Below are 72089 nucleotides of genomic sequence, written 5' to 3'. Positions count from 1 at the left end.
TACATAATAAACAGGAAATTGCGTACCTTGCTCTTCTCAGACTAGGACACCAATTACTGCGATCTCGGATACTGCCAAGTATAGGTAAAGTCTCTCATCTACCTTCGGAGTGTGAAGCAGTGGTGGGCTCGACAGGTATCGCTTTAATTCTTCTAATGCCTGCTGGCATTCCGGGGTCCAGGAGAAATCACTCTTCTTTTTGAGCAGAGAGAAAAATCTGTGGCTTCGATCTGATGACCTCGAGATAAATTGGCCTAAAGCAGCTATCCGTCCACTCAGCCTCTGCATGACTTTTATACTGTCTACGACGATGATGTCTTCGATGACCTTGATTTTATCGGGGCTGATCTCGATTCCCCGATTCTACATCATGAAGCCAAGGAACTTGCCGAACCGAACCCGAAAGCACATTTCTCGGGGTTGAGCTTCATATTATATTTCCTTAAGATCTCGAACGTTTCCTGAAAATGAGCCAAATGGTCCTCTACGGGCAGGGACTTAACTAGCATGTCATCAATATAAACTTCCATTGACTTACCTATTTGTTCTTCAAATATTTTATTTACTAGGCGTTGGTAAGTAGCTCCAGATTAATTTAATACAAACGATAAATTGCATTAGATTAAACAGATAAGGGACGTAATAAATTATCAAACCACTTAAGGGGGATGATTCCGGACTCAATAACAGCCTTTAAGAAATGTCCGCCCTCGATCTCGGACTCGTGATAACGAAGCACTGATGAAAAAAAGTGAGAATCTTGAATAATAGAAAAAATAAGAGTATATTGCCTTGATTTGTGTGTTACAGTGTGAATCGTGAATAATCAGACCCCTCCCCCCTTTATATAGTAGGGGTGTTCTACTCTAAGTACAATTCCATAAAAGGTAAAAATCTTTCGTTTAACAAATCACTTGATTTCTGCCGATACGTGCTGCAATCCATGCCGAGATATACGGCTGGTCACAGATATCACAACCTTTTGTTGGTCGTGCTCGAATGCCTGATAGTGCTCTCCGAGTCCTTTGAGATTCGAATTGGACCCGGGGTCATGGCCCCGATATTCCCGGAGGGGGGGGAGGCATTTTGCCCCGGACCCTATCTCGAAGGGCTCCTTGCCTCGATTTTGTTTCTTTCCGTCACATCTCTTGCTCCGCTTACTTCAACGGAAATCGAGGCGTTTCAAGGGTTCGGTTTCACCTGTATACAAAAGCTTTTGGCACCACCAACATTCAAAATATATAAATAAATAAATAACCTTCACAAAGGTTAACTTACCCTTCTAGGAAGAAAAAAAGAGTGCTCTCCTATGCCTCTAATGTCCTTTTATTGCTCATTAGCAAACAAAGGTATTCACATTACACCTTTTGTGTCAAAATGGCAAAGCAACATAGTGTTCACAACATATTTCTTTTGTACTAGCTACACTTCTCAAAGTAATATATTTCATTGTATACCACAGTGGATAAACACTCATGCAGCCGGAGTAGAATGGAAGTTTCTTTACCTTTGACTACCATGATACAGTCAGGGGCGACACAATGGATCTCTTGGCCTAAGGCGAAATCATATTCAGAGGCTCTTAAATTTAATTTATAAAATATTTACACTAATAATAAAATTTGCTTTTTAAATAACAAATTAATAAATTAAGACAAAAAAAAGAAGAAGCAAATTTCGAAAAATAAAATAGGAAGAAGAGCACAAAAAATAAAGTGGTGGACTATCGGATGTTGAGGTCCAGAACTCAAAGTGAAAATTTTGATTTAGCTATCATCACAAACAAGAAAATAAAATAAATGTACATAACGTAATAGCCTAAGTTTTGAGCATTGACGGTATCAAAAATATTTACTCATTCCGATCAATTTAAACGATAATTGTAGTTCATTTTATTAAGTACTTAGCACTTATTTGGTGAATATCTAAAATAGACCGTACATAACCTAATATATTTTGTTGAATTACACAACGAAATTCGGTGCATGAATGCTTTTGTGTTCATGCAGTTTCAGAGAAGCAAATATAAATTTATTTATAAACTAAAAAGGATAAAATTAAAATTGAAAAGTGAAGCAAATATACTAATTAATGAGGGGAGAAAATTATCATAATTTATAAATTTATTGGTATAACATAATCTCAATCGAGTAACAAAAAATTTATACAGTAACACTTTTCTTTATACTAATTATTTATATAAATTATATAGTATATAGTAATTATAATAATAAGAATTTAAACAAATTTGGACCTTCAAATTTTGGGGGCCTAAGGCAACGGCCTCACTGCCCAAAGCCTTAGAGCCGCCCCTGGCTATAGCTTGCAACTTAAACGTGTTTTACAATTAACATTAATTATCATGTCAATCGCGACAAATCACCTAATTTATGACATGAATGTCCAGTCTTTTCTTGTGCAGCCACTTCCTCAAGCTTGACTATTAATTCATCACTGGCATGGCCCGTTGTACAAAATGCAAGAGGGCTTTCCTCATATGCTCGCTAGTGTGAGAAAGAGTACCCGATTTTTCCCCACAAAATGTGCACTTTTTGGCTTAAGAATTCAAGTGGTGTGCTTGTTTTAAAGGAATACAAGAAATATGCAAAACTCATTTATTGAATGCACTTAAGGATAAACTATAACGGAAAACATAGACGAAAGCCCTCAATAAAATAGCTCATAAGTTGCATATGCCTCAATTGCGATATATAAGTCGCAACTATCAATCGCGACTTATAAGTCGAATTCCTCAATTGCAGCTTATACGTCGCAATGCCGAATTGCGAATTTTAGTTGCATACTATCATTATGATGATTGCGCTTTATGAGTTGCATTATTTAATTGCGATTTTAGTTCGAATAATTTCCAGTTAAATGCTCTTTGGGGTTAAGACTTGCTCAATGTTTAACGGTAGCAATTGAAACTGAACTGTTATCCTTTATCCTGCTCATGAGCTCAAGTTTTTTCGTTGGGTTACATTGATATATTTTATTAATTGCTCTGAAAAGTGAACAAGGATGTTGGAAAATTAATAAATCGACAATTGTGAGCCCTTTGTGAAAGTCGTGATTACGTAAGGAAATCTTCCTTAATTAAGTTTCTCATCAAATCCGTACCTATTAATTAAATGCAATTAGTAAGATTACTTGGAAAAGTGGTAACTAATTTGGTACAAATTAAAATATAGAAAAAAGCAACAAATTTTGGAAACTTATTGTCGGCCCTAAAAACCTTGTAACTCAAGAAACACGTAATCATATGTAGATACGGAAAAGGAAAACTAACTCGTACTAATATATAAGGAAAGCAATATCAGAAAGTTACCAAAGAAACAAAAACCAGGTTATCACTTACTAATGAGAGAAGAGAACAATTGATTCAGTGGCGGCGATTAGCGATACAGTAATGTGGACGAGAGGCAAAACCATCGGAAGAGGCAGTTTTGGTATCGTCACTTTAGCAACGACAACAAACTCCTACGTTGATATTCCATCGACAATCGCAGTAAAATCTGCCTTGTTTTCGCGTTCAAAGTCGTTATAGAAAGAAAGAATTATTACACGAGTTTCAAGATTATGATCAGGTTATTCGATGATTCAGAACTGATGTTACTGAAGAAGGTGGAAAGATACTGTACAACATATTGCTCGAGTACGCGTCTGGTCGAAGTTTAGCTGATCGGATTGGTCAAAATTCGGGGCAACGGTTGGGGGATTTTGAGGTAAAGCAGTACGCGAAATCAATTCTGTTGGGGCTTAGTGATATTCATGGAAGAGGTTTCGTTCACCTTGACATTAAACCAGATAACATTCTTCTTGTCGGTACCAAAAAAGTTGCTAAAATTGCTGATTTCGGGTTCGCGAAGAAGGTTGGAGTAAAGAGTCGGAAAAGAAAGCGCGGACTCAAGGGAACGCATATGTATATGGTGCTAGAATCAGTGTTGGATAACGAGTACGAAACTGAAACTGATATTTGGACTTTCGGGTGCACTGTTTTTGAGATTGTTACAGAGAAGACTGTTTGGGATTGCAGTGAAGCTGACGACATTGTTTATCTGTTATGCAAAATTGGAATGGGATCACCGGATTTGCAGAACGAAAGATTGTCAAAAGAGGCTGAAGATTTTCTGAAAAAGTATCTTGTTAAGGAGCCGAGATGGCGATGGACTGCTGGTATGCTGTTGAAGCATCCGTTTCTTTTATCCGATAATGTTGTCGTTGGTGAGCAGACAAGGAAAAAAGAACTCAACCCACTTTTGTTTATAGAAATAGCAAGATAAAGTGATCCATTGATTGATAATTTTTGCAGTACTACAAAGCTAACCAATGAAGCTGTTGAATTGCAGATCCAACAAAAGAAGAAAGCTACTAGAAGGATGTTGATTATCAATTTTGATTAGAATTATACTAATGTAAAGAACTACGTTTGGGCTTGATCCCGTTAGGAGTTTAGTTGGGGTACGTAGGCAGCCTGTAATCAAGAAAAAGATGACCAGGTCCAGCCCCTTGTATTAAACAAAAACAATTGTGTGTTGGTAAGAGGTTTTTTGCCAAGTAAATTTGGCTAGCAATTGTAGTACATTGATCTCTTTAATTTCCAAATTTTACTTTCAATGTGCTTATCCTGTCAATAGAACTCAAATCAATTTACAAGGACATCTGATCCACTGATTAGAAAGAATAAATTGAGATGGAACAAGAGATTTTTTTTACTGAAACAGTAAAAATTGCTTACATATTGATATGTACGTACATTTATGATCCTAAACTATATCCAAAAGTATTAACAGTTTGATTGGATGGTTGTTACTTGTTGTAATGTATCATATTATTACTTTTAATACAATATTTATTTTGATTGTTACTTAAATTTTTATCGTATCGTATCGTAAAGTCTGTCGTTACGTAACGACGAAAAGTGTCACTTTATGGAACGACTGAGTTGGTGTGGTCGCGTCGTTATTATTAAATAATCCTATAGTATCTATCCCGTTCCTTACTTTTTCTTTATAATATTACAAGTTTATTCTTCGTATTGTTGGTGCATAACATCATCTATCTAAACATTATATATATCAAAATGATACAGTACAACACAATATAATACGATACATTATAAAACGATACATAACCAGGGGCGGAGGTAGTGTAGTAGCTACGAGCTCGGACGAACCTAGTAGCTTTTGCTTAAACCTTGTATTTGTATTAGAAAAATCCATTACATATGTAAAAATATTTAATTGTGAACCCAGTAACTACAATAAGCTAGGGTTCAATGATAAAATCAGAATCCATATCCTTCAAATTCTGGCCGTCTATACAGCCCATCCAAACAAGCTGTAAGACAACAAGTTCTCATATCCTGAATCATTCTTTCCAAATACTTTTAAAAACACTTGGTTTTATTTTTTGGGGGGGTGGGGTGTTGAAATTGGCAAAAGTACCACATCGGTGGATGACAATTTTGAATGGGAATTTCACCCTATAAAAGGAGGCCTAATGTTTAGGATTTAAACACCTCTCATTTGCCTTTTATCTTCTTAAGGCATTTGTATCTTCTCTCTTTAGTATTATTTCACTTGTAATTTTGGAGTGGAATAAAATATTGATTGTGTCCGAGGAAGTAGGCAAAATTGGCCGAACCTCGTAAATTCTGGTGTTCTTTTATTGTTGTCTTATTGTCTTGTTTATTATTTAGTGGTTGTCATAATTTTTGGTATAGTAGTTGTGACTCATTCACACTATATACATTTGGCTTCCGCAACAATTGGTATCAGAGCCAAGGTACTGTCTAAGTATGCTCTGTGGTTGCAGCATAGTCTGATCTTCCACATCAGAAAAGATCTATCTTGGTAACTGAGTCAAGGTTCTGTCTGAGTATGCTCTGTGGTTGCAGCTTAGTCTGATCTTCCACACCAGAAAGGAAATAATCTTGATTTGTGTCGTCAGCTAGCTACTAAATAATATTTGTGTCAAAATGGGAGACAGTAAACAAGAAGAATCTACATCAAGTGTCAATAATACGTCATCGTTGGCATCTTCGCTTATGACAAGAATTGTGTCAAATGCAAAATTTGCGGTAGAAATTTTTGACGGGTCAGGACATTTTGGGATGTGGCAAGGCGAGGTTCTAGATGTTCTTTTTCAACAAGGGCTAGATCTTGCCATTGAAGAAAAGAAGCCAGATGTTATTGGAGAAGAAGATTGGAAAATTATCAATCGTGTTGCTTGCGGTACCATTCGATCCTACCTTGCTAGAGAGCAGAAATATCCATACACAAAGGAAACTTCTGCAAGTAAATTATGGAAAGCACTGGAGGATAAATTTTTGAAGAAAAACAGTCAAAATAAATTGTACATGAAGAAGAGACTGTTTCGCTTTACCTATGTTCCCGGTACCACAATGAATGAACATATCACCAGTTTCAATAAGTTGGTCACAGATTTGCAAAATATGGATGCAACTTTTGATGATGGTGACTTGGCCTTGATGTTGTTGGGGTCACTTCCTAATGAGTACGAGCACCTTGAAACTACTCTACTCCATGGAAATGACGAAATTTCTCTCAGAGAAGTTTGTTCGGCTTTGTACAGCTATGAACAAAGAAAGGGAGAAAAACAGAAGGGGCGGAGAAGGAGAAGCACTAATTGTGAGGGGTCGTCCTCAAAATCAAACGAGGGCTAAGAAGGGAAGATCCAAGTCGAGATCTAGACCCAGCAAAGATGAATGTGCCTTTTGTCGAGAAAAGGGGCACTGGAAGAAAGACTGTCCGAAGTTGAAGAATAAGGCCAGACATAACAATGGAAAGGCCATTATGGATTCAAATGTAGCTGATTGTGATGATTCAGACTTCTCATTAGTTACAACAGAGTTATCAACATCATCAGACATATGGTTGATGGACTCGGCTTGTAGCTATCATATGTGTCCCAACAAGGACTGGTTCGTGAATTTTCAAGAAGGAGAATATGGAGTCATCCACACAGCGGATAACAGCCCTCTTACCTCATATGGCATTGGTTCAATAAGATTAAGGAGCCATGATGGAATGATCAGAACATTAACAGATGTTCGATATGTACCGGGTTTGAAGAAGAATCTCATCTCTGTGGGAGCTCTAGAATCAAAAGGGTTCAAAATCATTGCAGAAAATGGAGTGATGAGAATATGCTCCGGTGCACTAGTGGTAATAAAGGCCAATCGGAAGAACAATAACATGTACTGCTATCGTGGTAGCACAGTTATTGGGACAGCAACAGTGACATCCAGTGATGACAAAGAGGCAGAAGCAACCAGGCTATGGCACATGCGCTTGGGACATGCTGGAGGGAAATCCTTGAAAGCTCTATCTAATCAAGGATTGTTAAAAGGTGTAAAGACTTGCAACTTGGAGTTTTGCGAGCATTGTGTCAAAGGAAAACAGACAAGGGTTAAATTTGCTACAGCGATCCATAATACTAAAGGCATTTTGGATTATGTACACTCTGATGTTTGGGGTGCTTCCAAAACACCTTCATTGGGTGGGAAGCACTATTTTGTAACCTTTGTTGATGATTTTTCCCGAAGAGTGTGGGTGTATACAATGAAGAGGAAAGATGAAGTGTTGGGAACTTTTCTCAAATGGAAAACAATGGTGGAGAATCAAACAGGCAGGAGGATTAAGTGTATTCGCACAGACAATGGAGGTGAATACAAAAATGATCATTTCAATAAGGTCTGTGAAAATGATGGCATCGTCCGACACTTCACTGTCAGAAATACACCACAACAGAATGGAGTGGCAGAACGTATGAACCGGACTTTACTGGAGAAGGTACGGTGTATGTTGTCCAATGCTGGCTTGGGCAAAGAATTTTGGGCTGAGGCAATTACATATGCATGCCACCTCATTAATCGTCTACCATCTGCTGCTATTGATGGCAAGACACCATTTGAAAAATGGTATGGAAAACCTGCTGTAGATTATGACTCTTTGCACGTGTTTGGCTCAATTGCATACTATCATGTGAAAGAGTCAAAATTGGATCCGAGAGCAAAGAAGGCTATATTTATGGGGATTACTTCTGGAGTCAAAGGATACCGCTTATGGTGTCCAGAGACAAGGAATATTATATTCAGCAGAGATGTTACCTTTGATGAATCTGCCATAACAGATAAGGTGACAGTTGAAGATGTCAAACAAACTGGTGGTGCATCAAAGCAGGTGGAGTTTGAGGGAAAATTTATTTTTCCTACACAAGAAGCAGAGGAGGAAACTCATGAAGATTACCCTCTGGAAGAAGAGCCAGTAGAAAGGGAGATTCCAACTCAGGAACCTCGACAACAACTTGAATCAATAGCAACCAGCAGGCCAAAAAGGACAATAACGAAACCTGTTCGTCTCATAGAGACGGTTGCTTGTGCAACCTCAATTGTAGCTGATGGTGTTCCTACCACTTATAAAGACGCAATCCAAAGTTCAGAAGAAGATAAGTGGAGGATTGCCATGAATGAAGAAATGCAGTCCCTTCATCAGAATCATACATGGAAATTGGCCAATCTCCCGAAGGGAAAGAAAGCAATTGGGTGCAAATGGGTATTTGCAAAGAAAGAAGGATTTCCTAACCAAGAAGATGTTCGCTACAAAGCAAGATTGGTGGCCAAAGGATATGCTCAAAAGGAGGGAATTGATTACAATGAAGTATTTTCTCCAGTTGTAAAACATTCCTCCATTAGAATTATGTTGGCTTTGGTAGCACAGTTGGATTTGGAACTAGTTCAGATGGATGTAAAAACTGCGTTTTTACATGGAAACTTGAAGGAGGAAATTTACATGACTCAGCCAGAAGGATTCAAAGTTGCTGGAAAAGAAAATATGGTATGCAAACTTGAAAAATCGTTGTACGGATTGAAACAATCTTCTAGACAATGGTACAAGCGATTTGACAAGTTTATGTTGCGGCAAGGGTACAAGAGAAGCAAATACGATCATTGTGTGTATTTGTGCAAACTTAATGATGGTTCCTTTGTATATCTTCTCCTATATGTTGATGATATGTTGATAACTTCCAAGAATTCGGAAGAAATTGATAAGTTGAAGATTCAACTGAAGGAGGAGTTCGAGATGAAGGATCTGGGTGAGGCAAAGAAAATTCTTGGCATGGAGATAATAAGAGATAGACGTTCAAAGAAACTCTGTTTATCTCAGAAAGAATATTTGAAGAGAGTACTAAAGCGTTTTGGCATAGATAAGAAGACTAAGCCAATTAGTACGCCACTTGCTCCCCATTTTAAGCTAAGTACTACTATGTCGCCAAAGGATGAAACTGAACAGGAGTATATGTTAAGGGTACCATACGCAAATGCTGTTGGTAGCTTGATGTATGCAATGGTTTGTACGAGACCTGACATTTCACAAGCCGTTGGAGTTATTAGCAGATATATGCATAATCCAGGAAAAGAGCATTGGCAAGCTGTGAAGTGGATTCTACGGTATATTCATAGTACTGTAGATGTTGGGTTAGTTTTTGAGCAGGAAGGCAATCGGTCTGTAGTTGGATATTGTGACTCAGATTTTGCGGGTGATCTGGACAAACGAAGGTCAACTACTGGTTATGTGTTTACTTTTGCAAAGGCACCAGTTAGTTGGAAGTCTACTTTGCAGTCAACAGTTGCTTTGTCTACAACAGAGGCAGAGTACATGGCTATTACAGAGGCTGTGAAGGAGGCAATTTGGCTTCAGGGGTTGCTAAAGGAGCTTGGTATTGAACACAAAAATATTACAATTTTTTGTGATAGTCAAAGTGCTATTCAATTAGCGAAGAACCAAGTTTATCATGCAAGGACGAAGCACATTGATGTTCGGTATCATTTCGTACGAGAAATCATAGAAGAAGGTGGAGTCACGGTGAAGAAAATTCATACTACGGAGAACCCTGCTGATATGCTGACAAAAGTGGTGACTGCGGTCAAGTTTCAACATTGTTTGGATTTGATCAACATTGTTGAACACTAAAGATTGAAGATGAAGACACAACCAAAATTTGTTATTGAGAGAAAATTGAAGATGTGGATTTTTGCCAAGGTGGAGATTTGTTGAAATTGGCAAAAGTACCACATCGGTGGATGACAATTTTGAATGGGAATTTCACCCTATAAAAGGAGGCCTAATGTTTAGGATTTAAACACCTCTCATTTGCCTTTTATCTTCTTAAGGCATTTGTATCTTCTCTCTTTAGTATTATTTCACTTGTAATATTGGAGTGGAATAAAATATTGATTGTGTCCGAGGAAGTAGGCAAAATTGGCCGAACCTCGTAAATTCTGGTGTTCTTTTATTGTTGTCTTATTGTCTTGTTTATTATTTAGTGGTTGTCATAATTTTTGGTATAATAGTTGTGACTCATTCACACTATATACATTTGGCTTCCGCAACAGGGGGTGGGGATATTTTGCTGGCATTATCATCTTAGTATAATGAACTATGTCCTTCAACGGTGAAAAATAGCCCTAAAGGATGATTTCGGGAGATGGTATTTCTCAACTATCAAACAGACATGACAATCATGCTCGTTTGACAAGGTCTTTGGCTCCACCAATTGACATTCCAAGCCTCTATTGCCTCTAATATCCTTTTATTCTTCGTTTCGGACTAACTAGTATCTCAGATATTGAGTGATGATTCTTAACTAGAAGTTGTTCTATCTATATAAGAATTTTTGGTGGACCAAGGTCCAAGTCCAGCACATATAAAATACACTAGGTACTTTCATCCCATTTGTCTAAGTTGTCGTGGGAAAAGTTACCCAGCAAATGTGCTAGTTGAACTAGCCGGTAAACTTTTATCCAGAAAAAAATAAACTGAAACATTAAAATTCAGGACGCACTAGCTAATTCCTAAGTAGCAGCCTTTTAGAGCGGCTACCTGGTGTCATCTCTACGCGCGCGAGCTGGTCTGAGTACCATCATTATAGTAAATAAGTAAATATATAGAGAACATTTCCTCAGCTTGTGACTTCTGTTGTTCTCTGCTGTTTGATAGATAGCTAGAGAGAAATAATATCATGTTGGTTATTGACTAGCATTATTTGGATGATGTAGAATCAAGCAAGATCGGTAAGAGGGAACTCCATAATCTTGAAATTAAACAGGGAAGAATATCAAAAGATAAGCAGCCTAAGCTTTTTGATCAATGGATGTTTAATGCTATCATTTAGAACTTTCGGAGGGGGGGGGGGGGTGGAACCGACCTCCTATAAAATTATAATGGGTGTTCGAAGGCAGGTTCTAGAGGATCAGCTGAACTGATTGCTTTTGCCTCGCCTCGCCTCGAACTATGTCTACATATACAAAAACAAAATTATAATGTATACAATATAGTAAGATTACACTCATTCTGAACCCACAACTTAACATCTTAGATTTCGCGTATATGCTGATAGTAAACTGCAATTTCAAGATGATAAACTAAAAACATAACAAGCTAACTCTCCAACCATCCATAAACTAAAACAGCACAGTGTTAATCAATGATATTCTTGCACTTTCTCAGTATAACACATAAAAATACATACATGGGTGAGGATTTACCTGCATATGATATATAAAGTACAAAAGAGAAAAAGAAAATCCACTAGGGACATCAAACAGACATATATAGTTGCTTCAACCATCTAGCTTGGCAGGGGTGGAGCTAGCCTTCTACTTACGGGTTCAGCCGAACCCAGTAACTTTTGTGCAGACTTTGTATTTGTCTTGAAAAATTCATGAAATATGTATAAATTATTATTATAGAACCCAGTAACTTAAAAAAACTAGAATCCCGAACCCATAAACTTCAAATCCTGGCTCCGCCTCTGTAGCTTAGTAAACTTACACTAGCAATGTTCTCTCTGTTATTTGCTCAAATCTTTGCACATTTGATCAAGGATAGAGAGGAAGTCCCTAACTACCATAAATATCCTAATCGGTCGAGCTTCTTCCTTGGCCGAGTCACCATAGAAATATTCTGTTAGCTCCTTTACCATGGATAAAGCAACATCCTCTTGAGCTTGTATATTGATAATTTCTTCCTCTACCTTCTTTAAAAATCCATTCATCGACTCGAAAAACTTTCTGCTACTTTCACTCAAAACCAACTCTTCGTTTAGCTTTAGGACATCAGTAATTTTTGTAACTCCAGTTGCTAGTTTTGCAACTTCATTGCTAAGAATATCAGTATCCATAACAGCTGCTTTCTTCACATTGGCAAGCTCATGGTTTAAGCCAGAAAAAACCTCAAGGACAATTTTTTTAAACTCAGCCTCATCGCGAACGACAGATTGCTGATTCTTTTCAACATTTGGAGTTGGATCAACAACAGAAAGATGAGAACCTTCTGCTCCAATAGTTTCATGAAGAACAAAATGCAAAAGGGTTGTCTTCCCATCAGCACCTTTAATATCTACAAGCTTAAGAAGCGTGTCGAGCTTGAAGGCACGAGCATCTCCTCTGTTGGTTCCAACGTTCATGCGGTTACCAGTTCTGAGTACAGCTTCTAGAAGCTTTAAGAATATTCTACTATTCCTTAGTTCTTCACATGCAGTCTGCAATGGCACATTGAATGTTAGAGATAAAAGGCTTTTAGGGAATGGTGCTTCTAACTGCACAAATTGGATTCCAACGTTATATGATCAGCTTTTATCATCTTTGCTTTGGCTTAAATGAGGTCTAGAATGCTGCGCATTAAGGATTTAAACTTTATGGGTTCATATCTACTATTCATTATAATTTTAGTCAATCTTTACACATAAATTTACGCTCGGCATTGAAAGTAAATGGGTTCAGATGATGTCAATATTCATATGCTACATCCGCCCCTACTAGAATGGGCATGTCTATGAACCATTGTCAAACTTTTAGACTTCAGTTACTTCAGATAGTAATGGGACAGATATATAAAAGTTGAATGAAAGATTTGAGATACCGATCTGTTGATAACTAGACTTGTGTGCCAGTGCACACATCAGATAAGCAGAATTGCTGCATATACATACAGGAATAATGGCAAAAGCAATCTCATACCTCTAGCGTCTGAAATGATGTCCTAAGGTATTTAACGTCTGAATCAAAACAAGATATGTAAAGCATTGCATCCACCCTCTTGAATGCAAAAGGTATATCAAGAACTCCCTTGAGAAATTTCTCAGCAGGGCCTAGTTTGAATGATGATTCATCTTTGAAAACCTTCAGCTTCCGCTCTTCTTCTTTTGTAGGAGCCATCTTTGTTAGACTCTCCAGTAGCTCTGCTCCCAGTGTGTCAGTATTACCTGGTTTTTGTTTTATTACAAAGAAGAAAAAGCCTAAGTAGTTCCTAATGCAAAAGCCCCTTAATTTAAAGACCATTACATATGGAAATTAACTCACATGTTGCAGCGGTGCACCGGTCAGGAAATGGGACACCATAAGGGATTGTGTTTGAACTTTTGACCTTCAGGGAAGGTCACCTGACCAGTGGCGGAGGCAGGATCTCCGCGAAGGGGATTCACAGTGTAATTTTTCGGAGGGTCGGGTGAACTCCTTCCGCCCTCCTAAATCTGCCCCTGCACCTTACCAATGGGCAAACCTTCAAGGTCAAAGGTTGAAGTTTTGTCCATTGGCGAGATGACCTACCCAAAAGTCAAAAAGTTCAAGACCAGCTTTTTTCAAGGTCATTTGTGTCATTGACCTTGCACCAGTGCTGCACAGGCGGCATTGTGGCTTATTGCATGGTGCACGGACACATGTTTTTATAATAATTACATTTTTATTTATAGGTAAATATGTAAAACCAGATCAGATGAGCATCAAAGTTCATGCATAAGCTTGAAAGTGACATCCTGAAGAAATGGTAGCTGTGGCTCAATTTATGAATGATGGCCACACCACATGATAGGAACAGAACTAAATATCACCACGTTATAGTGCCAAAGTTTCTTTTCATTCATTTAAAAACTAGAATGTGAAACCACCAAAGGCAAAATATAGGACCACAAAATCATGTTCCTTCCCTCTCGAAAAATACCATAAAAAAGCTTTGATATTTTCATTTCATTAACAAGTTATCATAATCTGATTAAGTGCAATACAAAAGGAGTCTAAAAAATATTACTGTTAGTCCAACACCTAATTACTCATTTGGGAACATTTCTGAGCAAAAATCTATTTATTTACCTTCTAAAAGCGCTTCACAAACTTCATCACTAGTGATCTGAAGTGCCCTTAACAAAATTGCAATGTTCCGAGACTTGTTTAAATCAAGCACCTGGTTCTCTTGATTCATTACAGGGATCATTGGGCGCCTTACGACATCTTTTGAATTCAAATTTGAAGAATCTACAGTGAATAATGTTTCAATCATTTTCTCATTTAACCTACAACCAAAACCACACTTCAAAATTAGGCAAGTATATAGCTCAGATTAAGTACTTCGAATGAGGTAAATCTTACTGGAAAGTGCTAGATTTCAGTTGATCCCAAACCATTGCTCTATCTGAACTGGCCCTCACTTTATCCCAATGCAAAGGTTTTAGCCTTGGCTTCATACTTTCTTCATTACTCCTTTCAACAGCTTCTGAACTTTCAGAATTTCCATTATCTTTCTTCATTAAAACTGGCACTGATCGATCAAAATTTTTGACTACTAGAGGTTCTGCGACTGTTGAACCGTCCCAGAACCTCGGCCTAGGTGGCAGTGGTGGTGGCGGTGGCAGTTTTATCGATATATAACTCCCCGAATTGCTGAATTTCCTCATGGAAGACTCTGGAATTTGAACGGAGAAATTTGAAACTCGAGGAGGAGAGTTTCGAGTAGTGCCAGAAGATAGCGAAGATGATGACAATGATCCTTGTTCCACTGGTGGAAGAATAAACCTTAAATTTAATTTTCCAGAAGGACTATTGGATAATGAATCATTTGAAGAATTAGAATTCGGATATGCATTCAGGTTATGGAAATAACCTTCAAAATGTGCATAGGGACTTTTTTCAAAGAAATTGGAATTACCTATATCCCCAGAGGATCCTCCGGAGGAGAAGAATTCTTGCTCTTCGTCATCTTCAGGTGATCCTACTGAATCAGCATTTTTATGATTTTGTTTGAAATTTTGACGTGGCAATGGAGGGAGAGGGCGGAGTTCTGGTGACCTAAACATTTGGAAGTATAGTGTAACACAGTCATTTGTTGATGTGGAAGATTGAGCACCATCTTCATTGACTTTTCTAGAATTCTCAAGTGTGTAAAGATAATGTGCACTGCCAAATTCTGCATGAGAGGGGGTTGCATTAGGTGAAACGAGGCGACGACTATCACTTCTCTCGTGATCGTAGCTTTTGTCTTCGCGGTGGGGATAGCGATGAAGGAAGAAGAAGAGGACAAGAGCAGTGACGAATGCAACAGAGAGGACAGAGACAGAGACGAGGATGGCAATGAATTTGCTGGTGATGGAACTTTTAGAGGAATGCGAGGTGTGTGGTAGAATGAGGGAGGAAATGTTAGCAGGGAAAGTGGCAAGATCTTTGGAGGTTATTGGAGGAGGAGGAGGAGGAGGAAAAAGCGTGAAAAATGGATGAACAAACTGAGGAGAAGGAAATGGAGGTTTAGTGTTAATGGATGGAATTGAAGTTGGCGCGAGAGGACGATGAAAGGGGAAAAGTGGTTGGTGGAGAAGCCGACGATGGCGATGGATATTAGTAGCAGTGGCAGTGGCAGTGGCAGTACTGGAGGAGGTGAAAAGGAAGAAGGTGAAGATTAGAATGAGGCTGAATAGTGAAGAGTGCATTGTTAGTTGTGAATTGTGACTGGAAAATTCTCATTGAACTCTCACTTAAAACTATCAAAGGGAATGAAGACGGGCACTTTGATAACAGTGGAGACTCTATATTAATTACATTGACACTGGGGAGGTAATAAGGAGTTGGATGAGATTGAGAGGTGTAAATGCTATGGTATTGGATGGATGGTGGGCGGTAAATAAAGGTGGTTTCAGAATTTAAAGTAATAATTTTAAGTTTTCAATTATTAAAAATAGGAGTTTAAAACTTAAATTTGTCCTAGTATTTTTCACATGCTCGGCCGCATACACATGTGTGCGTATATACACAGTGATGGAACCAGAAATTTACACAAATTCAAAAAACTTTTAGGATGTCACATTTGGGATTTAAACCTCTCGTCTTAAAAAAAACTTTAGAACCCCTTCACTACAATACTTGAATTTTTCTTCATGTCAAGGGGATTCAACATCTCACATATAATAGAAAAATTATTTTTACCCTATTTATATAGTATAATTTTTCGACAAAGGAGATTCGATCCCCTCATACTGCTTAGTTCCGCCATTGTACATACACGCACCATTATCTATGCTTTGACTAAAAATAATATTTTCAATTGAACTCACTTTCTACACTTTAGGTCTGCCTCTATATAGTAGGAAATTTATGTTCAGTGATAAGTTATGTGTCTTTTGTTTTGATGATTTAACAAACTTCATGAGAGAATCAGATAAGAAACCTGATAAAATTAATTAGTTCTCTTGCGTTCAGAGTAACTAGTCAGGTGTCTGGTTCAAATCTCAATGAAATCAGATAAGGGAACAAATATGGATCAGTTCCCTGAGTCGTCGTGCAGTCAATTCTATAGTTGTAAAAGTTATTGCACTGTATCGTCTGGCAGGCCGCTGCACTGTACTGTCTGGTAGGCCGCTGCACTGTACCGTCTGGCAGCAGTACAATAGCACAAATGTAATTGGCTAAGACCAATATAAAGGACACTTTATTGCATCATCCTTGATGACATCCCACACACATATTTTCAACATGAGGCAAGGGATTTCATCTCTCCAACACTTGCAAATCAAAAGATAATATTCTCTCAAGTGTTAGCCCCCACCTCTCTCAAGAACAAAGTTGCTGCAACCTCAAGGACCAGATCCAAAGATTGAAGATATTTTAAGTCCTTAGGTTTGTTGAGTCTTTGTTATTTTGTTCTTCATTTGTAATCCTACGCTACTTTCAAGAAGTGTCTTTGTAGGACAAATTTAAACTACTGTTTGATTTAGTTTCTTAACTAGAGTTAGTCAAGTTTTGTTGCTTTGTAATAAAGTTATTGCAAAGGGTTTACAATGGAGTTATTGTAAGGGGCGGGGAATTGAGAGTTTAATTCCTAGATTGACTAGAGTCAGTCAAGGTTTGTTGCTTTGTAATAGATTTATTACAAAGAGCTTACAAAAGAGTTATTATAAGGAGTGAGGGATTAAGAGTTTAATTCCTAGATTGCAATAGGTTGTAATCTGAAGTTTGCTCGGTTTAGTGGCCTGGAGTTGAAATCTTACTAGGGTAGGTCGTGGTTTTAATCCCTTGAGCAAGGAGTTTTCCACGTAAATATCGCATGTTCTTTATTAATTGCTGATTTACTTCGGGAACACATAAACACGTTGGTTCCCTATACTATTTGGTTTTACAGTTTGTTGCTTGCAGTGGGAACTGAGATTCTCTATACAGTTTGGTGGACTCTTAGTTTCTATCGAGTAGCCTTGTCCTTTGTTTGCTCATTAACTATAAAGTTTTGTACATTTGATGGCTGCTTTTCAACATGCACAAGGAGTGGGACTCTGAAGAGGTGAATGGTCTTAGTGGTTTAGAGGCAGGTCAGTGACAGAAATGTAAAAGGTACAAGTCATGAATGAGCGGAGAATGTTTAGACAAGGAAGGTTGTACAAAATTGATAGTTCCAAATAAAGGCGGAGGTACAATATTAAACTGCAGGTCCAGACGCAACTTAAAAAGCATTTGCGTACACCATGCATTGTATTAGAAATCCATCAAATATTTAATTGTACTTAAAGGAGCTATGGTTCAACTTCAAGTTTAGAACCTATAAATTTCAAATTCCTGTTTTGAAGATTATAGAAAAAATTGAAGAAACTTTTGATTTGTATTTCTCTATATATTCTATATATGGCCCCTATATATACAAAAAGGAATGAATAAAATGACAAAACCCTATAACAAATTTTTGTACAAGAAGACAAGAAATGAAAACTGTACAAAGAGAAAAAATAAACAAATCTGTATTGTAGCCAACTCGTCAAAATTCTAGAGAATTTTATCAATTAAACAGCTTCAGTCTTTGAATCTCTCCTTCGTCCAAATGTTATGTAGGCGTTATATGTCCATATGAAAACAACTTTAGTTGTTGAGTTTGCTACCCATGAAAATATTAGCTGTATGACAAAAGCCACCAAAGACGCTTTGCAAGTCAATTATGTGTGGTACGTACGTAGTAGATACTAATATTGTTGCCAACTATTACTCGCCGAGTTGGAAACTTATAAATTAATGAATGATGAAGGAAGGTGACAGAAATTACTAAATATTTACTTACTCACACCTGGCCTACTCATGTATCAAGTCGATTAATGCATAATGTATACATATATATTTCGTACAAAATGTTTATCATTTAATCATGTTTAATTACCTCAAAATGAACCATCGATAATTCTCGAACGCTCTGCTTAAGTTTGTTTTTCTTTTCTTAATATAAAATGTTTATCGTACTAGGTTTGTCCAATACGTACTCAATTACTTTACAAAACTAATGTTCATCAGTCAAGAGATGAGTGCGTTTATATACTACTCTTATATTATTTTCATTCTTTAATTCCATATATTTTGAAATGATATTGGTATAGTCATAAGCCACCACCTGGCTACGTACGTTAATGTGTATTATTCTTATCTGAGAAAAATAATAATTTGTCCAAAGAATATTTCTTCAGAAACATGTCGTCCAGACCACCCAATATTTTAAAACATACACAAAATAAGGTTACAATTATAACCATAAAATCATGGCATATATAGTCATAAGCCACCACCTGGCTACGTTAATCACAATATAATCTGCAAATTTAAGGAGAGGGAGAGAATGATGACGAAGGGTTTTCACATTAATTTTGAAATTTTTTGGTGATCCTTCTCTTTTGCCCTTTTTATTGGTATATGTAATGCTCCTGACCATAAAAACTTACTGGTATCAATTGTTTATTTCAGACCAAATAGACTCATAAAATATGTGTGTGCGTAGACTTATTTCAGTAAATCATAATTAACTGTATAAATTTTCACTTCATTAAATCACTTAACCATAATATGGTGTAAACAGCTAGTACCGTATAAAAAATTTTCAACTTGTGTCATATGGTGTCCATAACTAATGTTTGCCTGCTAGCACATTTTCCATAGGATACAACTTCTCTCCATCATCACAAACTCACAGTTATTAACCAAAATTTTAATAGGGGAAGAAAAAGAAAAAGAAAAAGAAAAAGAAAAAGAAAAAGAAAAAGAAAAAGAAAATTGGTGAAAACTAATAAAAAGATAACTTGAACGATCTGACAAGTTGTTTGGTTGATCGAGGAACTTTATCATTCGATAGCGTTACTATATAGGAGTATTTGATTTCGCCAAAGATATTTTTCTAGAGCTAATAATTTATAAGATTCCTCACAAATGAATGGATGACAATGGACCAGTTTTGGCACATTTAGGGTGGTCGTTATACTACTTATTTATTGCAATATGATGGCCCAAAAATTTAATTGCTGGAACCAGAAAATAGGAGCACTTATGCATTGCAAACCTATGATGGCCAATAGAATTAATTGCTAGAACGAGATAGTAGGAGCTGTGAGTAATTCGTGAAAATTACTTAGTAGTAAAATGAATCTGCTACGTAGTAAAATAGTGAAAAACAAAACAGAGTTACGTGAGGTCATAAAATTAAAGTTCATCTATCTTGCATAACTAAATATCAGGTTTAAATTTATAAGACGAAAAAGCAATATCAAAAGAAAAATTGTCTCTAAATTTTATACATAAATTAAAATAGAAAGATCGCACATGCAGTTTAGCATTTGCGGCTTCACTTTTGTAAATTCGTCTGATCCACACATGCAGAATATAGTCCACTTTGGTATAGGAATTGTCCCTCATACTCATTGGAGAGAAAGATTATAGGTAGTAGTGATACAGATAAGTAGAGGAATAAGAAAGCATATCTGGACCATTCGTGGAGAGTACGAGACTCGTGGAAGACTTCGTTTTTGGGTTCCCGAAGCCCAGAATTGAATGGATCATTCATGCCTACAGGAGGACTACTCCATTTGAGAATTTATATTTTTAGTCGCTCCAAAAAATAATAACCGACAAATGTATATTTGTTATATATATATAGTATACGGTAGAAACCGTGCTCATCTATTGCATGACAGATCGGGGATGAAACATAATAGATTGAACATCGACCCGGGGTTCCATCGAACCTAGGCACGAGGTTAGAACATGCGTCTTCAAGATTATCGAGTCAGTAACCCCGGAATTGACCCCGACTCCGAATTAGCTCAAAAACAAATTATCGAACCAAAATAACGGAAGGCCGAAGTATCTGTAACCGGTCGGATATCACTACAGGAATCTGGTATGTATCAATGAAACTGATTAATTAGCAAATCATGAGATTTTTTACCTTTTATAGAAGTGTATCAAAAGTAGGACTCCTGTACTATATAAAGGGGGTTTGATTATTTGTAAAGCACATCGTAACACGCATCCCAAAGCAATAAACTGTTATTTCTAGTTATTATTATCTCATTACTCTGTTCCGGCACCGATTGTAGCATTTTTGACTCGAGGGTGACTAACCTTCAAGGACAAGATTGTTCAACTTGTGTGGTTTGTATTTACTTCTTTTATCATTAATTTCAATTTTAATCTGATTTCTCATTTTGTATCAAATTAAATCACGTATCCTTAAAACCACGTATAAATTCAATTGTTATCCGATTTTTTGGGTAAACAGTTTGGCGCCCACCGTAGGGCTAAGGATAATAGTGGTTATTTGATACAAATCTCCATAACACACACTGCTTTACACTTACTCTTTGAAGTGTCTTTGATTCCAGGCTAAAATACAAAAATGTGAAGCTCTCAATTAGCACATCTGCATGTTGACAACGAGTCCCGGTCACTAAGGTGAAAATAACAACATAGCGCCCGATAACGAGATACCACCTGCTGATCTAGCTGGAATTCCGGTTGCAGATCCGATTGACGCTAATTCGCATGTGGCTATCGATGCAAACTTGCCTACCGACCCCGAAAATAGCGTTCGTGGTGGAGCCTAGTCGACAACTCGAAACACACAGAGTGTTGAAGAGTACAGGATCAATTACGAATGATCTTCGAAATGTTACAGGCTTAAGAGGTGGCGATAGTGTAGTTACAGAACCAAAGCCGTGCACCAAGAAGGGTTGAGCCCAATCCACCCCGGGAAGTCACCCGGAGGGATGAACCGGTTGTAGGAAGGTCGAACGGACACAAATCGGGGCTAACCCCGTGATCATGAAGATGCTCAATGAGATGACAAAACGGATAGAATCAGGGGAGAAGAGAATCAAGGCTAACGACAAAAAGGTGAAAATCTACAATTCCAAGATAGACCAAATCCTGTTTGCACCTCCGATATTGAAGGGCTTGGTTTCGAGGAAGTTCGTTCAAAAACCTTTTCCTTAGAGCGCAGCTCTGAAGCCGATCCCCAAGAAGTTCTGTATGCCCGAAATACCCAAGTACAATAGAACGACCGACCCAAACGAGCATGCTACCTCTTATATTATGCTATCAAAGGGAACAACCTAGAGGATGATGAGATCGAGTCTGTTCTATTGAAAAACTTTGGGGAAACACTTTCAAAGGGAGTTATGATATGGTATCACAACTTACCTCTAAATTCAATTGACTCATTTTCTATACTTGCAGATTCTTTCGTAAAAGCACACGCAGGTGCCATCAAGGTCATGACTAGGAAATCAGACCTTTTCAACGTCAAACAGAAGGATAACGAGACGCTTAGAGAGTTCGTGTCCCGGTTTCAAATTGAACGAAAGGATCTGGCGACGGTCGTTAATGATTGGGTTGTTCAAGATTTTACTGAGGGACTTAATATTCGAAGCTTGGTGGCTTCACAACAGCTGAAGCAAAACTTAATAGAATACCCAGCTATTACATGGGTTGACGTGCTAACCGGTATTAGTCGAAAATCAGAGTTGAAGATAGTCAACTTGGGGCCCCTTCGGGGTCTGTCTATCCAGTCAGAACCTTCGACAGAGTCAAGAGAGAGATCGATAGTGAACCGATGCCAAACAGGGATCGATATCAACTATATAATGGAGATCGAAGAAGCAGCGGGTCTGGGCGAAACTCCGTGAGAAATGAAAGGAGAAATGACCGAGGTTAAAGCAGCCGGGGACTTATGACCAAAATTAGCTTCGACAAGTCCATCGGGTCTAAAGACGCACCAAGGCTATCAGAATACAACTTTAATGTTGATGATGTCACCATTGTCAGATATCGGGCGCATCAAAGATACCAAATGGCCTCTAAAGTCCGATCCAACCCAAAGGGATCCTAACCAGATGTGCAAATATCATGGCATTGACGGTCACAGAACGGAAGATTGTCGACAGTTGAGAGAGCAGGTAGCTCGTCTATTCAACAATTGGCACCTTCAAGAATTCTTGAGCAACCGAGCCAAGAGTTATTTCAGGAACATAGATCCTAACAAACAGGCAGAACAAGAAGAACCTCAACACGTCATCAACATGATCATCGGCGAGGTTGATATCCCATATGGGCCGATGTTGAAATGCACCAAAGTATCCATCACTAGGGAGAAATGAACTCGAGACTATATACCGGAAGGAACTTTATCTTCAATGACGAGGATGCGGAAGGGATAGTGCATCCCTACAATGATGCACTGGTAATATCTGTACTCATAAATATAATTCGGGTTAAATGTGTGTTAATTGATCCAGGTAGCTCGGCCAGCATCATTTGATCAAGGGTCGTGAAGCATCTCGGTCTACAAGACTAAATTGTGCCGACAGTTTGAGTTCTAAACGGATTCAACATGGCATGCGAGACCACTAAAGGCGAAATAATGTTACTAGTGAACATCGTTGGGACCATCTAGGAGACTAAATTTTATGTGATCGAAGGGGATATGAGGTACAATGCTCTATTCGGAAGGCCATGGATCCACAACATGAGGGCGATGCCTTTGACACTGTACCAAGCACTGAAATTCCCAACACCTGACAAAGTTAAAACAGTCTACGGTGAACAAACAGCTGCAAAGGAAATGCTCGCGGTCAAAGAGGTGACACCGGCATCTATAGTTTCAACATCGAAGGGCCCAAACAAGAGGAATTCGAGGATAATGATTATGAGGTTCATCTATTGCATGACAGATCGGGGATGAAACGTAATAGATTGAAGATCGACCTAGGGTTCCATCGAACCTAGGCACGAGGTTAGAACATGTGTCTTCAAGATTATCGAGTCTGTAACCCCGGAACTGACCCCGACTCCAATTAGCTCGATAAAACATTATCGAACCAAAATAACGGAACGCCAAAGTATCCGAAACCGGTCAGATATCACTATGGGAATCTCGGCACATATCAATGAAACTGATTAATTAGCAAATCATGAGATTTCTTACCTTATATAAAAGTGTACCTACAGTAGGACTCCCCTACTATCTATATAAAGGGGGTCTGATTATTTGTAAAGCACATGGTAATACGCATCCCAAAGCAATTGTTATTTCTAATTATTATTATCTTATTACTCTACTATGGCACCGATTGTGGCATTTTTGACTCGAGCGTGACCAACCTTCAAGACCAAGATTGTTCAACTTGTATGGTTTGTATTTACTTCTTTTATCATTAATTTCAATTTTAATCTGATTTCTCATTTTGTTTCAAATTAAATCATGTATCCTTAAAACTACGTATAAATTCAATTGTTATCCGATTTTAAGGGACAACGCATGTGCTTTAGTATCCTGTCAAGATCCGCACGAACAACTCACGTGCTATAATATCCTATCAAGATCCGCACGGACAACTCATGTGCTATAGTATCATATTAGAATATGCACGGACAACTCACGTGTTAAGTATAAACACCATGATTCGCACAGACAAATCACGTGCTACGGTATCTATACCTCACAACCAGGCCCTCGTCCTCACTCAGTCATGAATCTCTTTAGTCTCACGACCCTCGATAATGCAAAGAAATCAGCCCAATCAGAATGCTATAATGTATCAACAGGGAATATCAGAGACTAAGGTCTAATATACAAGAAATGCTACGACTGAGTACAACAACAATGAGTAGGTACATAGTCTAAGCATGATTTTGTCACGACCCGAAATTTCTCACCGACGGGACCGTGATAGCGCCTAACATTTCACTTGCTAGGCAAGCCAACGTTAGAGAATCATTAAACCAATTCCTTATTTCCATTCAGTAATTAACAATAATTAACTAAGATAAAATATAATAAGTGCGGAATATCATAAAACTGTATTATTTACTAACACCCGGATTTGCAGTCACAATTCACGAGCATTCTAGAATTTACTATAAGTAATAGTCTGGAAGAAATACAACTGTCTGAATGAAAGAAAACAACAGTGACATAAAAAGTAGACGGGGACTTCAAGGTCTGTGAATGCCGACAGATCTATCTTGAGTCTCCGGATAGCGGACCAATAGCAAACTCTCGATCAACTTGAGCCAGTATAAAAGTCTGCACAAAAAGTGCAGAGTGCAACATCAGTATAACCGACCCCATGTACTGGTAAGTGTCGAGCCTAACCTCGGCAAAGTAGTGATGAGGCTAGGACAAGACACCCACATATAACCTGAGCAGTATAATCATGCTAGTGGCAACAACAGTAAATAAAGAAATAACGCAGAAATAATAGGAAGAGAACATATAATGGGGGAATATAACATAAAGAATGAGAATAATGAAAAGACAGAATTAAACCGAAAATCCTTAAAAGATTTGAGCAATTAAAAAAGCAAGGAAAACTGCACGGCATCACCCTTCATGCTTTTACTCTCAACCTCACCAAATAATAAATAAGACTGCACGGCATCACCCTTCGTGCTTTTACTCTCTTCCTCACAATATAAATAATTCATGCACGACATCACCCTTCGTGTTTTACACTCTTCCTCACAATATAAATAAATCATACACGGCATCACCCTTTGTACTTTACACTCTTCCTCACAATTCATAGAATCAATCACAACGGATAGAGAGAAGTTTCACAAAGAAATCAATATTTCATCAATGATTACTTTCACAATTTAACATCTCAATCTCGAATCAATATTCACAATTTTATCAACCTTGGTGGAACCGGATACAAGTCTCCCAACATTTCAACAACAACAATAAGCATGGATAACAAGATTTAAGACTACAAATTTGCAAGAATAGAATTTCACTCGCATGCTATGACTTGACTACAACGCATAGATGCTCGTCACCTCAACTATACATCGTATTCAACAACAAAACATGTAAAAAATACTCACACAATACCTATTCCCTCAAGCCAAAGTTAGACAAAACACTTATCTTGCTCCGAAGGCCACTAAATTCTCAATCACAGCTTTTCCTTTGGAATTCACCTTTAAACCACTTGTATCTATTCAAAAATGACTCAATAATATCAAATATTGCTAAAGGAATCAATTATATGTCATAAATTAAATTTCCCGAATTTTCCTCCAAAAAGTCAAAAAATCGACCCCGGTCCCGCTTGGTCAAACCCGAGGTTCGGACCAAAATCCTTTTACCCATTCACCCCCGAGCCCGAATATGTAATTAGTTTTGGAATCCGATCTTAAATTGGGGTCTAAATCCTCAAATTCAAGAAATCCCTAGTTTCTACCCTAACCTCTAATTCTACCATGAAAACTCTAGATTTTAGGTTGAAAATTCAAGAAATGTAATGGGTAATTGAAAGAAAATGGTTTAGAATCACGTCCCAATAATTTGATGGAAGAAATGGCTCTTGAAAAATTGCCTCTACCCGTTTGGTTCTTGAAAAATGTTGAAGAAATGGCTTAAACCCGTGTTTGGAGTCTGTTTTAAGTCACTGGACAGGCCTTCATTGCGTTCGCAAGAGCCCTATCGCGAACAGTTGTTGCAGCAAAACTGTTGACCGAAGTCAACTAAAATCAACTTTTAAGGACAAAATTCTTATTTTCATTAGTTTTCAACATAAAAGCTTTCCGGAAACCTCCCCGGACTGTGCATGCAAATCGAGGAGGTTAAAAATGAGATTTTTAAGGCTTAATAGCGCAAATTCGAGTTCTAAAATATAAGATGACCTTTTGGGTCATCACATTCTCCACCTCTAAAACAATCGTTCATCCTTGAACGGACATAGAAAAGTACCTGGGCTGGTGAAAAGGGGGGATATCTACTTCGCATATCGGACTCGGACTCCCAAATAGTTGCCTCAATAGGCTGACCTCTCGACTACCCTCGAACTGATGGGTAACTCTTTGATCTCAACTGGCGAACTTGCCGGGCTAGAATTGCCACCGGCTCCTCCTCGAAAGTCAAATCCTTGTCCAACTGGACAAAGCTGGAATCTAACACGTGGGACGGGTCACCATAATATTTCTGGAGCATAGACATATGGAATACTGGATGAACTGAGGATAACCCTAGAGGCAACGCAAGTCTATAAGCTACCTCCCCTATTCTCTCGAGGATCTCAAATAGCCCGATATACCTAGGACTCAACTTGCCCTTCTTCCCAAATCTCATAACACCCTTCATGGGCTATACCCGAAGCAATATTCTTTCTCCAACCATTAATGCAATATCACAAACTTTACAGTCGGCATAATTCCTTTTGCCTAGACTGAGCTGTGCATAGTCGATCCTGAATAATCTTGACCTTATCCAAGGCATCTTGTACCAAATCGGTACCCAATAACCGAGCCTCTCCTGGTTCAAACCAGCCAACTGGCGAATGGCATCGCGTTCCATATAATGCCTCATATGGAGCCATCTTAATGCTCGACTTGTAGTTGTTATTGTAGGAAAACTCCACTAAAGGCAAGAACTGATCCCAAGAACCTCCAAAGTCAATAACACAGGCATGGAGCATATACTCCAAGATCTGAATATTACGTTCGGACTGCTCGTCCGTCTGAGAATGGAATGATGTGCTCAACTCAACCCGCATACCCAACTCACGCTGTACTGCTCTCCAAAAGTACGAGGTAAACTGTGTACCTCGATCTGAAATAATAGACACGGGCACCCCATGAAGGCGGACAATCTCACGAATGTAAATTTTAGCTAACCTTTCTGAAGAATAGGTAGCTTCCACTGGAATGAAATGTGCTGACTTGGTAAACCTGTCCACAATGACCCCAAACTACATCAAATTTTCTCTGAGTCCATAGGAGTCCAACAACAAAATCCATAGCCATACGCTCCCATTTCCATTCAGTAATTTCTAACTTCTGAAACAACCTACCATGTCTCTGATGCTCGTACTTAACTTGCTGACAATTCAGACACCAAGCTACTTATGCAATTATATCCTTTTTCATTCTCCTCCACCAATAATGTTACCACAAATCTTGATACATTTTGGCGATACCTGGATGAATAGAATACCTGGAACTGTGTGCCTCTTCAAGAATTAATTCACAAAGCCCATCCACATTAGGCACACAAATACGACCCTGCATTCACAGAACTCCATCTCCCCCCTACAGCAACCTATTTGTCATCACTGTGCCGCACCGTGTCCTTAAGGACAAGTAAATGAGGATCATCATACTGCCTCTCCCTGATGCGCTCATGCAAAGAAGACCAAACAGCTGTGCAAGCTAGAACCCGACTAGGTTATGAAAAATCTAACCTCACGAACTGATTAGCCAAAGTCTGAACATCTGCACTTAATGGCCTCTCACCAATCGGAATATACGCAAGACTGCCCATACTCATAGCCTTTCTACCCAAAGCATCGGCCACCACATTGGCCTTTCCAGGGTGATACAAAATGGTGATATCATAGTCTTTCAATAACTCCAACCATCTTATCTGCCTCAAATTAAGATCTTTTTTTAAACAGATACTGAAGGCTACGATGATCAGTAAATACCTCACACGAGACACCGTAGAGGTAATGCCTCCAAATCTTCAGCGCATGAACAATGGCTGCCAATTCTAAGTCATGAACAAGATAATTCTTCTCGTGAACTTTCAATTGCCGCATCGCATATGCAATTACCTTGCCATCTTGCATTAATTCTTCACCAAGCCCAATGTGAGTGACGTCATAATATACCGTATATGATCCTAAACCTGTGGGTAATACCAACACTAGCGTTGTAGTCAAAACGGTCTTGAGCTTCTGAAAGCTCAACTCACACTCGTCTGACCATCTAAATAGGGTACCCTTTTGGGTCAATCTGGTCTTAATAGTTGTTTATAATCAATTACAGAATCGTCAATTAACTTCATGTTAACAAAAATCTCGCTTCAAACCTTGACAATACTAATAACGAGATGCGAGGCATAAAGACCTCATAATTATTTTCCCGAATTAATGAATCACATTTAACGCCACCTGGGCGGGCACCTATCTCGTAGGTTAAAACTCAATAATTACAAAATTCAATATTTTGGCAAATATGCACAGAGAATTTCATACAAAATTGTTTTCAAATAAGCCTAGCAGGCATGACTCCCTACTAGTACTATAGTACAAATATAATTTTCACAAGGGAGAATTTAAACACAAGAATTTTTATCACAAGGATCTCGTCCTTATATAACTTCCACCACAGCTCACAGCCCGGTATAAACATATTAATTTATTTTAAAAATACGAGGACCCCAACCTCAGTTCTTAATCACAAGTAATATGCACATCTTGCCAATCAAAACTTTCCATTTTCTCCTTTTAAATAACTTTCGTTAAACAAAATCACAACACATAATGAACCCCACACCGGTAGGACATATAATTCACAATTTGTAATCAATTATCTGGAAAAACATAAACACATACCGAAATAAGTACCAAAAAGGAACCTTTAGCCTCACATAACTTATTAGAGTCCATCATGGAATGATAGGTATAGTTATCTCCATAAAACCTCCCAACAGAAGTCAACACATAAGTAAATTATAGAATTACGAAGCTCACTCATAAGTGGAGCACAATAGGAGGACTCGTCTTGATAATCAGAATCGAATCAAGTTAAGGAAATTATTCCTTTATTTTAAATCGAGGTCGTACCTATAACGACACCATATGATGTAACGACCTCCACCATACCATAAAACAAACATAACAACGGTTGGGTCTCCACCTCTAGAACGCCTTCTACCCGCCTGTCCTCCACCCTTAACTGATCGTGTGGGTGGTGTAGTAACTGCAATGGGCACGTAGCCTGAGTGCTTTGATGAAATATGCCTCTCCCAAGTTTGGGACAATTTTCTCATGATGTGCCTAGTATCACCGTATTCATAACAACCCCTTTGCGGGTTTGGCTGCTCATATTGAGTTTGTGCCAGATAACTTGAATAACCATTGTAGGAAACTCATGTTAGTGGTGCATTAAAAGAACTTATTGGAGCAGCTCGATTAATTTGATGTGCGAACTGGGTTGGCCGACTACCCGAGCCCCCGCCATAATGATTTATACTCGCAGAGTAAAATCCACTGAATCCCCCAGAACCACGAGACGTCTTGGTCTCCTTAGTTTCCTTTTTCCTTACTCCGAACACGTTCTAATATATTGGCAATTTCTACCACTAGTGGAAATGAAGTATTAGCCTGTAGTTCCCGAGTCATACAAAATTTTACGATCATCATTAAGTCCTTTAATGAGTCTGTGGACTCAATCTCTAGCTGTAGGAAGCAAAGTCAGAATATGACGGGCTAACTTATTGAACCCGGTGGCATATTATGACGCAATCGTTCAAACCATATGCGCTATGCATTACGGAGGCAAGTGGGCAGTGTTGTATTGACTGGTCTGCCCTCTTCATAGGCTTTCCACAGACACATGTGGAGAATTATCTCTCCCAAGGCCAATTTCTTCTTTTGTTATGCTGACTCAACACTTTCGAGCTGACCCATTTCTTAACACACTCTTCGATTCTTCTTTGGGGTAACCCTTACCCCCATTTATACCCAACGATCACACAAGTAGAGCTCCATATAGGCAAATCTTGGCACGAACCACATAGTCCAGAATCTCGTCAACCACTGTACTTCCTCCGAAGCACCCCAAAATCCGCAACCATGACGTCCTCGCTGAGTAGATCTTCTGTAGATTTAAAGTTGTTTCTCTAACTCCTTTGGTACTGAAGTATAGGATTATTAAGTAGGCGGACATACTGAAAGTACCAACCTTATCCTCTACAAAATCTCAGGCCTTAAACATATGTAAATTTTTGGGGAATCTTTCAGTACCACATATATACATTTCGGGCCAAAACTGATATAACACATGACCCCATAATCCATCCATTGATAGTGGACTCCCCCTTCACTCGGTGCGAAGTCATAGTTCACCACGTCCGATGGTCCACATTATTAACCTTCATAGCTTGTATAAATCAACCAGATGCCAAGGTCCGTTGCATCCCCCACCTAATTCACTGGGTGATCTCTTTATACGTCCGTATCTGCAGTCGAAATCATATGTTGAAGCAATGTTTGAGCATCTCTGGCTCCCTCGTAGTTCATCTGCGGCATCATGAATCGTCGATGCACAACTGATACCAAGTGCACAATGTTATACACGAGTGGATACAAAGGAATAGGAGATATAGGTTTCAAGAAAAAATCAATGTCGCACGATAAGGAATGAACGAAGTGATTTGTTCCTAAACTTCATAGCCTCTAAGATATAAATACAGATGTCTCCATACCGATCTCTCAGACTCTACTAAGCTTGCTTGTGACTCGTGAGACCTATGTAACCTAGTGCTCTGGTACCAACTGTCACAACTCAAAATTTCCCACCGACGGGACCGTGATGGCGCCTAATATTTCATTTTATAGGCAAGCCAACATTAGAGAAACATTAAACCAATCCCTCATTTTATTAAGTAATTAACAATAATTAACTAAGATGAAATATAATAAGTGCGAAATATCATAAAACTATATTAATTACTACCACCCGGATCTGGAGTCACAATTCACGAGCATTCTATAATTTACTATAAGTAATAGTCTGGAAGAAATACAACTGTTTGAATGAAAGAAAATAATAGTGACATAAAAAAAAGATAGGAACTTCAATGTCTGTGAACGTCGACCGATCTACTTTGACTCTCCGGACAGCGGACCAATAGCGAAATCTCGATCAACCTGAGCCGGTATCAAAGTCTGCGCAAAAAGTGCAGAGTGCAGCATCAGTACAACCGACCCCATATACTGGTAAGTGTCGAGCCTAACCTCGGCGAAGTAGTGACGAGGCTAGGACAAGACACCCACATATAACCTGAATAGTATAATCATGCTAGTGGCAACAACATTAAATAAAGAAATAACGCAGAAATAATGGGAAGGGAACATACAATGGGGGAATATAACATAAAGAGTGAGAACAATGAAAAGACAGAATTAAACCGAAAATCCTTAAATAATTTGAGCAATTAAACAACAAGAAAAACTGCACGGCATCACCCTTCGTGCTTTTACTCTCAACCTCACAAAATAATAAATAAGACTGCACGACATCACCCTTTGTGCTTTTATTCTCTTCCTCACAATATAAATAATTCATGCACGGCATCACCCTTCGTGCTTTACACTCTTCCTCACCATATAAATAAATCACGCATGGCATCACCCTTCGTGCTTTACACTCTTCCTCACAATATAAATAAATCATGCACGGCATCACCCTTCGTGCTTTGCACTCTTCCTCGCAATATAAATAAATCATGCACGTCATCACCCTTCGTGCTTTACACTCTTCCTCACAATTCACAGAATCAATCACAATGGATAGCGAGAAGTTTCACAAAGAAATCAATATTTCATCAATGATTACTTTCACAATTTAACATCTAAATCTCGAATCAATATTCACAATTTTATCAACCTTGGTGGAACCGTATACAAGTCTCCCAACATTTCAACAACAACAATAAGCATGGATAGCAAGATTTAAGACTACAAATTTGCAAGAATGGAATTTTACTCGCATACTATGACTCGACTACAACGCATAGATGCTCGTCACCTCAACTATATATCATATTCAACAACGAAACACATAGCAAATACTCACACAATACCTATTCCCTCAAGCTAAAGTTAGACACAACACTTACCTTGCTCCGAAGGCCACTAAATTCTCAATCACAACTTTTCCTTTGGAATTCACCTCCAAACCACTCGTTTCTATTCAAAAATGACTCAATAATATCAAATATTGCTAAAGGAATCAATTATATTTCATAAATTAAATTTCCCGAATTTTCCTCCAAAAAGTCAAAAAATCGACCCCGGGCCCGCTTAGTCAAAACCCAAGGTTCAGACCAAAATCCTTTTATCCATTCACTCCCGAGCCCGAACATGTAATTAGTTTTGGAATTCCACCTCAAATTGGGGTCTAAATCCTCATATTCCCGTAATCCCTAGTTTCTACCCTAACGCCTAATTCTACCATGAAAACTCTAGATTTCAGGTTGCAAATTCAAGAAATGTAATGGGTAATTAAAAGAAAATAGTTTTGAATCACTTACCAACAATTTGGGGGAAGAAATGGCTCTTGAAAAATCGCCTCTACCCGTTTGGTTCTTGAAAAATGTTGAAGAAATGGCTTAAACTCGTGTTTGGAGTTTGTTTTAAGTCACTAGACAGGCCTTCATCGCGTTCGCTAGAGGCCTGTCACGATCGCGATGCACAGTGGCCTAAGGCCTTCGCGTTCGCGTAAGGAAGCTTCCCACAAGCCTTCGCGTTCGCGACCCAGTGGACGCGTTCGCATAGAAGAACATGCCCCCCCCAGGTGCCTTAAACTATTGCGTTCGCGTGAGACAGATCGCGTTCGTGAAGGTACCTCCCCCAACGCTTTGCATTCGCGACCAGTCCTTCACGTCCGCGAAGAAGAAAATTACCCTGCCCCATTTTACCTTTCGCATTCGCGACACTACCTACGCGAATGCGAAGAAGGGCACACCAGAACAGCTGCTGCAGCAAAAATCTCAGATTTTCTATGTTCAAATCACCCTGTAGCCTATCCGAAACTCACCCGAGCCCTCGGGGCTCCTAACCAAATATTCACATAAGTCTAAAAATATAATACGGACCTGCGAGCATGATCAAATCTTGAAAATAACACCTAGAACTACGAATTTAGCACCAAATCAAATAAAATTCTGAAGAGCACTTTAAAATTTTTATTTTCTCAATTGGACGTCCGAATCATGTCAAATCAACTCCGTTTCTCACCAAATTTCACCGACAAGTCTTAAATATTATAATAAACCTGTGCCGGGCACCGAAACCAAAATACGGACCCGACACTAACAATGCAAAATATCAATCAGTTGTTAAAAATAAATAATTTCCAAACTTTTAATTTTTATCAAAAATTCATAACTCAAGCTAGGGACCTCCGAATTTGATTCCAGGCATACTCCCTGGTCCCATAATTCGATACGGACCTATAGGGACCGTGAAAGCATGAATCCGGGCCTGTTTACCAAAAATGTTGATCGAAGTCAACTAAAATTAACTTTTAAGGCAAAAATTCTTATTTTCATTAGTTTTCAACATAAAAACTTTCCGGAAACCTGCCCGGACTGCGCGCGCAAATTGAGGAGGGTAAAAATGAGATTTTTAAGGCTTAAGAGCGCATATTCGAGTTCTAAAACATAAGATAAAAAGGTCATCACAGATTTTTAACATGAAAGACAGTCAAATTTCTAGAAGACAAAGAATACATGTAAGCAACAATAGGCTATTCCACTTTACAGTCTCATGAGACGGACCAAGTTACAATCCCTCACCGGTGTAAGCTCACATGCCCGTCACCTATCATGTGCGTCATCTCCAAATAGTCACATCATACCAAATTTCGAGGTTTCATACCCTCAAGACCAAATTTAAGACTATTACTTACCTCAACTGCGCAAAAATCCTACTCCGTAATTCCCTTGCCTCTCGAATCGGTCTCTAAATTCCCCGAATCTATCGAAAAATAGTACGAGGAAATCAATATAGGCTAAAGGGATCAATTCTCAAGAAAACTACTAAATTATAACCCAAATCCGAAATCGGCTCAAATCCGGCCCCCGGGCCCACGTCTCAAAATCCGATAAAAGTTACAAAACCTGAAAGCCCATTCACTCACGGGTCTACCCATACTAAATTCATCCAAATATGACATCATTTGGCAACCCAAATCCCCCAAAATCCACTCTCTAATTCCCAAGGCCTAAACCCCCAAATTTCACTTCAAAATCTCGTTAATTAGGTGGGGAAATAAGATTTATGATCCCAAACGAGTTCAAGAAGCTTACCTCAATAATACCCTCGAAAATCTTCTCCAAAATCGCCTAACTCCGAGTCTCAAATGTCGAAATAGGAACAAAAATCGCGAGCCCTTGCTTTTTAAGCTTCTGCCCAGACTTTTCGCACCCGCGAACCTCCTGTCGCATCTGCGATGCCACACCTGTGGAAATTCCATCGCAGGTGCGGATTCCACTTAAAATTCCAGGTTTCTCTCCTACGTCTACAAGACCACATCTATGCCTATCGCAGGTGCGGGAATCCATCGCACTTGCGGCTAACTCTCGCACCTGCGCCTAGCTGCCCGCTTCTGCGACCATCCCAGGTGCGGGAAAATTTCTGCACTTGTGGCTTCTGCTCAACTCATCCTTGGCCTCTTCTGCGGTTCAATCCCCGCTCCTGCGGGATCGGACCTGCGGTGGCCACTCCGCAGGTGCGATTACACCAGCAACAGTAGCACTTCAACTGCCTTTTCAAATCCAAAACCAAGTCCGAAACCTCCCGAGTTGCACCGGAGGCCCCCAGGACCTCAACCAAATATGACAACAAGTCATATAACCTAATATAAACTTAGTCAAACCTTCGAATCACTCAAAGCAACATCAAAACACCTATTACACCTGGATTTAAGCCTAAAGAACTTCTAAACTTCCGAATTCTGCAAACGAAGCCAAAACCTATCAAACCACGTCTGATTGTCTCAAAATTTTGCATACACATCCTAAATGACACCACGAACCTACTCAAATTCCCAAAAATAAAATCTGAACTCAATATCAAAACTTCCACTACCGGCCAACACCGCCAAAATTCCAACTTTCGCCAATTCAAGCCTATTCTACTACGGACCTCCAAATCATATTTCAGACGCGCTCTTAAGTCCAAAAATCACCTAACGGAGCTAACGGAACCATCAAAATTTAAATCCGAGGCCGTTTACACATACAAGCTTCCATATAAGAGACTAAGTGTCTCAATTCACCCCGAAATCAACCCGGACTCGAACTAACGAACCGGGTAAGACATATAAAAACTATAAAGTATGAAAGAATAAGGAAATTGGAAAAATGGGGCTATGACTCTTGAAACGACCGGCCGGGTCATTATAGACGATTTAGCACAATAAGGATATGAACTCGGACAAACCGTGTCACGACCCAAAACTAACCCTGTCGTGATGGTGCCTATCGTGGTACTAGGCCAGCTAACACATTACCAAAACACATCGATATTTACTTTTTAAAAAGTTAATTCAAAGATATTCAAAATAAAACCTTCATAAGAGAATTCAACTCAGAATAAAAGTGCAGAAAAGTAAGGCCGACATCGGGTGTCAGTAGTCATGAGCAACTACTACAACTGTCTGAACATGACAAGACTAACATAGTCTGGAAAATAATCGAATACAACTAAGGGAAGATAAGAAGGAAGAAAGCAGGGATGCGATCGCTAGGCAGCTACCTTGCTATCTCTGAGGATCTTCAACGGAATATATCAACAACCGCTACAGCGTCCAAAAATGCCTGGATCTACACACAAAGTGCAGGGAGTAACGTGAGTACGCCAACTCAGTAAGTAACAATAATAAATAAATACTGAGAAGTAGTGACGAGCAAAAATGCAAGTAAAGTTCGTATCACTAAAATTCAGTAAAATACGGTATGCTTTACAATCATAGTTTAAGTCAAATCAGCTCGTTTAAATCAAGTTCCAGTAAAATCATTTAAAAATACCGTTCAATAGTTTTCAAATAAAGGCTCAATGCAAATGCGAGCTCAAAAGATGAAATCATATACAGCCCCTCGGGCAAATATCACTCATATACAACCCATCAGGCAACATCACTCATATACAGCCCCTCAGGCAAACCTCACAATCACTGATGCCTCACAGTAACTCATGCCTCCCAATCACTCGGCACTCACACTCAGTAGGTACCTGCGCTCACTAGGGGTGTGTAAAGACTGCGGAGGGACTTCTTCAGCCCAAGCGCTATATCAATGCCCATCATGGAAGAATCAATGAAACATGTTGTGGCGTGTAGCCCGATACCATAAATATCCTCACAAATCAGGCTCTCAGCCTCACTCAGTCATAAACCTCTCCAGCCTCTCGGGCTCTCAGAAATCAAAAGTAATCAGCCCAAACACATTTATATGATGCATCAAAATAGAGTAATAGAGACTGAGCTATGCAGTAAATATGTATAAACATGACTGAGTATAAATTTTCAATCAAAAACAATGAGAGGACAGCAAGAAAAGACCTCTAAGGGTCCCAAACAACACTGATATAAGGCCTAAACATGGCATCCAGCCTGATTTCAGAATTTCTTTCTAAAACACGTAAGGAGCATGTAGTTTCAACAAAATATTCAACTTTACAATTGATACGAGATGGACCAAGTCACAATCCCCAATGGTGCACGCCCACACGCCCGTCACCTAGCATGTGCGTCACCTCCAAATAATCGCATGGCATAAAATTCAGGGTTTCATACCCTCGGGACTAGATTTACAGCTGTTACTTACCTCAAACCGTTCAAATTTCTACTCCGCGATGCTCTTGCCCTCGATGCGGCCTCCAAATGCTTCGAATCTATTCACAACCAGTACAATACCATCAATGTATGATAAATGAATGAATTCCACAAGAAAAACTACCAAAATAGGCTCAAACCCAGCCACAGGCCCACGTCTCGAAATCTGACAAAAATTACAAAACTTGAAAGCCCATTCACTCACGAGTCTAACCATACCAAATTTACTCAAATCCAACAACAAAATCCCATTCAAAACCCCAAAATTCTATCTCAAGAACTCTTCCACTTTTCCCCCAATTCTTCAGCCCAAATCACAACTTAGATGATAAAAATCAAGATATAATCATGGAATTTAACCAAAACCAAGTGAGAAACACTTACCCCAATCAACTCTCTGAAAATCTCTTCAACAATCGCCCAATTCCGTGGTCTCTAGTCCAAAATATGAAAAATGGGTTCAAACCCTCGATTTTGAAAATTAATACTGCTGCCCAGATTTTCTTCTTCGCGAATGCGACCGTCCTCTCGCGTTTGTGTAGATCGACCCGGACTGCCTTTCCACTTTTCTCTTCGCGAACGCGACAGTTGCTTCACGAACGCGATGCTTTACTAGGTCACAACTTCGCGAACGCGTAGACCAAGGACATGGGGTCCCCAACTGCCTCACTCTTCTTCGCGAACGCGACACCATTCACGCGTTCACGATTTACACACTGCCCTAAGTGAAGACTTACATACACACACACACACATATATATATATATATATATATATATATATATATATATATATATATAAGGACGGAGAAATTTCAAAACCCTATATACTGTAAATCAAATCACAATTTATAATGGTAAAAAGAAGAAATTAAATAAATATTTCTAATTTGTGGTTCATGGTAAATCCGTAGCATAAGTGGTAAAGTGTTAAATAAACTTCTATTTATCTCACAAAATCTAATTAAATCAGCAAAGAAGGAAAAAGTGTTGTTTCTGTAGATATAGAAAACAATTCAACATTTTACCTTGAAAATATTTTTGTGACGAGTAAACAAGTGTAGGAAGATAAAACATTAATTTTATATCTCAAAATCTAATAAAAGTATCAAACAAGGAAAAAGTGTTATTTGTTAGATATGGACAAAACTTCAAGATATTATTTTGAAATTATTTTTGTGACGAGTAAACAAATTGAAGTAGGTAAACTCTTCTTTTAGAAACGTGATAAATTTTCAAATGATCCGTTAAGTTTAGGAGTATGTATGTCTTTTCGTATCCTTAAATATTGTGGTTAGCTTTCTTATGTAATCTTGTGTGTTACATGTCACTAAGTCTGTTAACTTAAATTTATAAGTACATTGAGGTTCGCCTAGGTTAGACCAAAATATTCCCACTTAATAAATATTAATTATATCTTTTACTGTTCTATAAAAGAATAAAAAATAGATCAACCTCCGCACTAAAAAGACGTAATTAACCAATTCCTTAAGTATTGGTCAGTTATATTTGAGTTCCTGAAGAATTTGAGCATCTAAGACCATATACAAACAGACGTAGATTCAGAATTTTGAGAAGATGGGCGCGTTACAGAGAGGAGGTGGATTCAGGATAAATATTTAACTAGTTTAATCTTTACCCCCTATTTGGATGGTGTCACAACCCAAATTCCCTCCAAATAAGGCTAAATCGTGAAACTTAACTAAGTGTGCAAATAAATAAAGAAAACGGTATAAGTCTCATAATAACTCTAATAAGGAAGTAATAGTTTAAGTCAATACAATTAATACCCCAAAACCTGAAATTAAAGTCACAGTACATGAGTATGTACGACGAGTACAAATTTGAATACTAATACGTAAACTGTGTGAAGTGAAAATAAGACAGAAATAGTAACGATAGAATGAAGTCAGATGTTGTGGGAAACTCATCAGCATACCCTGGAACTCCACGAAACACCCCAAATCAGCTCGAAGAAAGATGCCCAGCTCGTACCCGGATGAGTACCTGCACACAAAATGTGCATCAAGTGTAGAGTGAGTACGGGAAGCATGTGTCCCCTACAACATCATTGATCGGTCCTAAACTATAGTAATGATGAGGGTTGGTACTTCTTATACCCCTCTTCCTTCTTTGTTTGTTCAAATCCATACAATGTTTAGGTATTCCAACAAATAAAAAAGGTATGAACGGTAAAATCGCTCTTACAATCCACTCCTATCCCAACACACTTATAAGGATTCAGTCTACTTAGTTAAGCCCATTCCAAGAGTAAATATTCTATCTTTACCTCATTTATGTCAGGTATAAGCGTGAAGAATCCATCTTTAAGTCCATTGACACACATATGGCATGAAATCAATTTCAACTCAGCACAAATTATATGAGACGCAAAGAATGCATGTGATGCAAGTGAATAGTATGCAATCCAAACTCCATATACACGGGTATACACACGCTCCTACAGTAGGTTTCACATGACCTATAGGGGACTCATGAGGTCTATATACCCATGCGAAATACCAAATCTCCTAGATCACATCGGATCTCAACCGTTGGCTGAATATCATTATCACTCCGTAGCCATGTACCATATCCAAAATCCGTCTTGCCATATACCAGTCATATACTAGCAGTATCAAGAAAGAATGATTGGATATGTGTACATCATGCAAATGCAAAATAGCAAGTCAATATCAAAATTTAAGTGTCTTTTTCCATAAATCAGACGAGATGTTGAGTGATGAATGCAACTCAGTTAACAAATATGTTTACTCATTCAATCATGGCACTCATTGCCAAAATAAGCTGCAAGCATACCAACCAAAATGGATATATGCACTATTCTCATGGTTCGAAGGCTAAACACATAATATCCGTCATAATTATTCTAGTTTCACATTTGAATTCCCCAAAAAAAATACACAGTTACACGCATAAGTGCTCGTTACCTCACGAGTATGAGACCCATATTTACCATTTCACCCCTTAATACATTTACCAACACATAACACTACATAAAGGGTCTAGTAAATCTCAACATGCCTGAATTTGAAGCCGAAGTTTCACTCCACGGCCTTGCCTTTCCTCTGAGCCTCCAAACGAGTCCACTATGTTCAAATATACGTTCTAGATCATAATACAAAGCTATGGATACCTATGTTTCTATATAAAAGAATTCGGATCCAAAAGACAACCTAAAACCCCGTCCCAAACCCCAAGGGTAAACACAGTAATTTAACACGAATCTGGGTTCAATATGGTCAAATCAGTAATCTACACGATTGTATGAACCCAACAATACCCATGTTTTAAGTATTAGTTCGTACCCAAACATAGACCCAAAAAGGTAACCCCCACCCCACAAGGTTTGGAATTTAAGTATAGAATCATCTTACCTAAAACTTAGATAGTCTAAATCTCAAAAGTCATCAAGTTCCAATCTCATTTAACCCTCAATTTTATAAATTCCTTAAATCCATTTCTATAGAAAACTCCCCAATTTCTACTCTAGAAATTATGAATTCAAATTTAATCTAAAAGAAGAACTTAATGAAAAATGATTAGAAGAAGATTAAGATCTTACCACAGTGAAGAAACTTGATCTTGGAACTTTGATTCTTTGGAGCTCTCTAGCTTCTAAAATGGTGAATGGGAAATAAAACTCAAGTTTAGGGGTTTTAATTCACTGTTCATGTAATTACCCTTCTCGAAGGCGAGATAGCTTTGTGAATGCAATGACCATGCCAAAACGGTCCAGACGCTGACTACCCTATGAAAACGTGATGACCCATCTGATCCCACTTCATAGCAAAGCGAGGACCTCTCGCGAAGAAGGAAAAACCAGATGACTGAAACCCGAAAAATCTTGTTTTCCAAAATTCCGAACCAACACCCGAATCTCATTTGGAAAACCCTGGATACAAACCAAATATGCATTTCTATCATAAAACACGCTACGAACTCGCTCGCGCAAGCATATTTTTCAAAAGAGCTCGTTTTGTCCAAGGTTGATCAGGGTCAACTCAACCACTACCAAAACCCAACTTTCCAACCAAGTATCTAAAACACACCTGAACGCCTCGGGATCCAAACCAAAGGCTCGAATAAGTCAAAACTAACATTTGGACCTAAAGGAGTTGATGAAACCATGAAAATTATACATTTAACCCAGTGTTGACTTTGGTCAAACTTCTTTATTTAATTAACTTTCAAACTTATGAACTTACTAAAATCAATTCGAAACTCGCTCGATTACCTCTGGAACCACATCACTCATCCCCGCCAGTCATATGCATACTAAAGCAACCTTGGGAAGGGTATTTTGGAAATTTCTAGGTTAAAATCTCGAAACAACTTAGCGAGACGTTACATCAAATACCACTAAAAATAGCATTCGTCCTCGAACGCTAAATGATAGATAGATACCTGGATCCTCAAAAATCTGGGGATATCTAGACAACATATCAGAATTGGCCTCTCAAGTTGACTTCTTAATGGGATGATGCCTCCATTGTATTTTAACTGAAGTTATTTACTTCGATCTCAACTTCCGAACTTGTCTTGAATGGCTATCGGCTCCTCCTTAAAAGTCAAATTCGGATCAAGTAGCATTGAATCCCATCTAATCACATAAGAACCATCCAAATGGTACTTCGTCAACATCAAAATATGGAAAATAGGGCGAACACTCGAAAGACCCGGAGGAAAGTTTATCTCATAAGCCACCTAACCAACTTGTTGAACTATCTCAAATAGACCAATAAACCGCAGACTCACCTTTTCTTTCTTCCCAAACCTCATCATACCCTTCATGGGTGAGACCTTCAACAGAACTCGCTTCCCGACTATGAACTCCAAATCACGAACCTTGCGGTCCGTATAACTCTTCTGTCTACTCTGAGCCGTGCGAAGTCTTTCTTGGATCAACTATACCTTATCTAATGAATCCCTCAACAAATAAGTACCCCCAGGTCTAACCTCCAAAGAATCAAACCTACCAATCGAGGAATGATATATCCTACCATACAATGCCTTAAATGGGGCCATCTCAATGCTCAAATGGTAGCTATTATTATAAGAAAACTCTGTCAAAGGTAGAAACTGATCCCATTGACCTCCAAAGTCAATCACACAAGCTCACAACATGTCCTCGAGGACCTGAATAGTCCGCTTGAACTGTCCGGCAGTCTGCATGTGAAAGGTTATGCTAAGCTCCACTCTGGTACCCAACTCTTTCTGTATTGACCTCCAGAAATGCGATGTAAACCGAGTCCTTCGGCCGAAAATGATAGAAATAGGAATCCCATACAAACGGACTATCTCACGAATGTAGATCTTGGCCAACTTCTCTGAATTATGAGTAGTCAAACCTGGAATGAAATGAGAAAATTGGTCAATCTATCCACAATGACCCAAATAACATCGCACTTGCCCAAGGTGTTTGGAAATCATACCACAGAATCCATAGCAATTCGCTCCCACTTCCACTTGGGAATGGGAATCCTTTGAATAACACCGCTAGGATTCTAGTGCCCATACTTTTACTTGCTGGCAATTCAAACACCAAAACACAAACTCAACTATCTTCATGCGGCACCACTAATAATATTGCTTTAGATCACGATACATCTTTGTCGCCTCTGGGTGAATAGAATACATAAAAACTGAGCCTCCTCCATAATCAACTTAGTCAAATATCCCACTCTCGGTACATAAATCTGACCCCTGATCCTCAAAACTTCACCCCATCAAGAATAGCCTCCTTAGCCTCACCCTGCAACACTTTGTCCCGAATTTTGCATAACTTCACATCCTCAAACTGTTGAGCTCGAATCTGCTCTATAAAGGAAGATCACCTCCACACATGCTAGAACCTTACCGGCTACGAAATATCAAGCCTCACAAAACGATTAGCCAAATACCGGACATCCATAGCAAAAAGACGTTATCCCATGTGCAGCAATGCCAAGATACCCATGCTCACCCCTTTCCTACTCAAGTCATCTGCCACTATATTGAGCTTGCCCAGATGATAAATAATGGTCATGTTATAATTCTTGAGTAACTCCAACCACCTACGTTGTCTTAAATTGAGGTATTCTAATTGAAAATATACCAAAGGCTAAGATGATTCGTGAATAGCTCACAAAGAACTCCATAAAGGTAATGCCTCCAAATATTCAAAGTGAACATTACCGTTGCCATTTCCAAGTCATGAGTGGAGTAGTTCTTCTCATGCGCCTTCAACAGCCTTGAAGCATAAGCTATCACTTCCCCTTTCTGCGTGAATACACAATCAAGACCCACTTTTAAAGCATCACAATAGACCGTAAATCTCCCTCGATAGGTAAAGTTAGAATCCCAATAGTAGTCAACAAATTATTGAGCTTTTGAAAGCTCACCTCAAACTCATCGGACTACTGAAAAACTACCTCTTTCTGAGTCAATTTGATCAACGAGGATATGGATGAAAATCCTTCCACAAAATGACAATAGTAATCTTTGAGGCCCACAAAGCTCCAAACCTCGGTGACTGAAGCCGGTCTGATCCAATATCGAACCACCTCAATCTTCTTGGGATCTACCATAATACCATCCTTAGTCACCACATGCCCCAGGAGAGCTACCAAACTAAGTTAGAATTTAAACTTTGAGAACTTAGCGTAAGGCTCCTTCTCCTTCAAAATCCCAACTATAATCCTCAAATGTTGCTCGTGCTACTCCTTGCTCCGCGAGTATATCAAGATATCGTCAATGAAAACAATCACAAAAGAATCCAAATAAGGCCTGAATACTCCATTCATCAACTCCATAAATGTTGAGGGAGCATTCGTCAACCTAAATGATATCACTAAGAAATCATTATGCCCATAACGCATCCGGAATGCTGTCTTAGTGTCATTCTCAGCCCTTATCCTCAACTGGTGATAGCCAAATCTCAAATCATTCTTGGAAAATAAAGAAGCACTTAGAAATTGGTCAAACAAATCATCAATGCGTGGAATAAGATATTTATTCTTGGTAGTTACGTTGTTCAACTGCCTATAATCAATACACATCTACATATATCAACTATTCTTCTTCACAAATAACACAGGAGCACCCCACGGTAATATACTAGGCCGAATAAACCCTTTGATCAATAAATCCTACACTGTTCCTTCAACTCGGATGGTGACATTCGATATGGCAAAATAGAAATGGGCTGAGTGCACTACTCCAAATCAATATGGAAATCAATATCACACCCGGGATGAGCACTTGGAAGGTCTGTAGTGAACACCTCTAGGAACTCTTGTACTACTGGAACTGACTCTAACGAAGGAGTCTCCACGGTATTATCTCAAATATAAGCCAAATAAGAGATACAACACTTCTCCACCATCCTTTGAGCCTTAAGCAATGAAATAACTTTCTTTGGATACTAACTAAGAGTACCCTTCCACTCTAAACGAAGTATACCCGAAGTGGCTAAAGTAACTGTCCTGGCATGATAATCCAAGATTCTATGATATGGAGATAACCAATCCATCCCAAAGAAAAACGTCAAAATCAACCATATACAAGACTTTTAAGTCTACATGGGTATCGCACTCTATCAAAGTAACTATGCATCATCTATGCACCGGGACTACCACTACCGAATCCCCAATAGGAGTAGAAACATGAATGGTCATATCTAAGGAGTCACCCATCAAATCCAAACTTAAGGAAAAATAGGCGGACTTATATGAATAGGTATAGCCTGGATCAAATAACATCGTGGCTGAACAATGGCAAACTAAAAGTATACCTGTGATGACTGCATCGGAGGTCTGCACGGAAAAGCATAGCAATAAGCATGATCACCCCAAGTCTTACCCCCCTCCCCTAGATTCTTGAGAACCACCCCTACTGCCGTGAGCTCCATCTCTAATCATCTGTGCAGCTATCCTAGGCACGACATTATGGGAACTTTGATGCTAACCACTACCTACGTATGATAAAATCCCCCTAGAAATTCCCGAGGTCCCGACACTCAAACAAACCCCTGGGAACTGTAGCTTGCTGAAAAGAAGAACCGACATCTGAATACCCCCCACGACCAAGTGGACTATAGGAACTCCGAGATAACCTCCAAGTGTCATAAGAAGTACGCCATGCCTGATCCCTATCAAAAACTGGCATAGCTGTTTTACTGGCGTAGGAATCAGATGGTGATGACCTCTACTAAAGTGTCATCGACCTCCAGATGAGGTACCCATATGTGTGCCAAAGAGGGGCCTCTTGACCATCAACTCCTCATAATCATCATGTCTAATCAACTCAACCTCTCGAACTACATTCATAATCTGCTAAAAGGAAGACCCTGTGACAGCCATCTGTGCCACAATCAAACAAAAGGGGATGAATCAATCCTTTGGTGAACCTCCTCACCCTCATCAAGAAGAATCATCAAAGCATGGCAAGATAAGGCGTGGTACTGGGTACAAATATACGCCTATGGCGTAACCCCTTGAGCTGAACCCTCCTCCTCTCTCGAATACTACGAGGCACAAACTTCTCCAAGAAAGTGTCACGACCCTAATTTCCCACCTTAGGGTGTTGTGATGGCACCTAGTCTCCAAGACTAGGTAAGTCATACATTTCCTAAAACTGGTATTATGGAGTCATAAACACTACTAAAACATACTAGAATTTTGAAACACAATATTGTTATGAATTTCAATTTAATAGTAGCATAATGAAGTACGATGGTGAATCCGAGGCCTGTGAACTTCAAGCAGATATAGCTTGAAGTCCCCCGCCGCACAGATGCATCTCTCAACAACACAATCAGAATACCTAGATCTGCATAAAAATGTGGGTCTGATACCACAGTATAAAGAATAGAGCAAGAGACTCCAAGAAAGCAAACTATATCATAGATACGAAAAGTTTCCTACAAAAAGGGCTGGCTATTGCCAAGCTACACTAACAGTTAATTTTCTTATAGTCGCAAAAGTTTTCCTACAAAGGGACTGGCTTCACAACCCATAAGGGACGGCTTGCCAATCTACACAACTCAAAAAACTTTTGTACTATAACCAACATTAGCTGGTATAACTCAGAAAACTTTCGTACTACAACAAGCTAACTTTCTTATAGTGTTCTTACTCTATTTTCATACATGGACCGGCCTTTCCATATATTCAAAAGAAAGAACAAGAGGAAAATTTAGAAGAAACTCATATATAATATATCACGAAGGTTTACAAAGGTTACAAGATCATCTTACAACTACTACATGGCCTCCTTTATATAGGACTAGGAGGTTATTACAAGACAAACTTATATTATAAAATAAACCTATCTTACATGGAAAACCTATCTACAAGTGCGTCCCTTTTTACATGTGAAGGACCTTAGGCAAAGAAACTAAAAAGCTCCTGAAAACATGTGAAAGAGGTAAAATATGCATGGTTTAGCATGTTAAAGTTTGTGGGAGCATGTGAAAGCATGTGAAAATAGGGTGCTGCATGTGACAAAGCATATGGAGGCATGTGGAAGCATGTGAAAGTGGGACCCGGATGGTTTGGAAGGATGTGGAATTTTTGCTTGGCATGGGTAGAGGATTTTGTAGGATTGTTTGGTAGATAATGTGGGATTATGGTGGGATTAGCAGAGATTTAGATAATTATCTTCCATTGATTTTCTCGGTTTGTCTTCTAGGCATCTTTTCAAAGATCTTGTGTAGTAACACCTGAAACTTGACGGTTCTTCTTCGCTATGTTCCTTCTCCTTTGGATTGAGGGATGTGATCCACAACCTTAATCTGGAGATGTCTTGAGTTATTTTTTCTCGGATGACTTCATATGGAGTTTTATATTCCTTTACTGATTCTCAGACTTTTTCCTAGTGAGGATGAGTGCTGGTATAATCCCAGCTTGCCCAGTCTTTTGGCCATATCTCTTTCGGGATGCACCTATTTTGCTGGAAGATAATTCTTTGTTCTTCACTATATTCTTCTTCCATGGATAAAATGGACACGGAGAATTTCCACCAGAATGATGCCTCTGCTTGTGCCTGGACTTTTCCGTTAATAATCTTCACTGGCCTATGAAACATGAATACCTTTTTTTTGTAGGAATCATTAAAATATTTTATCCAATATCTCCCAGTCTTGAACCATAGTAAAAATACTTTAAGAGCTGGTTCAATGTTGTCAAAATCTTTGAAGTCGTTGCACTAGAATTCCATAAAAATGTAGTATTGATGGCATAGGTTCTAGAAAAACCGTAATAGTTCTTGTGGAAAATCCTTGGCTTGTGCTATGAATATATAGCATAACAGATATTCTAGATCGACCCCATAAGGCTTGAGAATGGATCCTCCATATTGCCGGAAAACTTGGAGCTCATAATAAGTTCTTCTTTCCATTATAATTGATGGATCAAAGGGATCCATGAGGTTAAATAACTCTGGTGGATGATCCGTTGGCTTTAATGAACTTATTCTTGATACATTTGAACGTATGAAGATGTGGCTGATTAGCTTTTGCTTTGACTTCAACTTTGCTGGGAAAAATCTCTTTGAGAATTCTTCTGGTCGAGACAGAAAATCTGCGAGGATATTATCCTTTCCTTTCAGGTGCTTGACTTGAAACTTATATGGAGAGAACCATTGGGGCCATCTGAGGATTGGGAATAATCTTTACATTTATCTGGATCATCTTTGGGAAGGCTTTCATATCCGTTTCTATCAGATATTCTGTGTGAATCAGGAAAAAATTAAATTTCTTGATTCTATTCTTTACTGCAAGAATTTCCTTGAAGGTGGAGTGATAATGTTGCTCGGAATCTTTAAACTTCAAATAGAACGACACTCCAATATTCATTGTTGGCATCAGTTTGCATCTTCTTACCTTCTGAAGGGATGTAGAGGGACTTGACATTTTTCGATATCTCCTTTATTTTCCTGACTGCTTCATCTTGTTTCTTTCCCCATGATGGACCATTTTTCTTGAGTATGTCTGTGAGCGGAGAAATGTATGTAGAGATATTTGGGATGAAATCTCTCACATAATTTACTACACCCAAGAACTGTTAGATCTGCTCTGTTGTGAGGTTGATATCTAGAAATTTGAGTAATTCTTGACATATATGTGGTCCTGGACTGTATACACCTTGGACAAAATGCATTCCAAGAAAATCAATCTCCTTTTGGGCAAGAACCATCTTTTTTGCTGAAAGCATGATCCCATAGTGTGTTATCAATGCCTCAAAGTGACGATGTAAGTTGACATGTTCCTCTAATATATCACTAAATAACAGGATGTCATCAATGTAAACTAAAGAGGTATGCAGGATGGGATGGAATATTTTTATCAAGGCTTTTTGGAACAGGGAGGGTGCAGTTTTTAACCCGAAGAGCATGACTTTCCATTGGAAGTAATGATCGGGGATGCAAAATCCCGTTTTGGGTCTTTCTTCAGGGTGAATTCCCAATTGCCAAAATCTAAATTTTAAATCAAACTTGGAAAAATATTTGGCCTTAGCTAAGTGGGAGAAAAGAGTGAGTTTATTTGGGATAGAGAATTTATCTTCTTGGAGGAAATGGTTAAGTGGCTGGTAGTTAATGGCTAACATGAGTTTTCCTCTTGTCTGCTCAGCTCTTTTATTGACATAAAATGCTTCACATGCCCATTGTGAATCTGATGGCTCTATTAGATCAAATTCCAAAAGTTCTTTGCATTATTTATTTACAAGCTGAAGATGATCTGGATTCATGCTTGAATGACTGGCTTTTGTTGGATTGATATTTTTATTCTTCTTGAAAAGGAGCTTGATAAAAAAAACTCTTCGTTTTTCCATAACGGACTATTTCCTTTCTTCATGAAATCTTTGTGGGATTCAGCACATGAATTCTCAATGAGAGTTTGCTCAATTTCTTTGATTTGTTCGTCGTTGGTGATTTGGAATAGCCTTGGAATCTCAGAATAAGGTTTGAACTGCTTTTTAAAGGTTATCCCGTTAGCTCTGATATGAAGTTGATCTTTAAGTTGTCTGAAATTGTCGAATCTAACAATAAGATCTTTTCCTGGCACATCAGACCCTATCAACTTGGTTTTGTTATTCAATCCTGGAAAGAACTCAATTGTGACCGGATGCTTTGTAATGACGGTGGTAGTCAGGATTCCATTTGATGCAGTGTTAAAATACTTAAAGTGCGGCACCCATTGATCTTCAAGGAAAACAACAGGATTCACGAGTAAACAAGCAGCTCCCGTGTCGATGAAAGCAATAACTCGAGTTGGTTTATACTATTTGGATGAATAAACCTTGAGTTCTACTTGAGGGATGACTACGAGAGCGTTGATCTCCTCTCGAGCTTCGGCCACAGGTTCTGAAATTTGGTAGTGTTCATCGACTTGATCCTCGTATATATCAAGAGAGAATAAATTGTCTTCACTGGGTTCATCATCCACAAAGAATATGGATTCAAGGTCTTCCTCTTTTCCGAGATGCATGCTAGTGTAATATTTAATCTCTTCAAGGAGTTTGACAGATCTTCTTGAGTGGGGAAAATTTCTCGCGAAATGTCCAATCTTGTGGAAAATAAAGCATTTGTTTTACTTGTGAAAATTTCCTGGTCTTCTTCGTCTGAAATATTTTGTGTGCCTTTTGGAATTTGATTTTCCATCTGGAATTCTGGTCCATCTGAACCTCCTGAATCCTTTCCGTCGCCCAAGTGTGTGGCATGAACATCATGATCCAGTGATTAGATCGGATCTGTGGCATGCTTTGTCAAGCGCTGGATTGTGTTGGATGATTTGTTTTAGGGCTGAGCGCTTTGGACAAATATCCTCCAATGCGACGAAAATAGCTTGCCTGATGTAGCCGGCTTGTGGAATTGTTATCTATTGAAACTTTTCTTCAATTATGGTCATGGTTCGGCTTGCAAACAACTTTGAAAGGATAAAGACAAAGGCTTGCTTCAGGTTGATGTCTCCACCGATTTCAAAGTATATCTTTGCCATTTTTTGAAAATGCCTGTCAATGTCATTTCTATCGAATGACACACACTTCATCTCGAAGAGTTATCTTCGCATTTTCTCTTGTCAATGGCCAGTATCTCCACAGAAAACTTCATGTAGGATTCTAATGTTGAAGGCAAAATCCTGGGAAGTAAGAAAAGTATTTTTGTCTTGAATCCCAAGTGAGTTCTACCAGTCTCTGAGGATTCTTGAGAACCCCGAAGTTAGTTCTGACAGGATGATATACTTTTCTCATTCCACCAAATATTTGGTCACCATCTAAGTATAGAAGTCTCGGATCCTTTGAGGCCATTTTGAAGCCTTGACGTCATCTAAGGTGAAAGTGTGGAAGCCAGTTCCAACAGGTTTTGACGCCATGGGTTCATGTCTTCTTTCTGGAATTGGTTCATCCGACATTCCTTATTGATCCTCCTCTACTTCAGATATTTCTGGGTCTCTTAGTTGGCTCACAAATATTGGGGGATCGTCTTCTTCGGAAGAGTTTGTTGTGGATTCGTTACTTGATTGAGAGTTATCTTCCATTGTATCATCGTCTGATGAATTTAGAGATTTCGACCATGTGGTATCTCCTTCTGACATGTTTCTTGGCTGGGAGACATAGAGGTCTAGAGTCTTCTAATCAGAAATCATCAGATTTTCGGGGTTGGACCCTTTTGAATTTTCGCCCTGATCTCGCCTTTTCTTGGTTTGTTTCTGGGCTGCAAGGGCATCTTTCCTTTCCCAAACCATTTTTGCAATATCAAATTTAGGTTCTTCTATTAAGGGTTAGGTGAAGGAGATAGGATTCTGTTAGGTAGTAGGAAAGGTAGAAAATGTGTAATCCAATTTTGGTGGGGAATATGCTTGGGTTGACATGGGGTATAAGATAGATTTTGAAGAGAAAAGTGCGGTTTTTTGTGGCTCAAAGCAGTCATTTCTCAAAAGTTGAATTTGTTCCTTGATTGAAATCGTCTTCTTTTGTTGTTGTTGGAAGAACTGGAAAAGTGAAGTTCCTGGCGGACAAATCTCATATTATAAATTTGCCAATCTTAGCTCCAAGGCTTCGATTAGTCTTGCATGGTGAGACGACGTCTGCTCCACCTTTTTCTCAATTGTTTCCACTTTGCTCATCATCTTATTTTGTGTGTGGGCCACGTTTTTTATGGTGTTGCCAATATTGTTGAGCACTTTATTTTGGCAAATGGAATTTTCTGATTGCTAGTTCATTGTTGCTTCGATGTCACTTGTTAGGGGTTTTTCTCCACAAGGTAGTACTATATTTTTCTTGGGGATATTTGGTGCATGGCTGATACTCTCTATTTCAAAAGGTTGAAGTGAAGGAAAATCTTGGGTATGACTGGAACTTGAATGGCTCAACATGAATATTTGTGGCTGTGTGGACTTTTGGGTTGATGGTGTTTTAGGTTCATGTGGCATTTTGGTTTCTGGGTTACGAGTTGATGGTGGTTTGCGTTGTGGTGTGGTTTCCCTATCCTCCCAGCTTGGGGTGAATTTTTCTGGTAGTTTTGGCCATAATTGGGGTTTGTAACTGACAAAAAATTCATATTTACCTGGACGGCTTAATGAGCCAATTGAAGGGTTTTTATTTTCATATTTGGCTCGAAATTGCTTTTCTGTAGTTTTTCCCTTTTTCTTGGATTTTGGTTTAGTCTCGTTGAGGCCAAATCTTTCCCAATGACGCAGATGATGTTCATCATATTTTCCAATTGGATCTTCCAAATAGTCTTGGCAGTCGCAGCCGAGATCCCAAGGGCAGTGTCTCGTAAAGAGGCATTTGAACCACCAAACTGTTCTGCGCTCTTTGTCAAAATGTCGACACCAGTCATGTTCTTCCATGATGCTTTGTATATTACAGAAGAACTCTCTGTCAGGGTCAGGGTATGTATCTGTTGTATCTTTGGGTTGAATCATTTGGCAAGAAAAGATGGTTGTATTGGATTTTATGAGATGGGAATGGTCAAAGCTTATGAAAACGGTTGTCATTTCTTTTGGTAAAATTGGCTCCCCGGAATGTAGAGGTTCTTTTGGTTCCCTTAACCTTTCATAATTTGTGATCCAGGAATCAGGAAGAATTTTGACTAGTTCATCTCTAGAAATTTGTCTAGGTATTTAGGTGCACATGGTGTTTCCTTTGGTAGCATCAATATTCAAGAGTAAAGCATTTTCTCCTCCGGGAAGGCAGAGATCCATGGCATGATTTTGGACCCGCCACGCCATTTGGTGATGAAGAGTGGCTTGGATAGAATCTTTGGCTTGTGGGGCACTTTGGATTTGGACTTGAATTTTGAGTGCTTCGGTTAAGTATGGGTCATAAAGGGGCATGTTGAAATTTGGAAAGAAAGTTATAAAGACAGTCCCTGCATTCAAGGTAACTTCTGCAGTATCCAAATTTGCATGTTGGTACTCCAAGTATCTTGTATCTAGAATAGAAAGTCGAGCAACAACAGGTTGACCTTTTCTTCTATGATAAGTCAGAGCAATTCGTATAGCACCAAAATGGATATGGGTAAAACCATGATCTCTCCATTGTCTGGAAAAATCATCTGGAATTTGGAGGGTAATAAATTGTTCCTCCCGAGTGGCAAGAATAGGATGCTGGTCAAGTTTTGAGGCAGCAACATATTCTTTGACTCCTTTTGGTTTGTGTTGGACTAAGGAACGGATTTGGGTCCATGGTGCAAATAATATTTTGGCAAAAGCTGAGTGAGGGTTTATGGGGGGTAGTTTAGTGGAAGATACCTTATGTTCATCGGGTAGGATATCGATTTCATAGAGGTAATCATAATTTTTGGACAAGGCTTTATATAGAGTAGGAGACATATTCATTTTTGCAAGGGAAGAGGATGATGGAAATGACTCAGACATATTTAGTAAACTGTTCCTCCCTTCGAAAAGATGGGCTGGCTCTGATATCACAACGGTACCCAATAAGTATTAAGCCTAAGCTCGGTATAGCAGTGACAAGGCCATGTCAAGACACCTACTAGACATAGAAACTTGTTCAAGATATACATAAGCTAACAATGGATAGAACATCAATGTAAGACCAACGGCGGAAAAATTATTGATTTACAACCAACAATGAAGTAATAAAAACATAAATGGCAGCAGGTAAAAAATGAGTAATAAAGAAACAACAAAATCAGAGCACCGATGAGATACAATTGAACTCAAGTAAGGAAAAACGAATGACAACTCAAATAATCAAATCTCTCTCAACGCATGGATTTACAACAAGAATTACCCCGAGGCACGACACGTCATAAACCACAAGTCATGGACCACAATTTCCAAATCTTATACATGTGGCACCTCATACCCACAATAACAATCACCTTCGCACGGCAAAGACCACGTGCTACCATGTACTTTGAAACCATGATAAATATTAATTTAGATGAACGAAAGATAGATTTAAACACCATGAAACATAATAACAATCTTGAATAAAGTAAGGTGTCAAATGAAATAATGAGTTTATTTTAGAAATCAAGTAAAGTAAAATAATATACAATTTGTACGAAACAAAGTATAAGATGGTATTAATTTAAAAATCAATAAAATTGAGTAGACGTATCATTTTTAAACAAAGCAAAACATAAGTTAAATTACGAATTAAATATAAAATTTATTAATGAAAAATATAATAATATTTTTAAGTAAGATAAACATCTAACAGCGTAATGAGTCTAATTTGAGAACCCAATTATAGTGAAAGTGCGATAACCAATAAGGCACTGAGTAAGATAATGTGTTCTATCTTAAGAGACACATAGAATAAAACATGTTAATAATTCTTTTATTTAAACCATTATGTTACCAACAACTCAACAGAATATGATATAATGACTCAACGCAATTAAATTCATATTGACAATCAATTCACCAAGTTATAACAGAGGCACATATTGGCATGTTAAAGCAAAACAACAAATCACGTAGAATTCATGACTCACACAAGAAACCCCAATCATTCCAACACCAAGATAATAATGAATAACCAAACATAATCAAAATGCGGATGAATGATTGAAGGAAGAACAATGACCATTCAAATCAACAAGTTGTTCTAACATGGAATGTACAATGAAAATCACAACCGAGGTACTGCCTTGTATTCATATTTCACAATTTCAATCACAATCTTTCCTTATATCAGTAATACTCCTCAAATCTATAAAAGTTTCAAGACACGCTAAATATAGAATTTAATTTTTTTAATCTTAAATTATACTTCTATTACGGATTTAAACCCGTATAATTGATTTTTGAGTAACTTCTCTCTATATATATATATATATATATATATATATATATAAGAGAGCCAATAAAAGATGAGTTGGCACCTCTCTTAAGCCAAGATTAACATTTATCATTTTTCTCATTTTTTTGCCATTCTTTCCCCGTATTACTTCTTTTTCCCATTTAAAAAAACTGTTGATGTCATATTTCAGAATTCCAAACGTTGCATCTTTAGCCAAAAGTTACCTCTTTAATTTCTAAATAACTACACCTTAAATTCCTTCTATAACAGACTTTACAAAGAGTCAAAGCGCTGCCTCTTTCGCCAAAAGAGTTTACACCTTAAATGCCTTTTGCAGACTTTACAAAGATGTTTTCGAAATCCCGTGCCCAATATTATTTATCCATATTTTCCATCTTTATTATTTGTCTTCTACATCCCTGCAATAACCTCTTTCACTTTCTCATGTTCAAGTAATTAATGAGTTCTGGCGTCGACACCACATATATGCAATTTCTCGACGGTCGTCATTTTTTACTGAACAGGATGTCTAAACTACTTGAAATTAAAGATGTTTAAATTTCTCAAGTTGAAAAAAGTCACCATTGGGTGCAAAATATCATTCACCGAGAAACAAAAAATCCTTCCTCGTATTCTATGGTATAATTTTTTTTTTTTTGAAGTCACATGGTTTTTTAGTTTTTTATCTGCAACGTATATTTTTCGCCTTTTCAAAGGCAGGATTTAAACTCTATGAGTTCAACTTTTAAGATTCTTAACGCTGAACCTATTATATTTTTAAAATTATGGGTTCATATCAATTATTTTTGTAATTTTTAATGAATTTTACACAAACTTTTACTTAGTATCGAACGTTATGGGTTCAATTGAACCCGCCTCTACTACATTGCATCTGCTCCTGCCGGCCTTTTCACATGTATTACTTCAGTAAATGCACAAAGGCGACTTACAACAAGTGCGGTTAAAGAAGACATATAGTGATAAGTTTAAGTTTAAGTTTCAATGATGACAATATTGTCTTATGTTAAATTTGTAGTACTGCAGGATTCGAACTAGCAAAAAAGAAAGAATGAAGATGCTAATCAAGATGCGATTGCTACATACATGGACTGCAGGATTCGAAATAGCAAAAAAGGAAAGAATGAAGATGTTGTTTAAGATACGATTGCTACATTAATGGTCAATCAAGAGAAGCCAATTTATTCGTCCTCAATCAAAGGAGTTCAGATTGCCAATCACGGATACTCAATCAAGAAGCTTGCCAGCAAATATTCTGTGTCCAGAAATAAACTCACTCCAGGCATAAATGGCTCCTCAATACAATCTAGTAACAAGGAAAGTCACAATCGAATCTGGGTTCTTCAAAGAGCAGGATTCGAAGAGGCACCCCTCGGGTTAAATTTCTTTTATAAAGATCTTGCGCCTTTAATTTCGTCGAAGACTCAATGGTTCTTTTCTCTCCTATAAGAAGGCTGATACTTTCAAGAAGAAGGCTGGCGCAACTACACACATTGTATTCTAAGTCTATCCACTTCTTAGCCTAAACACTGTAATTCTTAGTTTTGAGTGTCTCAAAAGATAGGAAGATCTATAACACAAAATAGAGTTGTGTCGAATACTCAGAACTCATTATTGATACCTTTTGTTGGTGGTGAACGAGTTAAAACCATTTATGTTGTAACACTTTTAAAGATCTTAAGGGAACCCTTGTGACCCAAGGAAAACTGGATGTAAGTACCACGACGGTACCGAACCGGTATAAAATTGTTGTGTGTTATTTACTTTTCACTATTGCTTACTTTCATTCTGCAATGTGGTTAGTCAACTAATACTTCTGTTAGTCGACTATATTTTAAATAGCCAACAATTCCCCCCCTCCCCTTGTACTTTCAATTGGTATCAGAGAAAGGCTCACAATCTTTGCTTAACTGCTAGTGAGGAAAAGATCATGGGATCTAACACTATTATTGGTGCTCTATTTCAAGATGGAACCTCTCAGGTTCGACCCCTCTACTTCAACGGTCATCACCTCTCGCACTGGAAAGTGTGCATGGAAATTTATACTATGCCATATGACATCAAAGTATGGCGTGTGATAGAAAAGGAAAATCTTCCAATTCCTCCTAAGAAGGATGCAAATGGTCAAGTCATCGTATCAACTGATCCTCTTGACTTGGATGATTACACTAATGAACAAGTTGCTGTTATAACTGTTAATACAAAAGCAAAAAATCTACTGTACAATGCTATCAGTGGAGAAGAATATAAAAAGATATCAAGTTGCGAAACTGTCAAAGAAATATGGGACAAACTGGAGGTCACTTACGAAGGAACCAACAAAGTGAAAGAAACTAGGATAAATCTCTTGGTTCGGGACTACGAGTTATTTCAAATGAAGGATGGTGAATCTATAGAAGAAATATTTTTCAGGTTCAACAAAATTCTTGGAGATCTCAAGTCGTTTGGTAGACCTATCAAAAGTGGAGAACATGTTAGAAAGATCCTCAGAAATTTACCTACTATTTGACAGCCAAAGGTCATTGCTTTGGAATGTCAAGATCTGGACAAAATTTCTTATGATAAACTCAGAGGTGCTCTAAGGCAACTACGGCTGAATCAAAAAATGAAGAGGAGGAAGAAGGAGGAGAACAAGATAAAAACATTGCTATGCTCTCTCAAGTCGTAACTAGCATGATGAGAATAAACAGGAATAACAGAAGAGGGAAGACTAACTTTAGGAAAGGAAGGATGCGCAATGAAGCTGATAAAAATGATAGAAGGTGCTATGAATGTGGAAAGTTTGGTCATATTCAAGTTGACTGTCCTGAACTAAAGAAGAAGCTCATCATAAACATACAAAAGAAGAAAGCTTTCGGAACTTGGAGTGATGAGGAAGAGTATGATCACGAGGAAATTGCTAACATATGTTTCATGGCCATAAGTGAAAATAAAGATTCAGCAGAACTTAGATTGATGGCAGTCAACAATGATGAGGAAGACGACTCAAGAGAACCTTGTCTCTTGGCAGACGAAGGAACTAATGAGGTACGTATTTCCTTATGCCCTAATTGTTATGAACTTCAAGAATTTGTTGATATTGCTCTTGCAGATATAGAAAGTGTTGTAAATAAGCTCAGAAGGATCAAGAGAGAAAAGAAAGACTAGGCCTTGAAACTGGAAGTGCGCAAAATTGAGCGTGATATTCTACAAGATGAAGTAAATGAACTTAAGCTTCAATTGAATGGCTTTCAAAAGACCACGAGTCACAGTCCAGTCAAGTCAAATCAGACTACTCATCACAAACAGAAAATTCTTGCTTGTTCTTTTTGTGGTAAAAATGGCCATAGTACTAACAATTGCAGGAGCAAAATTAAAGCTGAAAGAGGTGCTGGTAACTCTAACAGCTCATCTTGCTTCTATTTTGGTAAAAGAGGTTACACCTCAAATCATTGCAGGTTAAAAGATAACAGGAGATGGGTCTGGAGACCTAAATCTTCAAATCAAACTAACACTCAACACTCTAACCATTCAGGACCCAAGCATGCTTGGGTACCTAAAAATAAGTAATCTTGTTTTGCAGGAACACCGCAAGAAGAATCAGAAAGGAAAATAGTATCTCGACAGCGCGTGTTCCAGACATATGACGAGTGACAAACAACTGTTTAAATCAGTCACTAAGCTAGATAGAGGAACAATTACTTTTGGAGACAAATCCAAGGTGAAATGTAATTGGTGTTAGAAAAGTTCCTTTAAGATCAACATGTGATGTAGATGAAGTCTACCTAGTTGATGAACTTGACTATAATCTTCTCAGCATTAGTCAACTATGTGACAACAATTATAAGGTTCGTTTTAAGAAATATGGCTGGTTTATAGAAGACGAATCAGGTAAAAGCATTCTTTCAAGTAATAGAGACAGAAATGCCTAAACTATCAAAAACTTAAAAAATTTTGGGGATCAAATTTGTCTTACTTCCATGATTGAAGATCCCTGGGTTTGGCATAAAAAACTTGGCCATGCAAGCATACATACTATTCAAAAACTGTCTAAACATAATTTTGTTATTGGTCTCCCAAAACTAGATTTTTCAAAAGATCATATATGTGATAAATGTCAACTAGGAAAACAAACTCGCTCTTCTTTCAAAGTCAAAAATATTATATCCACCTCTAAACCTCTTCAATTGTTGCATATGGATTTATTTGGTCCTACTAGAACTGCTAGCATATGAGGTAGAAGATATTCATTTGTTATTGTAGATGATTTCTCTAGATTTACCTGGGTTATGTTTCTTAGTCATAAAGATGATGGTCTAAAGAATTTTTATGTTTTCTGTAAGAAGGTTCAACAAGAAAAGGGATACTACATCTCTACTATTACAAGTGATCATGGAGGAGAGTTTGAAAGTAGATCTTTTGAAAATTTCTGCAACGATCAAGGAATCTCTCACAATTACTCTTCACCAAGATCACCACAGCAAAATGGAGTAGTAGAGCGTAAAAATAGAACCCTGCGTGATATGGAAAGAACCATGATTGTGAAAAATTCTCTACCTCATCATTTCTGGGTAGAGGCTGTGAGTACAGCATGCCATATCATCAACAAATGTCTAATTCTACCAATTCTCAAAAAGACTCTTTTATGAACTGTGGAATGTTAAGAAACCAAATTTCAGCTACTTTCACCCTTTTGGATGCAAATGCTTTATCCATAACAATGGGAAGGATAATTTGGGTAAGTTTGATCCTAAGAGTGATGAAGGTATATTTCTTGGTTGCTCTCCTTCAAGTAGAGCATACAAAGTTTGTAATAAGAGAACCTTGTGTATTGAAGAATCTATTCATGTTATTTTTGTTCATACTAACTCTCGCTCAAGGAATGAACATATTCCTGAGGATAAGGAAATTTCTTGTGCTCCCAAGTATGTTATTGTAGGTAAGGACCACCAAAATGAGTCAGCTGATCAACAGGCTCAACCAACTGAAATACCACAAGAAGATCTTGACCTACCTCAACCAGATCAGTCGACTACCGAAGAAAGAGAGCCTCCAGTAAATACTCCAAATGAATGGAAGAGTGAACCGGGATATACTTACAAATTCATTATAGGAGATCCACAGGAGGGAATAACTACAAGTAGGTCTCAAAAGAACAAATCTCATGTAGCTCTCATTTCTCAAATTGAGCCCAAGAAAGTGGATGAAGCTCTAAAATATTCTCACTGGATAAGTGCTATGAAAGAAGAATTAGACCAGTTTGAAAGAAATAAAGTATGGGAATTAGTTCCAAAGCTTCAAAACTCTTTTATTGTTGGAACTAAGTGGGTCTTCAGAAACAAATTGAATGAATCAGGTCAAGTTATTCGGAATAAAGCAAGATTGGTGGCTCAAGGTTATTCTCAGTAGGAAGGAATCGACTATGATGCAACCTTTGCGAATGTGGAAAGACTTGAATCCATTCGAATATTATTTTCTTTCGCTGCTCACAGAGGATTCAAGCTATTTCAAATGGACGTTAAAAGTGCGTTCCTTAATTGTTATATTTCTGAAGAAGTGTACGTGAAGCAACCACCCAGTTTTGCAAATGCCACTTTTTCAAATCATGTATACAAGTTGACTAAAGCCTTGTACGGTCTCAAACAAGCCCCTCGAGCATGGTATGAAAGGTTAAGTTCCTTCTAAATCAAGGTTTCAAATGAGGTAATATCGATACAACTCTTTTCATTAAGCAATCCAGTTCAGGTAATATTATTACTCAAATTTATGTAGATCAAATTATTTTTGGTATCCCTAACTCTGTTCTTTGTGAAGAATTTTCTCTTTCCATGAAAGGAGAATTTGAAATGAGCATGATGGGAGAACTGGCTTTCTTCCTTGGACTGTAAATCAAGCAGTCTCCTAAAGGAATTTTCATTATCCAAACTAAGTATACTAAGTAACTTATTAAAAAGTTTGGTATGGAAAATGCTAAAGCTATTGGCACTCCAATGAGTCCAACTACGATGCTAGATGAAGACAACAATGGAAAAATGGTTGGTGAAACCATGTATAGAGGAATGATTGGATCTCTATTATATCTGACTGCTAGTCAATCGGATATTATGTTTAGTGTTGCAAGTGTGATAGATTTCATTCGGCTCCTAAGGAATCCCATCTTTCTGCTGTTAAACGAATTATTAGATATTTAATTGGTACATCTGAGCTAGGACCCTTGTATGATCATTCTAACAATTTCTCTCTAAGAGGCTTTTCAGATGCTGACTTTGCAGGAGACAAGATCGATAGGAAGAGTACCAGTGGGACAAGTTAATTGTTAGGGAATGCATTAATATCTTGGCACTGCAAGAAACAAAATTATGTTGCACTATCAACGACTGAGGCAAAATACCTAGCCGTTGGAAGCTGTTGTACACAAGTCTATGGATTATGCATCAACTTCTTGACTATGATTTATCTCTTACATCTACTCCTATTTTCTGTGACAATACTAGTGCTATCTGTTTATCAAAGAATTCTGTACATCATTCTAGAGCAAAGCATATAGAAATTAAACATTATTTTATCTGTGATCATGTAGCGAAAGGTGACATTGTTTTAGAATTTATTAGTACTGATTCTCAACTTACTGATATTTTTACAAAACCACTTTTGGAAGAAAGATTCTGCCTTCTTCGAGAAAAGATTGGCATTGTGCCAAATTTGTAAAACAAATATTTCTTTGAGTGTTTAAAATATTTTACCTTATATTAGAATATTTTATTTCTTTACTTATATGTGGGTTAATTACTTTTCTGTGTAAGTGTAATTATTGCAAGTACCACCGATCAGTCGCTTCTGAACCATCACTTCAGTCTGAACTTCCTTTCCATTAACCAAGGCGTCTCTTTGCTCTTATCAAAATCATCGATAAAAACCCTCCTTATCCAGTACTCTTCTCATTCTCTTCCAAACAACCCTTCACACCATGGCCAAAAGAAATTCCTCCTCTGCAACCAGATGCAGTCGAAGGTTTCAAAAACATCTTAACACTGAAGAACTTGTGGATGTGGAGTTGTTTATTGACTCAAACATTCTCAGAACACACAATGACATCAACGAATCATCTGAAAATACTCCCATTAGCCAGAAAAAGGCCGGCAAGAGACCCATGGAGCAAACCCCCCAAAAAGGCTGCATGCAAGAAGGGTAAAGTGGAATGCTTGGAATTTGGTCCTGAGGACAAGTTAATCTTCTATGGCCCCAGTGAAAAGGCAAGGTTTGAGTCCTACAAGTTAAAATTCATGGCTTATGGACGCTCTGTAAGTCTCTCTCTTATGAAAAGTCTTCATTGTGATGTGACTGCTACTTTCGATTTTTAGCACCTTTCCTCTCCGTTTGACACCATTGGAAACTCTGCGCATGAAGAACCTGTTAGGATGTTTTACGTAAATCTTTTTGTGAATGATAAAGATGATTTGGAATCTATGGTTTTAGGGACTAGAATTGATTTGAATTCCTACCAATTTGAAAAGATTTTTTCTGCCAAGTTTAGTGGGTATGATGTGTTTGTCCAAAATTCTTGGGCCAAAGACTTTGAAGTGTCCTTTGATGAAGAAAAAAGAATTTCTGTCTGATAATCTCCCTGACATTGGCCCCAAGAATCGTAAGTTTGAACATCGTGTCTTGGCCCACATGATTTTCACTACTCTCCTCCCCAGAACTAGGTCCCTTAATTCTTTGTCCACTAGAGAAGTTTTTGTTCTCTACTGCCTAGTTAATAGTAAACGTCTTGATTGGTTTTTGTGGATTCTTCATTACATTCTTGAGAGTATCAGGGATATATCCTCCTCTGCTGCATATCTGCCCTATGGTCTTCTCATCTCTCATATTCTCGAAGTCATGAACGTAGACTTGGCACTTTTTTCACCCAAGTACATTACCAGTACTTATGATATGACTGCTTTCACAATGATGGGGTACACTCTTGGTGATGATGGATGGGTTAAGCGAGCCAAGGTTGAAAGTGATCCAGCGCCAGTTGAAGTCCAAACTGAACAACCAACTTCTCAATCGACTGCCTCTTACAATCTTCAACAAATTCAGCATTACCTTGATGGAGTCAAGCTGCTACTTGTTGAGATGAAAGAACAGGTAGATAAAATCAGGGAAGTTACCAAGGAGACATTTACAGATGTGGCCAAGCTCAGGATGGATATGGGATCCATACGGAGGCAAGGAACCATGGCTTTCAATTCTTGTAATGACCCGGCCAGTCATTTTGACTATTGCAATCCTGTTCCCCTATTTACTGCTTAAATTATGAGTTGCAGTTGTTATTTGGCTTGCCGGGGTAGTTGGTTTGGGTTCGGTGTGGTTTTGAAATGAATTAGAGCGCTTAGTTCCAAGGTTTTTAATTTAAGTTGAAAAGGTTGACCGGATGTTAACTTATGTGTAACGACCCCGGAGAAATTTTGCTAAGGATTCGAACTCGCAAGCTCGCCGCGGCTCGGACCTTTTGGGTTGAACAATGCACTGATGTGTAAAGGAAAATTTTGTCGGAAAAAGGTCATTTTTGCGACCACTATTCGCAGAATCCTTATGCGGACCGCATATTGGTCGCAAAGTGGATTAGGAGAGGGGCAAGATTTGAGGAAAATCTGCGGTGCACTATGCGACTGCAGACCTGTTTCGCGGTGCATTATGCGACCGCAGAACAAGTATGCGGGTCGCTTAATGACCGCAGACCGGGTCAGTAAACCCTAGCTTTGGAGGCCAAATTATGCGGCGGATATGCGGACCGCATACCTGTTATGCGATCGCATAACTCCGTCGTAGCTTCCATTCTTTCTAATTTTTGACCCGACCCAACTTCGATTTATAGCCCTTGAAGCTCATTTTTAAGCCAAAATCTGATATTTTAGAGAGAGGTGAGAGCATTTTAGAGAGAGAAAGTGAAGACTTAGTCATTTATCCATCAATTCTTGTTCAAGTTTTGAAGATTTCACAAGTATCTTGCTAGGGCTTCAAAGAGGTAAGAATTTCTTTCCTCAATCCTTCAATTTTGGGTTTGGAGTAAAAATGGGTGATTTATAGTATGATTCTTGGGTGTAAGAGTATTATGTATACATACCAATAAGGTTGTGGAAAGATTGTTAAGTTCAAATGGGTAAGGATTGGGTTGAAAATGGTAGAAATCTTCATAGGCTTTAATTGAAGATTTGACGGTCGAATTGGTATCGGATTTTGGTTAAATTTGTATGGTTGGACTCATGGTTGGAGGAGCATTCATGTTCTGTAACTTTTGTCGGGTTCCGATATGTCGATTTTTGAGTTAATTTAGGATTTTATTGGAAAAATTAGTATCTCCTTATGGAATTAATTACAATAATTGGTATTGACTGAATCAAATTAATTGTGACTAGATACGAGGCTTTTGGAGACCAATTCTCGTGGAAAGGGCATAGAGGAATAAAGAATTACACGGGTTGAGGTAAGTAACAATTATAAATCTGGTCCTAAGGGTATGAAACCCCAGATTTTGGTATCATGTGATTATTTTGGAGGTGGTGCACATGCTAGGTGACGGACGTGTGGGCGTGCATTGAGGGGATTGTGACTTGGTCCGTCCCGGGAAACTGTAAAGTTGAATAATTTATTGTTAGCTATATGAACTCTATGTGTTGAAGAAATTTGACTATAAATCATGTTAGAAATCATGCTTAGGCAATGTTATAGTACTGTCGAGACCCGTAGAGGTCGCGTACTTGTTGAATTATTCGCTAATTATTGTCTTGTACTCAGTCATAATTTTTCTTGCATATTATACCTCAGTCTTTCAGGATATTTGTTGATATACTATGTTATCTTTGTTTGGGCTGATCTTTGTGATTTCTGAGAGCCTGAGAGACTTGAGAAGTTGAGGACTGAGTAAGGCCGAGGGCCTGTCAGTAAGGTAAGGATATTATGGCACGTGAGTTTTCCGTGCAAGATATTATTGCACATGAGTTGTCTGTATAACACGTGAGTTGTCCGTGCAGATTATGGTGCTTGGGCTGTAGGAGCCCCTCCGGAGTCTCTACACACCCCCAGTGAGCGCGGGTACCCATTGAGTGTGAGTGCTGAGGGTTGAGAGTTGAGTGGTTGAGCTGTTGTGATAAGTTGAGTGATTGTTGCCTGAGAGGCTGTACTTACTTTACATTTGTTGTTGCACTTGGTTGCTATCTGTCATTATTGTAAAATCTCTGAAAGAATTTATATCCAGATTACTTGAAATTAAACTGTATAAAATTAATTTGACTTAAACTGTCGGATTCGAAAGCATGTCTATTCTTTGCTGGAACTACTGAAAGTGAACTATGACTGTGTAGCTTGTCATTATCTTCAGTTCCTTAGTAATTATTGTTGCTTGCTGAGTTGGTTATACTCATACTATACCCTGCACTTCGTGTACAGATCCAGGTATTCCTGAACATAGCGAGTGTATATTATTTTGCGCAGTTAATTTTCAGAAGATTTTGAGATAGTTTCCGTATTCCGCAGACCTTGTCTCTACTTATCTATCTCTTTGTTTACTGTATTTGTACTCATATTAGATGCTCATATATTCAGTGACACCAGATTTTGGGAGTGTTATATCGGAAATTATTGGATCTTTGGTATTGTATTAAACGTTACGTTTTTAAATTTAAAGGAAATCGTGGGTTATTGATGTTGTCGGCTTGCCTAGTACTGGGATAGGTGCCATCACGACATATTAGGATTTTTGGTCGTGACAATTCTATGAGTGAAAGATGGACAAACTCGTCACAGATGTTAAAAATTCCTATGACTCCTTCTGCACCAAAGTAATCAACACCCTCAAGTACTTCCTGGGAAGAAACTAATGTGACTGGATGTGATGTTATTACAAACAATTTTTTGCTTATGTTTTTTTTTTTTGGTGGTTTCTTTTAGACATTTTTTTTCTTGAGTCTGTACTTGCTAAGCCTCTGCTGAAGGTACTACTTATGCTGTTCTAACCTCCTTATTAGTATGTATATTATATCCCATATTGTTCTGTGGGCTTTTCTTTCCTTTTTGATTGATGTCAAAGGGAGAGAAACTATGAGTAAACACCAGCAGGAGGACAAATTAGGACAGATTATTCAGGGGGAGATGGAAACAACATAAACTCAGGGGAGCAACACAACTCAGGAGCAACACCTCAAAAGGGAAGTATCTTAATTTACTGTTCTCTTGGTTTACTCCTTCTTGATTGTCATCATCAAAAAGGGGAAGATTGATAAGTTTAAGTTTAAATTTCAATGATGACAATATTGTTTTATGTTAAATTTGCAGGGCTGCAGGATTCGAACTAGCAAAAAGGAAAGAAAGAAGATGCTAATCAAGATGTGATTGCTACATACATGGACTGCAGGATTCGAAATAGCAAAAAAGGAAAAAATAAAGATGTTGTTTAAGATACGATTGCTACATTAATGGTCAATCAAGAGAAGCCAATTTATTCGTCCTCAATCAAAGAAGTTTAGATTGCCAATGACGGATACTCTATCAAGAAACTTGCCAGCAAATATTCTGTGTCCAGAAATAAACTCACTCCAGGCGTAAATGGCTCCTCAATACAAGCTAGTGACAAGGAAAGTCACAATCGAATCTGGGCTCTTCAAAGAGCAGGATTCGGAGTGGCACCCCTTGGGTCAAATCTCTTTTGCAAAGATCTTGTACCTCTAATTTCGTCGAAGACTCAACAACTCTTTTCTATCCTATAAGAAGGCTGATACTTTCAAGAAAAAGGCTGGCGCAACTACACACATTGTATTCTAAGTCTATCTACTTCTTAGCCTAAACATTGTAATACTTAGTTATCAATGTCTCAAAAGATAGGAAGATCTAGAACACAAAAGAGAGTTGTGTCAAATACTCAGAACTCATTGTTGATACTTTTCGTTGGTGGTGAACGAGTTAAAACCAACAGTATTGTAACACTTTCAAAGATCTTAAGGGAACCCCTATAACCCAAGGAAAACTGGATGTAAGTACCACAACGATACCGAATCAGTATAAAATTATTGTGTGTTATTTACTTTTCATTACTGTTTACTTTCATTCTGCACTGTGGTTAATCAACTAATACTTCTGTTAGTCGACTAATTTTTAAATAGCCAACAATTCACCCCCTCTTGTACTTTCATATAGAAGTCACATAATTTGTTCGACGCTTAACATCGCCTATACTAATGAAACAAAATATATTAGAATACATAGCATGCATCTCTTATGAGTATTCCTCGCAATTTGCGGTTTCTTTCCAAAGAGGATGTATATCTTCCTTTGTAACTTTTATTGAAATTCTAACTTGGCCGTTGGTTTTATTTTCATGATCTTTTTACAGCAGCCATAACAGTTAATCAACCGTAAGAAGAGAGAGCAATTACTCTTGAAACTCCTCTGCCAGTTCTTTTTCAATATTAAAAAATATTGACCTATATCTTTTATCTTCAATCTTTTTATTCCAGTTCTATAAGTTTTTCTGTCCTATCGGGTTGACTTCTTGTAGTAAAACAAAAAAATTTGTTTTTTCAAGTAGGAAATATATTTTGGGGGTAGAATTTTTATTTAATTATTTGTACCATATGACTGTTATAAGATAATTTCGTGAAACTCCTTGCCTAGACTTTTTCCATATTTTTCATTCTAGATTCTCTTACACTATTTCACTCAATAATTATATTATTTCAACATTTCTATCACAAGATGAACACGGACTAAATTTTTATTGATAAATAGTACTACTATTGAGCTTTTGAATCTCTTCATGTTAAACAACAATTTCTGTTCCCTGTTGATTTTTAAAATGTTTACCTAAGTTTTGTGTTAATGATTGATACTATAATAAACGTAAAAATAAAGTAAACATTTTAAATATTCTCAAATTGTTTATTGTCTCTCAAAGATTTATTTTTTTTCCATTTAATTATTTTAACCTATTCCTAAGGTTTTTGATAAATAGCACTAACAATGTTTATTCTCTATTGGCGATGATACTATAATTAACATAAAAATAAGGTAAACGTTTTAAACATTCTCCGATTTTGTTTTATTCCATGTACTTATTTTATCTTATTTCTATTTTTACTTTCTATAACTAAGCAAAAAAAAACTAGAGCTGTCACATTAAAACCATAAGTTTGAAATACTTGATTGGACATTTTATAGTTCGCATGGAAAAGATAATATCTTGAGACATTGGTAGAAATACAATTTATATAATTTTTATTAGTTTCATTTCATTTCATATTTTTTATTTGAATATAAGAAAATTTTAGAATAAAATATTGTGTTACTATATATTACATAATAAATGAAATCAAGTAACTTGATACATGTATCAATGTAGGAAAGACAAATATAGAGATTCAAAAGCAGAAAAATTCTGTGAACATTAAATTTCTTCTTTTTTAATTTAAAGAATGTACAACATGATAATTAAGTTTGTATAAGATCTACTTAAAAAAATATTTATCTTTTTAATTTCATCGTTACATATTCTATCTCGACTAAATTTATAAAAAAGATTGTTGTAAGTATCATTTATAATTGCGGAAAGCACAAAAATAACGAAATTTATAAAGAGATTGTTTGACGCCACGAAGCGCGAGCTACTTAATTTATAAATAATTTGATATACAATTAGGGAAATATTAACAATTGTAATATAATTAATTATTAAAAATAAAAATAATTAAATACCAGTTAAGTCAAAAGAAATAGGGGGAAATAATAAAAGAAAGCATGTGACAAGCCGAAGCCCATAAAGGGCTGTTGGAAGGCAAGAGGCGTAAAGAGCCTTATATGAAAAACAGAATTAACATTCTGTTTGCTCAAAAATAGAGGCCACAAACTATTCACGCAGGCATCGAAAATTCTACGCTTCTTTACAAATAATAAGTTCTTGAACAAAGGTATATAAAATTTTCTATTTTCAATTATCCTACATTAATAGTAAGTAAGAATTAAATTGTTAATTCCCTTCTTTCTCGGTATCAATAATAAATTCCATGTTTAGTTGTGAAACTTTAAAATTGATTGAAATACACTTGTTGTTGTAGAATCGATTGTTTGACGGGTATAAATTGAACTGAGGCCTATGTATTTGCTCGAGGAGTTTTGAGGTGACTTGATATAACCCTTCAAAGTAGTTTAACTCACAAAAGCATGCATACAAGGTGCTTGATGAATTGCTTAAAAGAGTTAATATGTACTTAATTGGAGCGAGTAAGTACCTATTAACTTATAATTATTCTAGCTAAAGTTTAGATGATTTATTATGATATATGTGCATAAATCTTCAGATTTTTGTGTTATTCTTATATGCCATTTTCATGTTGAAAATTCATGAAGAAGCAAGAATCTTTAGAAATACTTTTGAATGTTTATTTTATTCTTATGCCATGCTTTACATATAAGAATACCAGTATGAGTATGTATAGGATGTTCCAAAAAAGATTTAAAATTGAAAAGTCATACGAAGAAGTTTTAGAAAAAAAAGATTTTTGGGAGTATCATCTATTATGAGAAGGGGTCATCGTCCAGGCCGAGGGTCCTAACCAAGGCGTTGATTTCCTAAAATTACTTGTGCCAAAGTAGGGAGCACACAAGCTGAGAGTCTCGTTGCTGAGAATTTACTTAGCGAGGCTAAGGTATGATACATGAGCGCTGAGAACCATGAAGCGAGTGGCACCTCGTAGATTGGGCATATTCGATCAGGTTGGGATCGAACCCGTACCGATCATACGGTAACTAAGACAGAAATAAGTCAGGATAGTTGGAGCTCCCGAAGTATAAAGCGAAGTATTTTTTTATAAGAAAGAAAAAGAAAGGAATTCTTTTAGAATATTCATAGACTGCTATTATGCATTTACTTTAGAATTGTTCTTAGAAGCTTTATGATTTTCATGCATTTAGAATCTTTGTTTATAATGTATATTTTATTAAAGTTTCTTCCCCTGACGTCGAGACTCACTGAGTACAATAGATAGTACTGACGTTCTCTTTTGGGAACCTATGTTGGTCTGCGGTACAACGTAGGAACCCATTTTGCAGGAGAGCGGGCTGCAGGTTAGAATTTGCCCCTCTTCCGGTGCTATTGGTGAGTTACACTTTTGTTCGTGGAGTGTTCCTTTTAGTCATCTTTATTTAGTTATTTCTTTATTTACTTGGAGAACTAACTAGGCAATCTCATGTCCTGAGCAGTGCGTCAGTTTATCAGTAGAGGCTTCATAAACACAGTCGGTGGATTAAGATTCAGATGTTTTTGATAATAACTTTGCAATATTTCAGATGTTAGTGATCGGGTGCCCGTCGTGACTTGTTTAGAAAATGGGTCGTGACAAACTTGATATCAGAGCATCAGGTTTATGGAGTCCTAGGGGTCTATGAAGTCGTGCCAGTTGAGGCTTATTTATGGGTATGAAGTGCGCCATACTTATAAATAGGAGGCTACCAGCATTTAGGAAAAGTACATGTTTTTCATACTTCAGATCATGTTGTAGAGCCTACCTCTAAGAAATTATCTAATGTATTCGTTTCTCCAAAACTCGCAGAAATGGCTCGTACTTGCAACTCTGACACTGACACTCAGGATGCTGCTCAAGAAACTATTGCTACTATTGTGGCTCAAGGTAAAACTAAGAAGGCTTTATCTTAGAAAAGGAAGGGTAAATCCATAAAGGGGGTTCAAGTGCCCCTGGTTGAACATGAAGAAGGGGTGGATCATGATGAGCAAGTACCTCAGGATCCGGTGACACCCCAACAGCAGTACCGGCTTAGATAACTATATCTCTAGATGTGGGTCAGTTGTTTAATGCTGCCAACAATGCGATGTAGATGTTTAAAGTCTTCATGGCCAGTGAGAATGAGAGAAGAGCTGACACCTCAATCAAATAGACATAACAATTCTTAGTCCTCAAGGTTGAATAAATTTTTGAAGCCGAGTCCTTCATTGTTCCATGGTACTAGAGTTGATGAAGATCCAATGTTGTGGCTGGAGGGTATCAAGAAAGCCCTCCGAGCGATGAAGGCATTTGATAATGAAGTTGTGGAGCTGGCTGCCTACCGGCTTAGAGATGTGGTTGGTGCTTGGTTTGAGATGTGGTAAAAGAAAAGAGATGAAGATGATGGACCGTCGACTTGGGAAGAATTTGAAGAGGCCTTCATGGCTAATTTTACCCCAGAAGAGGATAGGAAAGCTAAGGCTATGGAGTTCGAGAAGCTCAAGCAAGGGAATAAAAGTGTGCAAGGGTACTACTTGGAATTCATAAGTTTTGCTAAGCATACTCCTCACATGATTAAGACAGAAAAAGAAAAGATATGATGGTTTGTTAGCGGTTTGTCTTACCACATTAAGGATACGTCAGCAGATGCAGCGCTAGGAATGACAGCTTTCTCCTTTATTATGGGTTTCGTCAACCACTTAGAAAAAGACAGACAACAAAGGAGAGAAGAAAAAGAGTATAACAAGAAAGCCCAGATAGCGAGTGGGTTTAGTGGTACATCCAGCGGAGGGGGAAGGGGTTCCTTCAATAAGGAGTCATTAGCACCATCTCAGTACAGTCATCAGTCAGGTGGTGGGGCTCTTTCAGACGTACTTAGAGTTATGGAAACCAGTCTTGCCAGAATCAAAATTTTAGGACACCATCCTCATATAGCTAGAGTCATGTTGAGAAACATTAACAACAAGGTCTTTTTGGTACATGTAGGCGGTAACATTCAGGTCAGTGCAAGCTCTAGTTTCACGGCTGCTATCATTGCGGAGACAGTGGTTATATAAAGGCAAACTGCCCAAAGTTGTGACGTAATTTTAGTGGGGATCAACTCGTCCTTGTAGTTCCTCAACAACTACAGTTGCACCACTTCAAGCTCGTGGTTCTCATAATCAGACGGGGCATGAGGCAGGCAGAGGTGCAGATCGAATTACTCAGGGAGGGGGACAACCCTGTTTGTTTGCTACACTTGATCGTCAGAGTGCAGAGGCATCTGCAGAAGTTATTATAGGTATACTTTTAGTTTTCTCACATAATGATTACACCAAAACTGATCCAGGTTCGGCGTTTTCGTATGTGACTCCATACTTTGCAATTAACCTCAGGCCAGAACATGAACATGTTAGTGAGCCATTCCTAGTATCTACTCCAGTTGGCGAGTCAGTGAATGCCACAAGAGTCTATAAAGGTTGTATAGTTTTGGTCCAAGGTTGCAGAACCGAGGCCGATCTCATAGAACTAGAAATGGTAGATTTCGATGTGATCATGGGTATGGATTTATTGTCTTCCTGCTATGCCATGTTAGATTGTCGTGCCAAGATAGTCAGGTTCCAATTACCAAATGAAGAAGTCTTAGATATGAAGGGTAGTTATGCATCGCTTGTAGGTGAGTTTATTTCTTACCTTAAGGCACAACAAATGGTCGGTAAGGGGTGTCTCGCCTATATGGCTCACATCATTAATCTAGAATTAGAACTACCAGCTCTTCAGTATGTGCCAGTTGTTACAAAAGTTTTAGAAGTTTTCCCATATGACCTTCCTGGACTTCCTCCCCAAAGAATCATAGACTTTGGCATCGACCTCATGCCAAGAACTTAGCCTATATCTATACCTCCTTATAGGATGGCTCTAGCAAAACTTAAGGAGTTGAGAGAACAGTTGAAAGATGTTCTTGACAAGGGCTTCATCAGGATGAGTGTTTCACCATGAGGTGCCCCGGTCCTGTTTGTCAAGAAGAAAGATAGGTTTCTCATAAAGTGTGTCAACTATCGGCAGTTGAATAAAACTACCATTA

General features: G+C 38.1%; 3 protein-coding genes and 1 long non-coding RNA gene across 5 annotated transcripts in view; 2 read left to right on the top strand and 2 right to left on the bottom strand.

Annotated features, from left to right (window-relative positions):
* Positions 1-11504: 11504 nt before the first annotated feature.
* On the bottom strand, positions 11505-15934 carry LOC104118322 (formin-like protein 1). Of its 2 annotated transcripts, XM_070191917.1 has the most exons (5): positions 14450-15934; positions 14174-14373; positions 13046-13290; positions 11861-12567; positions 11505-11675 (listed from the first exon to the last, which is right to left on the bottom strand). In XM_070191917.1, the coding sequence occupies exons 1-4, from the start codon at positions 15778-15780 to the stop codon at positions 11878-11880; spliced, it is 2466 nt and encodes an 821-aa protein (XP_070048018.1). In that variant the 5' UTR covers positions 15781-15934; the 3' UTR covers positions 11505-11675; positions 11861-11877. The 2 variants fall into 2 exon arrangements, with proteins under 2 accessions (XP_070048018.1, XP_033517724.1); XM_033661833.2 differs by lacking the exon at positions 11505-11675 and having other exon boundaries at positions 11859-12567.
* A 22792-nt stretch (positions 15935-38726) lies between these two features.
* Positions 38727-41093, bottom strand: LOC138903503 (uncharacterized). The gene is made up of 2 exons (XR_011412683.1): positions 40580-41093; positions 38727-39000 (listed from the first exon to the last, which is right to left on the bottom strand). It is a non-coding gene; the product is annotated as an uncharacterized lncRNA (long non-coding RNA).
* A 15130-nt stretch (positions 41094-56223) lies between these two features.
* On the top strand, positions 56224-57440 carry LOC138902453 (uncharacterized). Its single transcript, XM_070190322.1, has 2 exons — positions 56224-56766; positions 56865-57440. Exons 1-2 carry the CDS (start codon positions 56224-56226, stop codon positions 57438-57440), a joined length of 1119 nt encoding a protein of 372 aa, XP_070046423.1.
* A 12418-nt stretch (positions 57441-69858) lies between these two features.
* LOC138902452 (uncharacterized) overlaps positions 69859-72089 on the top strand; it is a 3777-nt gene continuing 1546 nt past the window's right edge. Inside the window, exons 1-4 of the mRNA XM_070190321.1 lie at positions 69859-69934; positions 70283-70406; positions 70638-71025; positions 71117-71681. Coding sequence (XP_070046422.1) covers positions 69859-69934; positions 70283-70406; positions 70638-71025; positions 71117-71681 — 1153 coding nt within the window. The remainder of the gene's footprint in view (positions 69935-70282; positions 70407-70637; positions 71026-71116; positions 71682-72089) is intronic.

The sequence above is a fragment of the Nicotiana tomentosiformis genome, chromosome 12, assembly GCF_000390325.3.
Source record: "Nicotiana tomentosiformis chromosome 12, ASM39032v3, whole genome shotgun sequence".
In the NCBI taxonomy this organism is placed as follows: Eukaryota; Viridiplantae; Streptophyta; class Magnoliopsida; order Solanales; family Solanaceae; genus Nicotiana; species Nicotiana tomentosiformis.
This window is presented reverse-complemented; position numbering and strand designations above follow the sequence as displayed.

What these genes read in the sequence shown, in the direction of transcription:
- LOC104118322 (XM_070191917.1), bottom strand. Translation starts at nt 15,780, where the DNA reads ATGCACTCTTCACTATTCAGCCTCATTCTAATCTTCACCTTCTTCCTT. An exon ending in CTGAAATCTAGCACTTTCCA is followed by an intron (nt 14,374 to 14,449) that starts GTAAGATTTACC and finishes TTTTGGTTGTAG; the next exon opens with GTTAAATGAGAAAATGATTG. An exon ending in TTGTGAAGCGCTTTTAGAAG is followed by an intron (nt 13,291 to 14,173) that starts GTAAATAAATAG and finishes AACAAAAACCAG; the next exon opens with GTAATACTGACACACTGGGA.
- LOC138902453 (XM_070190322.1), top strand. Translation starts at nt 56,224, where the DNA reads ATGGGATCTAACACTATTATTGGTGCTCTATTTCAAGATGGAACCTCT. An exon ending in CTATCAAAAGTGGAGAACAT is followed by an intron (nt 56,767 to 56,864) that starts GTTAGAAAGATC and finishes TGATAAACTCAG; the next exon opens with AGGTGCTCTAAGGCAACTAC.